The following is a 71,802-nucleotide window of genomic DNA, read 5'->3' as shown; positions in this document are numbered from 1 at the left end:
AATAGATAGAGACAGGGAATAGATAATAGACAGGGAATAGATAGAGACAGGGAATAGATAGAGACAGGGGATAGATAGAGACAGGGAATAGATATAGACAGGGAATAGATAGAGACAGGGAATAGATAGAGACAGGGAATAGATAATAGACAGGGAATTGATAATAGACAGGGAATTGATAGAGACAGGGAATAGATAATAGACAGGGAATAGATAGAGACAGGGAATAGATAGAGACAGGGATTAGATAGAGACAGGGAATAGATAATAGACAGGGAATAGATAGAGACAGGGAATAGATAGAGACAGGGATTAGATAGAGACAGGGAATAGATAATAGACAGGGAATAGATAGAGACAGGGAATAGATAGAGACAGGGAATAGATAGAGACAGGGAATAGATAGAGACAGGGAATATATAGAGACAGGGAATGGATAATAGACAGGGAATAGATAGAGACAGGGAATAGATAATATACAGGAATAGATAGACAGGGAATAGATAATAGACAGGAATAGATAGAAACAGGAATAGATAGAGACAGGGAATAGATAATAGACAGGGAATAGATAGAGACATGAATAGATAATAGACAGGGAATAGATAATAGACAGGAATAGATAATAGACAGGAATAGATAGAGACAGGGAATAGATAGAGACAGGGAATAGATAGAGACAGGGAATAGATAGAGACAGGGAATATATAGAGACAGGGAATAGATAATAGACAGGGAATTGATAGAGACAGGGAATAGATAATATACAGGAATATATAGACAGGGAATAGATAATAGACAGGAATAGATAGAAACAGGAATAGATAGAAACAGGGAATAGATAGAAACAGGGAATAGATAGAAACAGGAATAGATCATAGACAGGAATATATAATATAAAGGAATAGATAGAGACAATAATAGATAGAGACAGGACTAGATAGAGACAGGGAATAGATCATAGACAGGAATAGATAGAAACAGGAATAGATAGAAACAGGAATAGATAGAAAGGAATAGATCATAGACAGGAATAGATAATAGACAGGTATAGATAGGCCACTTCATTGCTGTGAATGTTTGTGTTATAAGCTTCTCTCTCTAACACACTACATAGAGCCCAATGCACAGTATTATATATGAACCTTTTTTCAAATTCAGTTCATTTATTGTCAGACATCTGTAAATGTGTTATTGGAAGCCAAGTGGGATGAACACTTAATGAAATAGACATTTCAATGTAAGTGTTAAATTAGTTAAATATAAGTCTTCACCATATGGGTTTGCACAAGTTGGCAGAGAGGGCATAATGTGAAGATGGATTAAGCAACCGATTTGGGGACTGTTACAAACTTCCAACCCAGACAGAATCCCGTTCCCCATTTAACTCCTGCTATAGCTACTATGGTCCAGAGACCCAGCAAATGGTGGTTAACAATGCTTTCCACTTACCTCACCCACAGGGTCACCAACCAGTGATCTCTCTGCCAACAATGTTAATCAGGACGTTGGTAGTAAACACTTTCCACTCTTTAATAACTCCATGGTCCGTCGGTCACGTGGAAGAAGAGGAGAAGACTCCAGGAGGAATGTGTTGCTGGATCCACACAGGGACTGGGGTCTGAGAGCTGGGGTGGGGGGGTGGGGGGGGGGGGGTGTTTGTGCCCGCGGGTGTGTTGCTGTCTAACACAGCAGAGCAGAGAGGGGGTCTGGCTGGCTGGGGGGCTATTTTTAGGCACACAGATGGACCTACCTAAACTTCCATTCTTGGAGAACTGCGGGGGTTATAATTAGATTGGTGATAAGACTAGTGACACTGACACTCAGGCTGAGAGTTTGGTTGGTGCGCAGGGGCCTTGGTACTCTCTGGTGTTCTATAACTGATGGTCAGTAGTAGAAATACACCACTAGACTACTGTACCAGCAAATATGTCATCAGATGTGTGATCTGAAATCAGGCTTAGTTCAGTCTATTTTCATTTCAGCTTGCCATGCTCACAGAAAGTAACTTTTTTAAAGAGTGTAAGTGTGTATTGAAATCCTATAAGTGAAATGCTTTGTGCTGACGTGTAACAGGCCTGTCATCACCACCATGCCTTTAGTTTACACTGTGACTGGCAACCATCTTATAGCCTGTCTGCAGCTGTCTGACTGTCAGAGAGGCTGTTTTAGACTATCAGCTGTTCACACAGCCCTGCCCTACCCCCAGAACCATGATCAAGAAGACCTCTGCATTTGTAGAAGTATGGCATGCATCTTACATTTACATTTTAGTCATTTAACAGACACTCCAGAGCGACTTACAGGAGCAATTAGGGTTAAGTGCCTTGCTCAAGGGACAGATTTTTCACCGGGGATTCAAGTCGGGGATTAGAACCAGCGACCTTTCGGTTACTGGCACAACGCTCTTAACCACTAAGCTACCTGCCCCCACTAGATCTACACATTCCAGGCATTTTGGGAGGTGAAGTCTGTTTCCGACTCTCAAAAACACAGGGAAGGGAAATTATTTGATGTAACCATTGTTTGCTTATAGCTTAGATTACTTTGTCCTTATAACTGAACTGAAAATGTAGCCAATTTCTCAAAGTAGGCCTGCTTTCGTAGTTTAGTTATGCCTGCCTATATTATACGTTTCTACAATAAAATATATGCAGGCAATAAAGTATACTATAATATAATATCATATCATAAAGAATCATGATTAACATTACATTTTGTCATATGAAATAATGTAAGCAGGCAGATAAACTGAGGTTAGCTAAAAGTATTTCAAAATTTGAACTTTTTCATTTTTGGACCCTCTTCATCTATCCCACCCCACTACGCTAGGTGGCGGTGAATAATTATTGTTAGCAGCACTGCCCTCGCAAGTAGAAAATGGTTGCTCTGTTGTAGTTTTGGGTGTGTAGCTAGCTAGCTAAAGTACATTTACATTGACATTTTAGTCATTTAGCAGACGCTCTTATCCAGAGCGACTTACAGTTAGTGATTGCATACATTTTTCATACTGGCCCCCCGTATTTTTATTCTAATAGCTAGCTAATTCATCACAAAGTTTGGGGATACACAATTGCGTCAACATTTTCTTTCTTTCACGTACAAGGTTGGATTTGTACTTGTACGTTGTAGTTTTGTGCACTTTACTATATTCGTTGAGGCTAAACGTTAGATGGTCTGCAGCAGTACAGCTAACGTTAGCTAGCATCAATCCGACTTTCGTCAACTCCTTTCGTTACGTAATTCAGTTGGCCGTCAATTGATCCAAAAATCCTGAAAATAATATCGCATAGTGGCCACTGTTTTTGATATTAGGACGGTTTGTTCAACCTTTGAAAGCCGAAGTTACGTTAAAGACCTCGTACTGTTAAACAAATGCGTCGCCATGTTGCCGGAAGTTGTGTTCCTAGACTGGAAGTGGCATTTCCGGCGGTTGAAAAGGGTATTTTTTATTGGCCCTAGGTACGGAGGAGAACGAGGCACTGGAGATCTAATGAAGGAGAATGATAACACAGGTCAACAAACAACAAACTGTGGTCCTCTGTAGCTCAGCTGGTAGAGCACGGCGCTTGAAACGCCAAGGTAGTTGGTTCGATCCCCGGGACCACCCATACACAAAAAAATGTATGCACGCATGACTGTAAGTCGCTTTGGATAAAAGCGTCTGCTAAATGGCATATTATTATTATTAACTTAACCCAGAATCAGGAGGAGAGAGAGCAGCCCCCAGAGGGAGGGGGAGGCTGGAATTGCAGAGTGAGACCTGTAGGAGGATGATCAGACACGTACACAGAAAACAGAACACAGAAACTACAGCAGCGAGCGAGTGAGAGGAGAGAGAGGCAGAAGGTAAAGAGGGGTGGAGACAGAGGGAGTGTGAGGACCTTGCAGGAGAGCCCCAGCTTCAACCCGAGCATGTCCCTTTACAGCTCATTTCTGCCCTGAAGATGAAGACTTTCACAGAGGAGATGAGACGGGTGAGACATACACTTTGTCTGGGCATAGGAATTGTATCTGTTCTGGTGGGTCTACTGTGGCTTAGTCTCATTGTATCGCTCAGCCGTATTGCTCTATGGGGGTGAGGCTAACTCTGGCTGCAGCAATTACTGACACACACATAACAGTGTGTGTGTCTCTGTGTGTGTGTGTTAAGACTGTGGACACAGAGCTGTATGACCCATCAGTGTGTGGAGTGTGTGTGCAGCAGCAGGAAGCCCAACAGGGTACAACACAACACACCTCTGCAACAGGGTACAACATAACACACCTCTGCAACAGGGTACAACACACCTCTGCAACAGGGTACAACACAGGAAGACAGACTGCACATGGAATACAGGCTCTTCACATGCAGTGTTCCTTCCTACTTCTGTCTTGTCAATACATTCCCTGCTTAGCTATGTTATTATTTTCAGTTTCTGTCCTGAAATGACCATCTAAACTACCAACAGTCCCTGAAAAAAAATATGGTGTGTAGTGGATGAAGTAACCTGTGTTCTCATGTGTTGTAGGACGCTGTGTGTCTATTCTGAGAGATCCTAAGGGGCCTCCCCAAGCCCTCTGACGCCCCCAGCAGGATCTGGGAACAACTGCATGCCAGGGGGAGACGCACACTGCAACCTGGGGTTACCTTGGCGACAGAACAGGAATCTGGGGTTACCCTGACGACAGTACAAGAACTGAGCTAACGGTACCCTCATGCTGGCCGTGTGACTGTGAGCATAGCAGAAATGGCATCATTTTCCCTATGCCAAGCGTCACGTCTGGAGGAAACCTGGCACCATCCCTACGGTGAAGCAAGGTGGTGGCAGCATCATGCTGTGGTGATGTTTTTCAGCGGCAGGGACTGGGAGACTAGTCGGGATCGAGGGAAAGATGAACGGAGCAAAGTACAGAGAGATCCTTGATGAAAACCTGCTCCAGAGCGCTCAGGACCTCAGACAGGGGCGAAGGTTCCCCTTCCAACAGGACAATGACCCTAAGCACATAGCCAAGACAACACAGGAGTGACTTCGGGACAAGTCTCTGAATGTTCTTGAGTGGCCCAGCCAGAGCCTGGACTTGAACCCAATCGAACATCTCTGGAGAGACCTGAAAATTGCTGTGCAGCGACGCTCCCCATCCAACCTGACAGAGCTTGAGAAGATCTGCAGAGAAGAATGGGAGAAACTCCCCAAATACAGGTGTGCCAAGCTTGTAGCGTCATACCCAAGAAGACTCGAGGCTGTAATCACTGCCAAAGGTGCTTCAACAAAGTACTGAGTAAATGTGATATTTCAGTTTTTGATTTGTAATACATTTGCAAAAGTTTCTAATAACCTGTTTTGCATTGTCATTATGGGGTATTGTGTGTAGTATGATGGGAAAAAATATATATATATCCATTTTAGAATAACGAAATGTGGAAAAAGTGAAGGGGTCTGAATCAGGGGCGGTGTGTTCAATAGGGCGATATGGGCGACGCACTGCCAAACGGGAAAAGGAAGGGATTTTTTTTCTAATCAATTATATCACGGCAACAGTAGTTATCAGTGTTGTAATCTAGACGTCTGATCTGCCACAGTGCCACTAAATGTCCAATCAGGCTAAAGTCGTGCTTCAAATGGCCCCCCCCCCTTTTGGGGCGATTTCAGTCAGGTTGAAAATCGCCCAGAAGTCTGTCATAGACTCCCATGTAAAATCTATTTTTTTCAAATATCAGAGCTTTCAATACAATCTCTATGGGTTTCTGAGGGCTTGCACTTACGCGCTTTCGTCATACGTAACATAACCATGAACGTAACTAAGAAAAGAGCGGGTAGCAGCGACAATCAATTCATTACTACTATCAAAATGGCTAGGCTTCAGTGCAACTCGATTGTGTCTTTGAAAGAAGTTCCTTTTTGTCGGCGAACAAATGAAGATAAATTGGCAACGAAACAATTAGGACCTCCCAGACCAAATTTAATAATTCAACAGGTTTCTACTAAAGGGGGGAAGTCCTACACCCGAGGATTTTCCAAAAATTGGTACGAACGAAAAACCTGGCTAGCAGGCTGCGATGTAGCTAATGCAGTCTTCTGCTACCCCCTGCTTACTCTTTCACCCTGAAGGCGGCACGGCAGACAGCACCGCTTGGACAGCGACTGGTGTGTAACGGACATGCACCATCTTTCAGGAAAGATTAAGAAACATGAGCTGTCAAAGACCCACATGGATAGCTGTTTGAGATTGTCTGCTTTGGGGAGAGTGAACATTCCCACTCAACTGGATGAGGGATACAGGCTAGCTGTCCGCCGCCACAACGATGAGGTTAGTGTTGATAATCACAAGTTTACTGGAGAACTGAAACTGACAAGGCTGACAAGATAGGACCCTTTTGTCCATTGTTATTGGATAGGAACAGAACTTATAACCAGCTCCTGACCTAAATAGATCTTAGCACAACATTTTACTCAACATATCATATTCCATATTCACTATAACAAATATATTTACTACGACATTAGCAAGAACCGCCACATCCTCAGCCGGCTAATCCAGTGTGTGAAGTTTTGCGGAGTGTTTGAGTTAGCTTTGCGAGGCAAAGATGAAACTGAGGGCTCCACCAACCCTGGTAAGCCAACACTTTTGAGATCAGTCAATAAATGCTTCTGGTATTGACTTATATGCTGCCCCTGTCTTCATGTTGTTGCTGGACATATCTTTTTTTAAATGTGTGTAGGTCACCTAAATCATCAGAAAAATTGCCCCCCCTGAGAATTTTTTCAGGAGCCGCCACTGGTCTGAATACTTTCCGAATTACAGGACAAACATAGGTACATGTAAGCATTCTCAGAATGTGCATTTTTACAAGTATCAGCTGATGGTGACTTAATGTTGTTGCTAGCAAATCGCGCGACCAGTTATCTCGATGTAAGCGGAGTTGAGCATTCATCAGCTATAGCAACATGAGTACAGTTACAGTATTTAAATGTTAATGTTTTTTTGTTTTTTTTATTGCATTAAACATGGTTAGGTTCTATCAAACCTAATATAAGGTTAACAATTACATTTCAACACTCAAGCACTGATTAAAAAAGTAAACACTGGGGATAAATGAAGATATTACTAAACGTAGGTTCCGTGGCATGGAGAAGGTTATGAAGACATGTATTACTGCATTCCAGATGTGAAATGTAGCAAGATGAGGTGGTGCGTGTGTGTCGTCAGTCTTCCTCTTGGTGTTGCGGGAGCGACTCTTGGCCTTACACAGTGGACAGATAGGAGCGTTACGATGGATCTGCTGGTGTAATTACAATCATTTAGCAGGCGATTTTATCCAGAGCGATTTACAATAACTGCATTAATTTTAAGGTAGCTAGGTGATACAACCACATCACAGTCGTAGTAAGTACATTTTCCCTCAAAGTAGTTATCAGCAAAGTCAGTGCCAGTAAGAAAAGACACGTGCAGGTTAAATTTTTCCATAACATTTAGTAATATGAGATAACATAAGCGAAATCGGAATTGTTTCTTTTTTGGAGCAGCTTCATGATCTAATCCCACTCCAGTACGCTAGGTGGCGGTAAAGAATCATTGTTAACAGCGCTAAACTCGTTATTTTATGTTGTTTTGTTGTGGTTTTGCGTGTGCAGAACGTTTGAGTTGCTAGCAGTCTTTATAATCTCATAGCTAGCTAATTAATCACACAGTTTGGGGACACACAATTGGGCCAACATTTCCTTTCTTCCACGTATAAGGTTAGATTTGTACGTTTTAGTTTTTGTTGCACTTTACTATAACGTTGTTCGTTTGGGCTAGCTAGCTTGATGTTCTGCAGCAGTACAGCTAGTTAGCCAGTTTAGCTACATAGTTAGCGTCAATCCGACCTTTGTCATCTCTTCTGATTGCGTGATTCAGTTGTTCGTCAATCGATCAGAGAATCCTGAAAATAATAGCTACATCATAGTGGCCACTGTCTTTGATATTAGTTCGGTTTGGTCAACCTTTGAAAGCCGAAGTTACGTTAGCCATTCTTGCCTGCTTCGCAGCGGTCGCCGGTACTGTACCATTCAGTTTATGTATGAAATTCTAGCTAGCCATCATCTATTCGTAATGCATTCGTGATACAGTTCGATTAAAGGGGGCATAATTCGCAGTCCCTTTTATTTCCGTCGTCACATTTGAATAAATCTGAATGTTGTATTGTTTTTGTTAACAGGGTTTGAGCCCATTATGGACCATCACAAGATAATCCACGATACCCTGCAGGAGTTCATTCAGACATACATTCCCGATGCAGATCTGAGTTCCCTGGATGATGTGTTGCTCTCCTACATCACTGGAGTCCTGGAGGATCTGGGCTCTCAGGAGAGTGTGGAGGAGAACTTTGACGTGGAGGTCTTTGTAGAAATGCTGGAGGCCTACATTCCTGGCTTTGCTGAAATCGACAGTGTTAAAGTTTGTGATATGATGTTCAGCCTGGCTTCAAAACTAGCTGCAGCCCGGAGTTCAGAAAATAGTGTGCCTAAGGCTAGAATGGAGGTCCCACTGACAGTCAGTGCTACCTCCACTGGGTCTCCAGTGAGAGAGAAGCACTGCCTTACTGCACAGACTGAGGGGGCCACTGCCAAGGTTCCATTCTCTGAGTGGGAGGCTCAGGAGTCTCTCCTGCTGGAGATGTTCCCCAAGTGCAGCCTATCAGAGGCCAGGAGTGCCTTGTCCATTGCTAAAGGTGACATGGAGGAGGCTGTCCGCCTCATCATCGAAGGAGACATCCAGCTCAGCCCCACACCTCTCACCGTTAACTATGGGAAGATGGTTTCCCCTCAGGCAGAGCAGAAGATGAAAGAGAGCATCCTGGAGAAGTACATGCTAGTGGACAGGGAGGAGGATGAGAAAACACACAGGCCTGTTGCACCTAAAGATGCCCCCAAGAAACTGGTGCGTTACCACAGCAACCAGGTGGTGACCACAAAAGGGGAGCGGTACCAACTGGTGAAGAAAGAGGAGCCGGAGGAGGTGAAGAAGACTTACGTCAGCATCAAACCCGCACGCAAATACAGGTTCCATTAATGACTGACTGGCACTCTTCTGGAAGACCAGCTGTTTACTTTGTTATTTAGATATCCTTTCTTATTGCCTTTTCTTTTTTTTTGCCTGGTTATGGAAAATGTTTGTTTTTGGTATGGTTATATAAGATTCTGATTTGAAAAATGCGTGGCCATCGTCTTGCTTTAAATATAATTTATCTTCTGCAGTGATTCTCTGGCATCATTGTTTTGTTCTCTAGATGGGTCATAATGTGCTCTTTTAGTGGGCTGTCCATGTCTATAAGACTTGAAGAACCGTTACATTTGATTCTCTTGTGTTCATACTTTGTACTTTTTTTGCCATTTCAGCAGGTCTGACATGGTACTGATGATTTTTTGTCAGTTATTATTTGTATTGGTATTATTCCTGGCAGGGGGACTTAGCGATTTGGTGCCCGTTTCAAAACACTATTTTCAGTACTGTATCGCAATACCTTATTCCTCATATGAGGGTACATTTAGTCTATTGAGCCTGTGGACCCTTAACCTGTTGCCGTTTAAAAAATAAATAAAAAATAAAAAAATAAGTTATGTTTGCAACCTCGTAAACAAATGCAGTGCCATTTTGGCGGAAGTTGGGTTCCCAAGACTGGAAGTGGCATTTCCGGCGGCGTGAAAAAGGCCTTTTCTATGACCTAGGTACGGAGGAGGGCGAGGCACTGGAGATCTACAGCAGGAGAATGATAACACAGATCAACAATCAACTGAACCCAGAAACTGCAGGCTAGAGGGGGAGGAGAGAGAGCCAGGAGGAGAGGGGGGGAGAGAGCAGCCCTCGGAGGGAGGGAGGGAGGGGGAGGCAGCGGTTGCAGAGTGAGACCTGTAGGAGGATGATCATACAAGTACACAGAAAACAGAACCAAGAGAGGAGAGGGAAGCCCCCGAACCCTAAAGGACAGAGGGAGAGACAGGAAAAAGAGCTGCAGAGGAGTAGACAGCAGAGAGCGAGAGAGTCTGGACCCTGCAAGAGTAAGGAGCAGGACCAACCCTGCTGTCCAGACTGGGACCCAGCCAGTCCCCCTACAGCTCATCTCTGTCCTGCTGTCCAGACTGGTACCCAGCCAGTCCCCCTACAGCTCATCTCTGTCCTTCTGTCCAGACTGGGCCCCAGCCGGTCCCCCTACAGCTCATCTCTGTCCTTCTGTCCAGACTGGGCCCCAGCCGGTCCCCCTACAGCTCATCTCTGTCCTGAAGCTTCAGACTGGTACCCAGCCAGTCCCCCTACAGCTCATCTTTGTCCTGAAGCTCCAGACTGGGACCCAGCCAGTCCCCCTACAGCTCATCTCTGTCCTGAAGCTTCAGACTGGTACCCAGCCGGTCCCCCTACAGCTCATCTCTGTCCTGAAGCTTCAGACTGGTACCCAGCCAGTCCCCCTACAGCTCATCTCTGTCCTGAAGCTTCAGACTGGTACCCAGCCAGTCCCCCTACAGCTCATCTCTGTCCTGAAGCTCCAGAATGGGACCCAGCCAGTCCCCCTACACCTCATCTCTATCCTGAAGCTCCAGAATGGGACCCAGCCAGTCCCCCTACCGCTCATCTCTGTCCTGAAGCTCCAGAATGGGACCCAGCCAGTCCCCCTACGGCTCATCTCTATCCAGAAGCTCCAGAATGGGTGCCAGCCAGTCCCCCTACACCTCATCTCTATCCTGAAGCTCCAGAATGGGACCCAGCCAGTCCCCCTACGGCTCATCTCTATCCAGAAGCTCCAGAATGGGACCCAGCCAGTCCCCCTACAGCTCATCTCTGTCCTTCTGACCAGACTGGGACCCAGCCAGTCCCCCTACAGCTCATCTCTGTCCTTCTGTCCAGACTGGTACCCAGCCGGTCCCCCAACAGCTCATCTCTGTCCTGAAGCTCCAGAAATTCACAGATGAGATGAGATAGGTAAAATAATATTACTCTTCACATAACTATCTTTTGGCTGTATGTCTCTACTGGCTGTCATTTACTGACACAGTGTGTGTGTGTGTGTGTGTGTGTGTGTGTGTGTGTGTGTGTGTGTGAAGACTGTGGACACAGCTGCATGACCCATCAGTGTGTGGCGTTTTGTGTGCAGTAGCAGGCAGCCTTGTCCCTGAACACCTTCATAAGGAGTAAGATTACTCAACTAGACTAACACACTGGAGGATAGATAGACCACAGGCGGCAGGTAGCCTGGCGGGTAGGAGCGTTGGGCCAGTAACCGAAAGGTTGCTGGTTCAAATCCCTGAGATGACAAGGTGAAAATCTGTCGTTCTGCCTCTGATCATGGCAGTTAACCCACTGTTCCCCGGGCGCTGATGATGTGGATGTCGATTAAGGCAGTCCCCCGCAGCTCTCTAATTCAGAGGAAGATGCATTTCAGTTGAATGCATTCAGTTGACAACTGACTAGGTATCCCCGTTTGCTACACAACACTCCTCTGCAACAGGGTACTACACACACACACCTCTGCAACAGGGTACTACACAACACACCTCTGCAACAGGGTACTACACAACACTCCTCTGCAACAGGGTACTACACACACACCTCTGCAACAGGGTACTACACACACACCTCTGCAACAGGGTACTATACACACACCTCTGCAACAGGGTACTACACACACACCTCTGCAACAGGGTACTACACACACACCTCTGCAACAGGGTACTATACACACTCCTCTGCAACAGGGTACTACACACACACCTCTGCAACAGGGTACTATACACACTCCTCTGCAACAGGGTACTACACACACTCCTCTGCAACAGGGTACTATACACACTCCTCTGCAACAGGGTACTACACACACACCTCTGCAACAGGGTACTACACACACACCTCTGCAACAGGGTACAACACACCTCTGCAACAGGGTACAACACACCTCTGCAACAGGGTACAACACACCTCTGCAACAGGGTACAACACAACTCTGCAACAGGGTACAACACACACACCTTTGCAACAGGGTACAACACTCCTCTGCAACAGGGTACAACACAACGCACACACCTCTGCAGCAGGGTACAACACACACGGTACAGTACAGACTGCTCACAGTATCTGTGTTCTTTTCTGTTTAGGTCCTGTACCTGCTGATTACAATGTTATTATAATCCGTTTCTGTCCTTATGTTCCTGTACTCTGAACTGCAAACAGTCCCAAGAAAAATAAGTCCTATGAGAACAGAATATTGCATATTTAGGTCAATTAATCTGTGTTTTCATGTGTTGTAGGACGCAGTGGGATAATCTCATTTGCATACTCCTCAGTCCTCTCTCCTAGCCTCCTTCTCTAAACCGATTGGAGGAGAGGGGCAGTGACCTCTGGCTTTCTCATCCAATGGGTTTTGAGGAGGCAAGGAGAGAGGATGCCAGAAGTATGCAAATGAGATTCTCCCAGTGTGTGTTTTGGGTGAGCTGCTGAGGAGCATCCCCAAGCCCTCTGAAGCCCCCAGCAGGATCTGGGAACAACTGCAGGCCAGAGGGAGACGCACACTGCAACCTGGGGTTACCTTGGAGACGGAACAGGAATCTGGATGTAACCTGTCAACAGAATGTCAATGAAGGGTTATCTTGAAGGCCCAGAATGTTAACCTGACAACTCCTTGACGACAGTACAAGAACTAAGCTAAAGGTACCTTCGTACTGGCACTATCACCGTGTGGACATATCTGAAATATTCCCTGTGGGACCCAGGGTGTGATCTACAGTCAGTGTCATTCATCATCTGTATTATGAGATTAATTTTAAAGTCTAGAAGAAAATACAATTCCAACTGCAGTACAAAACAGACATTTTTATATTTTATTATTGTATTAAAGTTTCACATACAACACTGTTAAAAGCAAGTAAGCATCATGGTTTTCTCAGTCCTTGACCGTCCCTTATGCCTTCAGTAAACATTAGAACAACTTCCCGGTTTATACGCTCCAACAATGAACCCACTTTCATATCACAAACCATTCCAACACAGTCATTATAGTTCAGCCATGGAAAGTGTTCATGCAATGCAAACGTGTTAAATACAGAGTAACGTGAATGCAGTACGTTTTACATTTCTACTGCCAGAACCAATCACAACATGGGTACAGTTACAGTATAATCATTTTTATTTAACATGGTTACGGTCTATCAAACGTTAAGGTTAACAATTATATTTCAATACTTGAGCACTGATTTTTTTAAAACACTTAGGATAATGACGATTACACTAAACATAGGTTCCATGGCATGGGGAAGGTTATGAAGACGTGTTACTGCATTCCAGATGTGAAATGTAGCAATATGAGGTGGTAGTAGGAGAGTGTGTCTGTATCTGTGTATCTACTCATCAGGCTTCCTCTTGGGTTTCTTGGGGTTGCGGGAGCGACTCTTGGCCTTACACAGTGGACAGATAGGAGCGTTGCGATGGATCTGCTGGTGGCATGACAGACAGGCCTGGGGAGAGAACAGAGATGTTATAGTGTGTCATAACTATGTAAATACATAGACTTCAGTAGTGTCATTATTGTGTAGGTACAAAGACAGGGGAGAGGAGTGTGTGTGTATGTGTGTGTATGTGTGTGTACCTTCATAGGAGGGTGTGTACTGTGTACCTTCATGGGAGGGGGCTGTTGTCTGAAGGTGGCCGTCTGGCGGGCATCTTGTTTCCGGGAGACCTGGAGCTGTTGGGCCGCGGCAGCCGCTGCTGCAAGGGATTCTGGGATGGTGGGCTCATGAGGCTCCTTCTGCCACTCAGCCTTCTGCTTCTCAAAGTAACTATGGCAACAGAGATAGAAGATAGCACAGAGAACAAGTTGATGTGTGTGTGTGTGTGTGTATATGTGCAACCGTGTGTGTGTGTGTGTATAATATGTGTGTACTGACTCCAGAGAGAGTTTCTCCTCCTCTTCGTTGAGGTTGGGCAGTCTGTGCAGGCCCAGGGTCATCCTCAGGGCGTCTACATGTTCCTTCAGGGGTTTGTACTCATCGTGGAGCCTCCGCGTCGTCTCCAGCAGCTTATTCAGGTCGTTCTCCGACTGCTTTATAGTGCTCTCCATCTGGGGAGGAGAAGAGGAGAGAGATACAGAAAAATAAGAAACTATTAAAGGTTAACTCAACCCCAATTTCAGCCTTTGCCCAACCCCTTCCCATTTTCCAAAAATGCATTCAGGTGACAAGTTGTGGGTGAGGGAATTGCTCATAAATATTCATTTTGGGGATGGGTAAACATAGTTGATCACCTGATCCCAACACTTTCTCACTAAAGCATATTTACCAGAAGTCCACTGGCACGCTCTGATAATAAAATGATGTGCATCGCAAGCAAATAATGCTCTGGACAGTTAGCTGACAGTGGTGAGGTGCCGAGTTCCTGACATCTATTACTACTTGCGGTGTAAGTTCGAATTCCCCATGGGGCGCAAAATAAATCGTTCAAATGTGGACGCACATTTATTGAGGTATTGTGTTGGGAAGTGAAAATGAAGATTAAGGGCTCAATTCAATCCAACCCGCATTGCAGTCTTTACGCACTAGATCTTTTTCCAATGGTCAAATGAACTCACAGATTGGTCTTGGGTACTGTATAAAAACCTACAACTACTACCAGGGCGACTCCTCTCACAGGTACGCTTTCACTTTTCAGAATTAGAAGAGTGTGAGCACAGGATGAATGTTGTAAATAAAATCTGCCCCATGTGGGATTAGAGCTCACAACCATTGAACTATGAGCCAACTGTTTTAGCGGACTGCAACACCGATCAGCCAAGGCAGTTGGGGAAAAATACGAGTTGATATGACCACCATTGTCATCTATTTCTTGTTACGATGGATGTAGCTACGAATACAAACATGTAATCCTCATAGCCTACATGTTTATAAATGTGTATGAAACGGTAAACAAAAACGTTGTATTTGGTCATATGCGTAAATGTGCCTTACTGCATTTTACATTTTGTGTAACGTCAGTAGTCTAGTCAAGGAAGCATCAATTAAAATATATTGGCACACTCCACTTACCAAGACCATTGCCAAATAAGGCACACTGTCACCTGCTTTTATAGTAAGCCTTGAGGTGATAGTCCCTACACCCAAACGAGGGCATTGCGTTCATCCACCTCTGGCCTGCTGGCTCCCCTACCTCTGCGGAAGCATAGTTCCCGCTCAGCCCAGTCAAAACTGTTCGCTGCTCTGGCACCCCAATGGTGGAACAAGCTCCCTCACGACGCCAGGACAGCGGAGTCACTCACCACCTTCCGCAGACATTTGAAACCCCACCTCTTTAAGGAATACCTGGGATAGGATAAAGTAATCCTTCTACCCCCCCCCCCCAAAAAAAAACATTGTAAAGTGGTTATCCCACTGGCTATAAGGTGAATGCACCTATTTGTAAGTCGCTCTGGATAAGAGCGTCTGCTAAATGACGTAAATGTAAATGTGATACCACCCAGCACATCTAGAAGGGAGTGTATTTCATACCGAACCGCTCCCTCGGTAGCGTTGAACCGCTACGAGCGAAAATAGCTAGATTTACTACTATAACTAAGCCTAAAACATCTGGTTTACCATTAAAAAATATTTTTTTTCATGAAAGTTACTCTTTAAAATCTGTTTGTGCATTTAGAAGTCAAATAATGGTTTCTGTCTCTCTCTCTCACACACACACTCCTTTTCTCTCTCTCTCTCTCTCTCTCTCTACCCACCACGTTGATATCAGCGTGTATGAGTCGTAGCTCCTCTACATGGGCCATCTTCTCCTGCAGTAGGAGGTCCATCTCCTGTTTGTATTCCTTCAGATGTTTCTCCTCAGACTCCAGGGACTCAAACTCTGACTTCAGACGAGTCTTGATCTTCTGCATCTGTACCGTCTTATTCCTGAAAACACAGTTTAACCAATGCATTACTAGTTAAGTTATCACTGTAAAACAGTAGTTACCAATGTTACACAGTAGGTACTTTACAAATGCACTAGTAGTTAGTTACCAATTATACAACATTAGGTAGTTACCTACCACTGGTCTATTTACTAATGCACTAGTTACTTTGATTACAGGGCAGAAGGCACAAAGACAACAATCTGTCAGTTCAACTTCGCGTCACTCATTCATGCTTCAGAAACCAATTGCCCTAAGGCATCTTCTATTGTTTCTACTTTATTTATCCTGGTTAGTCTCTTCAGATAAACATCTATTTTTTTTTAAGACCAGAACCAAGACATGATGGTATATTATTGTGTTGCTGTTGCAATAGATTCGTTTATTGTGAAATAAGAAGAGATAATATTTGTCATGCAAATAAGTAATATAATGCATGCATATCCGAAATAGAGATGGACGTGCGTCACATGCCATTGTTATAACTGGTGTAATTATTGTCCAGACGTCTTTTGTTCTACTGATGTTACTGATGATACTGACTGCTTCCACCTGAATGAACTCAGACATTAGGGGACCACCAACCATGGTTAGCCAATTATTAGCTACCTGGCTAATGACAGAAAGATAGCTAGCGAAGTAGCCAGAGCCGCTAATCTGGCAAAGCACTTCGCATCTGGATTTTTGTTGATGCAAACAGCTGGATTGATTATGCATCATGCATAGTTAGCAAGCTATTCTGTAACGTGCAAAACAAAAACTAGTTTCTTGCAGTTCCTTCAAGACAACAGTAGAACGGTCACCACCGCTTGCTAACCTTGCTCGAGGCTATGTCGGCACATATAACTAGCTTCCTAGCGCAATAACAAAGCCGCGACGCTAATATTAGCTGGCTAGCCAATCTTTTCCTGAGCCATCCAGCTATATTTACCAGATGTGGTTTCTTTTAAGTTTTTATTTTTTTAATTTTTTACCGTATTTCCATAATGTTTTCTAGTTTGCACATTATCTCTTGTTCGTCCCCCATGGTTTTGTCTTTAGACCCTGATAAATGAGATCTTAACGGAAGGCCAGGGCGGTCTGTCTACTAGCTAATAAAAACACCAGCCGTGACATGGCTGTGAAGCACCACGCACGCGCGGAGAAACAGAGGTTATGTGTTTTGTACTCCAGTGACCCCCGCTGGAAACTGTTACGGTGTTTCAGAGCCGGACAGACGCTGTCTGATAAAAACCCTTACATTGTTGGGGTGGGTCTAATCCTGAATGCTGATTGGTTGAAACCGCATTCCAGCCGGTGCCTATTCCACAAATAGCCACCCGTTAAATCTATGAAGTTCAAATGCCTATTTACTCTGTTACATCTGACTGCGCAATCCACTGTCTCATCAGCCCAGCAAGGCAATTTATAAACTTGATCTCCACTATAAAAAGCATCTAGACGTTATCTCACATTTCTTTTAGACTAACATTAAGTTTTCAACAGCGGAGATTTGTATAAACCTTGCTCCGACATTTGCAACATCGTTTCAATGATGAAATTCGTTCTCCTGCTGTCCGATGGTTATGAACTTGTCAGGAGTCGGGACTAGACAGACAGGCGGGAAGCGTTTCTCAGCCAGTCGAAATCATGAATCAGCTGGCATCATTTTTATGGATATATATAAACGAAACGCTGCTAATTTGCAGTCTTTCCAGCTTCAGTTTGAAGTGATTGTATTACTGTAGCTGTATTGTTGGCTAGCTCCTCAGCGCAACTGTCCTGACGAGAGAGCACATTTTCTATGCCAGGCGAAATCGCGCCTCATTAGCTCATTGTTATGGATGTATCCAAATAAATATCACTAGAAAACAGCTTAAACAAATGCAAATGAAGCTACTTTGCTGTTATTCGGGCTGCACTTTTTGACGTGACTATAAATTAGCCGTAGTTGGCTAACTAGCAAGCCTGAACTGGCAATGGAACATTCAGAACGAACGACTGGGTCGCGTCCATAGATACAGAACAAAAAGACTGAACGACTGGGTCGCGTCTCTAGCAAATCAATTAATAAAAATAATGTTTAATGAAAATATGTCTATCATTATTTGAATATGTTGGTAACCCGTTGTATAAAAGTATCGGTCCTAACAACACCCGTGCCAATATACATTTACATTTTAGTCATTTAGCAGACGCTCTTATCCAGAGCGACTTACAGTTAGTGATTACATATATTATTTTTTTTATACTGGCCCCCCGTGGGAATCGAACCCACAGCCCTGGCGTTGCAAACGCCATGCTCTATCAACTGAGCTACATCCCTGCCGGCCATTCCCTCCCCTACCCTGGACGACTTGTGCGCGGCCCATGAGTCTCCCGGTCGCGGCCGGCTGCGACAGAGCCTCGATTCGAACTAGGATCTCTAGTGGCACAGTTAGCACTGCGATGCAGTGCCTTAGACCACTGCGCCACTCAGGAGTACACTGCGCCACTCAGGAGTACATATATCCTCCAAACACCAGCTTCTCGGGCATTATCACTTTGTAAATTCACTTTGGCTATCTACTCCGATTACACCAAATTTGCATAATTGGCCATGTGCATGTAATTGTGATGGATGCTGTAGGAGAGAGGAATAATGTGGTGGGAGAGACAAAAAGTAAGTAAAAACGAAATATGAAAATTAGAACTACAAATGAACTTTCTTCTGTCGATTCTTGTTTTGTTTTTTATGTCACAATTCCAACCCTCCTCCTTTATCCGGGCTTGGGACTGGCAAAAGTGACCCAAAAGAGACACTCTGGTGGAGTTACTTATTATAATTTTTTTTTTAATTTTTTTAACTGTTTTTAAAACATTTTTTTAGTTTAGTTTTCTTAAGTTTGGTTTTTAACCTTATGGTCCACTTAGGAGCCTACAACAAGTCACAGTAAAACATGAACATTAAAAAAAAAAAATTGTATACAATCGACATTAACAATCTAAATGGACCAAAAAGAGACAATAAAAAAAACTGTCAATGGCAATGTGAGAAAATGATGTTAACTAGTCTGGCCCTAATTCAGGTTAATTTTAGTTTTTTTTCCAGAGCCCCCTCCACACACACACAGGCTGTGCTGGCTCACAGAAAGAGTGGGTCATCATCATTTTGGTCAAGGCTCTCTATGGCAGGTTCAGCAACTGAGGGAGCTGACTTAAATGAGTAAGCAGCTGATATGCCAAAAAGCTGCAAAACATTATCAGGCAGCTGGTGCTCATAGCAAGCCTCACCAGACAGATTCAGTCCATATCGAATGTACAGGATGGAGTTAACGGTCTGCAAGGCCATCCGATTTCTACGTTTGCTTTTTACCACACTCATCTGGCTGAATACTCTCTCGACTTCAGCATTCGAGTGTGGCAAGGACAACACAGACACAGCAGCCATGACAAGTTCTTGAAACGGGTTGATATCAGCTGCATCCCTGAACTTCCAAATCTCACTCCAGAAGCCCAGTGTGTTTTTTTGTCTCATTCCATTTACTAAGATGGATGGCACGCCATTGCTGGACAATCTTGTCTATCTCTGCAGGGGAGTAGCCAAGGAGCTTGGCTATTTTTTCTATTTCTCCAGGGCTCTTATTGTGCTTTAGAGTTTCCTCCACATTGAAAACTGACATGTACTGCAATGCTTCGATGTTGTCCGGCAGTCTCACCCTCAACTCATTAGTGAGGGAGATGGTGAAGGTTACACACCGCTTTCTGATATTTTTTTCATCCTCAGGCGCAAGGTGGAGCTCAGCTGCCTTTGACTCAAAAAGGTAACCAAGGTACGGTTTGGGACTGATGTATTAATCTATTGGCCCTTTGAGTACATCAACATTTGCCAGTGGATTCAGCACCCTGCTGCTCACAGACTTGATCAGGTTAACCGATTAGTTACCGGAGTGTAACTCCAGTTCTATGAGTGGAGCGGAGCCCCATAGGGGAGCTCTGCTCCTAGTGGTTTACCCTCTGCCCTAGGGCAGAACAGCCTGAAGCAAATTTATGCACACACCTGCAGCCAATGGGAGCACAGGTGCCCCTATAAGAAGGGACCCGTTCCCTCAATCAGCCTCCCGAGATATTTATCTTCAGCGAGACTAGAGAGGGTCGGCAGGGCCTTAACTCATAGAACTGGAGTTACACTCCGGTAACTAATCGTTCTATATCGTGGAGCTCCGCCCCATAGGGGAGCTCTGCTCCTAGTGGTTTAAGGCGGAGCGAAACGCTCCAAAATGTACTCCCTGCCGAGCCTGACACTTCCCATTAAAAAATGAAAAAAGGTCAAGCCTAGCAATGGCTGCAACCAATTCCCGCAGTACTGCAACTAAAAACCCATCCGGGCGTCACAATATACCGCGTCATCGGTTATAGACCCGCCCCATCTAGCTCAATGGCAATGCCAATGACTAGTGGGCAGATCATCAGAATAGAAGCCATGCTAATCTGTACTAGCAGATAGCCGTGCCTCAATATTCTGTGACAACACTATCGTCCACTAATGGAATGACATAAAATGTCACTCTACATTATGTGTCCAATAGACCGCCTTACTCACTCAATGGAACCCAGAGATTAGTAGGCAGGAACAAAATATACCAGTCATACTAAACTGAACCATCAGATAGATGACCTCACATTCTGTCAATTCAATACATATCTCTACTATCCTGACCCTGTCAGTCAAGAGACATGTCACAAGATATGCTTTTCATCCAAAAGCGGACCTGATAGACACCTGTCCATCGTCCTGCTTCTCTCTCCTCCAGCTCAAGATTCTCCTTCAGCTATGCTGAATGCAATCGAGCTTTGAGAGTTAAAAAGCCTATCCTCAACAAACATGTTTTCCTAACCAAAGCGGACCTGATTGGAACCAGTCCATGGTCCTGCTTTGTTCTCTCTTCCTAACTCAAAATCGCCTTTCAGCTCTGCTGAAAGCCGACCGAGCCAAAGAGTTAAAAAACATGTCTGTCCATAATATGTCCTTCTAACAAAAGCGGCCCCTATGAACATGGTCACAATCCTGCTTTTTCCTCTCTATCTTGCTCAAGATCTTCCCTCAGCCACGCTGAGTACAGATCGAGCCAAAGAGTTAGAAGACATATCTAACAGATAGAAACGGATAAAAGGAGACGGCGTCGACCATGACGCTGCTCTACAAATATCCTCTACCTCTGTTCCTCTGAAGAGGGCAGTAGAAGCTGCTACTCCACGAGTAGAGTGCGCTCTGATACCCTGAGGTGGTTGTCGCCCCGCCACCTCGTACGCTGTCTCAATACCTTCACAAAGCCAATGAGACAATCGCTGTTTTGAAAGTGGTCTACCTAATGCAGCCGCACCGTGACACACAAACAGCTGAGGCGATGACCTAACCGCTGCTGTGCGCTCAACGTAACACGCCAAAGCGCGTACTGGGCACAGACAATGAAGCTTTTCCTCACTCCTCTCCCCATGGGGAGGGGGATAAAAAGCCCACAATTCCACGATCTGTGATCTATATGCACTGTTAATAACCTTCGGCACAAATGCCGGGTTAGGACGTAACACCGCTCTGCTCAGATCGCCATTGATGGCAAGGCAGTCGGGTCTCGTCGACAGTGCACACAAATCACTGACCCGCTTAGCGGTAGTCAAGGCGAGCAACAGCGCCGTCTTGATAGACAGCATCTTGAGGGGTATTCGATTCAATGGCTCGAACGGCGACTTACATAGCGCTTCGAGAACCAAAGCCAAATCCCACTGGGGCAGCGTAGCTCTGGGCATTGGCCTAAGCCGCCTTGTCCCCAATAAGAAACGTTTCACTAATGGGTGACTGAACACGTTTTTTCCGTTAAACCCTTCATGACCAGCTGAAATTGCCGCTGCAAACACCCGAATGGTGGAGGGCGATTTCTGCTTATCAAACATAAACTGCAGGAATGAGAGCACACTCTCCACCTGACAGTTCATGGGGTCTACATCCTGTGTGTCACACCATCGTGAGAAAACGTTCCATCTGCTGGTATACACCCTAGAAGTGGAACTGGCTCGTGCGCCTTGTATGGTTCTGATCACTGCATCAGATAACCCACGGCGCCTCAACCTGTCCCATTCAGGAACCAAGCCTTCAGTGGTTGGCCGATTATGGGCCACTGCCCTATCGAGCCTCCCGCCTGGGTCAACGCGTCTCGTCGATGTGGAATTGGCCAAGGTGGCGCAATCAACATCTGACTCATCTCCGCAAACCACGGAGCCCCCGGGCGATCGGGCGCTATCAGTATCACTGACAGCTCCTCTGACCTCACCCTGGCTAGCAGTGGGAGAATGCAAGACAGCGGAGGGAATGCATACAGGAGAACTTTCGGCCACGGGTAGTGCGCGAATGCGTCTCTTCCCAGTGGTGGCTCGTCCTGTTCCCTCAGAGAGAACCATAGGGGACACTGCGCGTTCACGCGTGACGCGAACAGATCCACCTCGGCTCTCCCGAATTGTTCCCAAATTCGGAGAACAATGTCCGGGTGCAGACACCACTCGTCGTCTCGAGGACCCCCTCTTGACATGAGGTCTGCCCCTACGTTCAAGTAGCCCGGAATGTGTGCTGCTCTCAACGAGCGAAGGTGCTTGTGAGCCCACAGCCACAATTCCTCTGCCGCCCGATGGAGGGCAGGAGACCTGACCCCTCCCTGGCGGTTTATGTGAGCCACTGTGGTCCGGTTGTCTGACCAGACCAACACATCGCGACCCCGAAGGGTAGACGCGAAGTGGGTCAAAACCAGTCGAACCGTTTCCAACTCCAGGAGGTTTATGTGACGACCTGACTGAGGCCATACACCTCCTATCGCCTGAGACTGATATGTCCCTCCCCATCCAGTCAGAGAGGCATCTGTAAACACTGGAATGTAGGATGACACCTTGCCCATCGGAACTCCGTGCGTGAGAACGCTCGAGTTTCTCCAATAGTCCAGGTCTGCTCTTAGCGAGAGAGGAACCACCACCAACCGATGACGTTGACGCACTGGGTCTAGTCTTAGTTGGGCGAACCACCGCTGTATTCTGCGCATGTGCAGAAGTCCCAGCGGGACCACAGAGTGGGCTGACGACATGAGACCCAAAAGTGACATGATCGATAGCGCCGTTACTGTGTGATTCGGACGACACTTCCTCAGGGCTAGCAACAATGCTGCCCTTCGAGGGTCCGATATTCGAGCCCTCATCAATACAGTGTCTAGCTGTAGTCCCAGGTAGACAATCTGATGACTGGGCCAGGGTGCGCTCTTTTTCCAATTCACAGCGAACCCCAGACGCGTGAGATGAATCACTGTCTGTGTCGTGTGAGTGAACGCCAGCTCTGCTGACGGGGCGAGAACCAGCAGGTCGTCTAGGTAGGCTAATAGCCTTATCCCTTGACGACGCAGCGGCTCCAATGCCGCCTCCACACATTTGGAAAACGTTCGAGGTGCCAGGGCGTACCCGAATGGCATCCTCGTGAACTCGTACGCCACCCCTTGAAAGGCGAACCGCAGAAACTTCCTGTGACGCGATTGTATCGGCACATGGAAGTACGCGTCCTTTAGGTCTATGCTTGTACAAAAGTCCCCTTTCTGGACACATTCCAGTAGACGTTTTGTCGTCAGCATTCGGAAGGGCCGTTTGGTTATGCTCTCGTTGAGAGTGCGTAAATCCAAAATCGGCCTCACTCCCCCCGTCTTTTTGGGCACTAGGAAATAAGGCGAATACAGCCCTTTGTTCCTTTGCTCTCGGGGAACTACTGTGACCGCCTCCTTCGCCAAAAGTTCCGTAATCTCTGACATCAGAGCGGCTACTTTGTCCGGCGTTTTCATCACCGTCTCCACCACTCCCCTGAACGGGGGTGGGGTCCGATGGAATTGGAGGGCATAACCCTTCTGCAACGTCTGTTCTAGCCAGCGTGAGAGGGTACAGCTTCGTTGCCACTGCCAGCAATGCAGAGAAAGCGGGCGCGCACGAAGCTGTGGTGCGTCCAGTAGGAAGGACCTGTATTCCTCTATGGCCCTCGCCGCCGCTATTCCCCAACACTGGGTTGGTGGAATAGCCCAAGGCGGGCCCCCCTCGAAAGGGAGAGGAAACATCAGCTCGTTCTGAGTGAATCGGAGGCCTTGATACGTTAGTTACGACCGTAACTCCAGTAATCCGGCCCTCCGTGAACGCAGCACGGTTCTGAACTGCACTGGCTGAGGCATTAACCTGAGACAGAGCGCCCTCCCCGGATAGCAATTGCGTCATCATGTCATTGTCTGACTGAGACTGCTGCTTGCCATGAGACCCATCCACTGCAGTACTCAACAGAGTCTGAAAGGTGTGATCTCTGACTGGTACCACAAGGTGGTGCCACAATACCTCTTCACTGGTCTCATGCGGCTGCTCAGCAGCACACTCTATGTGTGGTGAGCTGCACTCAGAGCCATGGGCATTGTTACGTTCTGAATAAACTGGGGGCGTCCATACATTGGTTACACTTGTAACTCTAGTATTCCCGCCCTCCTTGAACGTCGCATGGGTCTGATCTGCGCTGGCTGAGGCGTTAGCCTGCAGCAAGGCGTCATTCCCAGCTAGCGGCTGCGTCTTCATGTCACATTGGGACAGAGACTGCTGCCTGCTGTGTGAGACCTTTACTACAGAGCTCCTAGGAGTCTGTAGTAAAAGGTCCTTATCAGGTGAGCTAAGGCTGCGCCTTGCTACCTTTTTCCCTTTCCTCTCCTGAGTGTGCTCAACTACGCACTCTTGGTGGGTTGAGCTACACTCAGGATGGTGAGAGAAAATTATAGAACGTGAAGTGTTCTGTAATGAACCAGCTCTTTATTCACATAATCACAAACATTAACTCCCTCCACGCCCTGAACAGTGGGGTGGGGGGGAACAGTGGGCTCTGTTGCGTCTTGCGCCGAGCCGTCATCCGTCCTCTCCCCCTCGCCTCGTCATTGGTGCCGCCTCTTCTGGGAGACCTTCTGGTGCTGCCAGGTCGGCTTGACGGTGACCTCCCTCGCCGGCGGAGCTGTCGCTACCACTGTCGCCGCCGGAGGGGCCGAGCCCGCTCGCTTGCTGCCTGTGGTGGACGCCTGTCGCCTGGCCCGTCGCCTCCCTGTAGATCTACTGGGGGCGTTGGAGGTGGACGGAATAGCTGGGGCCCTGCTAACCTTCATCGCCAGCGGCAGATGCTTAGCTAGGTGCTTCCTCTCCTCGTCCATTTTGGCGAAACGCTCTGTTGCCTCCTTTACAGCGACCCCAAATAGGCCCTCGCTGGAGACTGGAGCGTTGAGTAGCGAGGCTCTGTCAGTTTCCTTCATGGCTGTCATCGATAGCCAAAGGTGACGCTCTATGACCACCGAGGTGGCCATGGCTCTGCCTGCGCATATCGCCGAGGCTTGTGTCAGGTGAAGGATGGCTCCGGAAATTCTGGACGCCTCCTCTATTTCCTCGCCGGTCAACTCTGACCTACCCGTTGTAAGACGGGATAGGGAGGCCGCGAGGAGGGCGATGTTGTTCGCCGCTGACACGCCCTGAGATCCCAGCGTGAAGGATTTCTCGGCCAGCTGTGCTGTGAGCCTGTCCTTTTGCGCCGGTAAGGTGGCCTTCTTGGAGGCTGCCCAGGGACTCGAACCCGGCACTAGATACGCCGCCATGGCGCTCTCGAGCCTAGGGATTCCCTTAGCTGCCCACTCATGACCAGCCACTCTGGTAAATGGGATATACGCTCTGGCCGGCGAACGCGCCGCCAGAGGTGAATCCCATGAGCCCTCGACATATTTGCCAAGGGAAGGCATGGCTGGAGCCATCGGCTCAGCCGCCTTCCTTGGCTTGGAGTAGGGGCCGCCCTCCATCAGGTCCACCTCCACAGGGAGGGGAGCTGGAGGCAGCGCTATCTCCAGTCGATTGGCGGCCTTCTCAATGAGTTCGGGAAAATCCGAACGCAGAGAGGCCGCTGCGAAGGACAGGGCTTCTGACCTAACAGAGCCCGTGTCGTCATCGCCCAAGGAGTCCTCAGACCTCGCGCTCCCCATAGGGAAGGGGGTCTTGAACGTCGGCGCCAGAGCTCCGGATTGTCCCACTGGGAGCCAGCACTGTCTGATGACGCCTCTGAAGCAGAGGCGAGAATGGACAGTACATCCTCTAGGGGGATGTCCTCCCTAAAGAACGCCCAGCGCTGCTTCCTCCCCTTCATAGGAAGGAGGGCGCAGGAGGCGCAGTTAGGGGGGTCGTCGAGACCTTCCTTGGCGTGCTGCGGTCCCAAACACACGAAACAAAGGTCGTGGGGGTCCGTAGGCGCCATGTCAGTACATCGACATAGAGCCCTGAAAAGGGCTTTTGGGGGTGGAAAATTTCCCGGTGTGCTCATGCTGGAAGACGTCGATGGCTGGATATCGGCGGCGAGTTCTTCCTGAGTCTTCAATACTTCTTGGCTTCTTCAGTTCTAGTCCAGTCGCTGAAGATAAATGGGAGGCTGATTGAGGGAACGGGTCCCTTCTTATAGGGGCACCTGTGCTCCCATTGGCTGCAGGTGTGTGCATAAATTTGCTTCAGGCTGTTCTGCCCTAGGGCAGAGGGTAAACCACTAGGAGCAGAGCTCCCCTATGGGGCGGAGCTCCACGATATAGAACAAGCTGTCAAGTAGCTTAAGAGGATCTACTTGCTCTCCCTCAATGTCAACAGTGAAGAGGCGACTCCAGGATGCTGACCTAGGCAGAGTTGCAAAGAAAAAGCCATATCTCAGACTGGCCAATAAAAATAAAAGATTAAGATGGGCAAAAGAACACAGACACTGGACTTTTTCTTTGCAACTCTGCCTAGGTCAGCATCCCGGAGTCGCCTCTTCACTGTTGACATTGAGACTGGTGTTTTGCGGGTACTATTTAATGAAGCTGCCTGAGGACCTGTGAGGCGTCTGTTTCACAAACTAGACACTAATGTATTTGTCCTCTTGCTCAGTTGTGCACCGGGGCCTCCCACTCCTCTTTCTATTCTAGTTAGAACCCGTTTGCGCTGTTCTGTGAAGGAAGTAGTACACAGCGTTGTACGAGATCTTCAGTTTCTTGGCAATTTCTCACATGGAATAGCCTTAATTTCTTCTTTGTTTCTGGCCATTTTGAGCCTGTAATCGAACCCACAATTGCTGATGCTCCAGATACTCAACTAGTCTCAAGAAGGCCAGTTTTATTGCTTCTTTAATCAGCACAACAGTTTTCAGCTGTGCTAACATAATTGCAAAAGGGTTTTCTAATGATCAATTAGCCTTTTAAAATTATACACTTGGATTGGCAAACACAACGTGCCATTGGAACACAGGACTGATGGTTACTGATAATGGGCCTCTGTACGCCTATGTAGATATTTCATAAAAAATCAGCCGTTTCCAGCTACAATAGCCATTTACAACATTAACAATGTCTACACTGATTTCTGATCAATTTGAAGTTATTTTAATGGACAAAAAAATTGCTTTTCTTTCGAAAAAAACAAGGACATTTCTAAGTGACCCCAAATGTTTGAACGGTAGGGTACATAGAACCAGGAATGAATGCCTTGAGTGTTGGGTTTAGTAAGCCCTTTGTCCTTGGCTAGTGGCAGTGTGGCCTAGGGTTAAGGCTAGGTCTACAGTATATTATCAACATTGCCTTATCATATATGAAATTATCGTATTCTAGAGGTGGATGTAAATTCAGCGTCTTGTGTGCCATTTTGCGGTGGGCCTGTGAGGGTCAAGTGTTAGTACACCGCTGTAATCCACCTTGAGTTAGATTCCTGGGCTGCCATTGGATTAGTCCTGAGAACACAACAATGGCTCATTTGAATTCACCATAATCCCAGTGAATATTGAAAGCACTTTCATATGACTCTGTGGAGAGGAGGCTAATGCCGAAAGAAGAACCTCTCAGGAACTTATTAATATAGGAGATAAAAAATCTACAAATGTCTTCTGTGAGTATCCATTTATTATCTTTATCATATAAAATCTGGATTGAAGTTAAGATGTGGCTGTCTGTGTAAGACTAGTGTGAGATTGTGTACATTTAGCATTTGACAGTAAGACAAGGCCAACATTTTCCCATAGTCATGTCTCTGTTTCTCTGTGAGACAGAATAATGGGCTAGAAAAGTTGCTTCTAGGACAGATCTGTTCTGGACACAGTGCCTAGTTTCTTGGCTGTTTTTGTTATTTGATGGATTGAGTTGTGATTTTCAGCCATTTTAAAGCTTTACCATGTTACTACCCTGAGTTATACCGTGTTTGTTAAAAGTGAAGTGTTAGTTTGTTAAGAGTTTGAGCTTCAACACAACAGTACATCGTTCTGTGTGATACTTGTAGTACAGTGATTTCACTCAACTTTGAAACTCAATCTTTTATATCTTAGCACTTTTGAGTAATATAAAAAATGTACTTGTAGAAACGTTCATATATTTTGTGGTTGAAGTATTCTGGCCAGAATAGACCGATATGATCAACATTAAACATATGAGAATCGACCTACATATTGGCCTCCCTAGTTGGCCTGGCCTGGCCCGCTCTGATCTCTGCTGTTTCGTAACTTTATTCCAGTTTGCTCCATAATCAGTGTTAAAAACCTCCTCAGAAACCCTAGCGGTGGCTACCTGGGGTAGATTAGAATTTATTAGAAAAAACATTATTGTCCACACAATGTGGAAACTTTCACTAACATGATTGACATTAAAACAACGACAGCAACAATAGAACCCTACACTTCAGTTCTGTGTGGATCATGGAATCCTAGAATAAACCTTCCCCTGTTCTGAGAATACTCTCAACTCTATTTTGTTCTGAGAATTCTCCCTAAACAATATTTAACGTTTAAAAATACCTTGTGGGCTTCATGTTTTGATTGTAGTCCCCTACAACCACTTGCGATTGGATGATCCTGCAGGTTGAACAGAAAAATGTAAGAAACATAATTCTATTATATTTTTTGGGCCTTTTACCTCACAAAGAACCTACTACACCATTTTACAATCATAGTAAGAGACATACAATTCGCTTAGCCCCTTAGTATATTGCATGCCTATCCTCTATTGTAAACCATACTACCTATTATACTAACCATTACTCTATCTATGTGTTTTAATAGGCTATTAAGTTATCTCTCCTCCCAGTCATACTCCAGTTTGTGTCTATGTGAATGCCCTCTGGTAGATCAATGTTCGCGTCACCACCATGGACGCTGAGCTGGAGTTTGCCATTCTGCCCAGCACCACTGGCAAACAACTCTTCGACCAGGTACATGGACAGAAAGACGAACAGACAGACTGGCGGACATACGGACAGACGAACAGACAGACTGACGGACGGACAGACAGACAGACAAATCTCTGTTTCCTGGACTATGGACAATCAGCATCTTCTTCTTCTTCGTTGTGTAGATAGTGAAGACTATCGGGCTGAGAGAGACCTGGTTCTTTGGCCTTCAGTACCAGGACAGCAAAGGCTTCTCTACCTGGCTCAAACTCAACAAGAGGGTGAGTACATCAAATCACATTTTATTGGTCACATACACGTGTTTAGCAGGTGTTATTGCGGGTGTAGCGAAATGATTGTGCTTCTAGCTCCGACAGTGCAGTAATATCTAACAAGTAATATCTAACAATTTCACAACATATACCCAATACACACACATCTAAGTAAGGAATGAATTAAGAATATATACATATATGGACGAGCGATGTCAGAGCGGCATGGACTAAGATACAGTATATACATATGAGATGAGTAATGCAAGATATGTAAACATTATTAAAGTGGCTAGTGTTCCATTTCTTAAATCATCCTCAGTACTCTCCTCAGACAGTAACAACATACAGGACTGTCTGACACACACACACACACACACACACACACACACACACACACACACACACACACACACACACACACACACACACACACACACACACACACACACACACACACACACACAAACACACACACACACTCTTCCATGTTCATTTATTCACTTATTTACTCACGGTGTTGTTGCATTGCTGTAATGTTCCCAGGTGACAGCTCAGGATGTACGCAGTGAGAACCCTCTGTTGATAAAGTTCAGGGCCAAGTTCTACCCTGAAGACGTAGCTGAGGAACTGATCCAAGAGGCCACGCAACGACTCTTCTTCCTGCAGGTCACACACATACACACACACACACATGAGCTGGCCAGACACACACACATTCGCACACACACATACATCAAATCAAAGTTTATTTGTCATGCTCACAGGATACAACAGGTGTAAACAGTACAGAGAAATGCTCACTTCCTCAACAATGTAATGTTCAATATCAAAGGTAAAGAAATAGAAAATCCAGAATAGGATCTTATAAAGAGCACTGAGTCAATACTAGGTCAGACCAAAGACCAATAGATACATGCTAGCATAGGGGAGAGTGGGGTATGTTGAGCCATTTCTTACATTCATTATCACTACGTCAAGAGAAATATAGTATTCTTTCTAACAAAGATCTCTACATATATTTCAGAATGTCGTAAGTTTTAGGAACTTAGACGGGTTCTCATTGCAAAGATACTATGCATATTATGCATAAAACTGACCAAATGTAATCATAATTTGAATGGGGTATGGTAGCTATTGGCTGAACTTATTACCCCATGGCAAATATTTGGACTATATTAGCCAATACAGCTAGAAGGATGCACTTTCATGTAGGTTTAAGACCTCATATAGTAGCTTATAGAGACCCCAACTGATGTACAAAACATTCTTAAAACAATCTACTTTGGTTTAGATACAAGCATCATGAAACCTATAACACATTACTTACATTTGACTTGGTGAAAATCCGTTTTTTGGACCTAACTTGCTTACCACTTTTTCCATGTGGTTTCTTCCTTTACAGACTCCAAGAAATGATGACCTCTTCCTAAATAGTTGGTCACATGATTAATTTTGTATATGGTTTCCTAGAAACAGGGGTGGCTGAACTTACCCCACTCTCCCCTACACATACTTGTATAAGGATGTACACAGGTCAGACACACACAGGAGCTGGTCATACACTGTTTGTCACTGCAGGTGAAGGAGGGCATCCTGAATGATGATATCTACTGTCCTTCTGAGACGGCTGTGCTGTTGGCCTCCTACTCTGTTCAGACCAAACATGGAGACTACAAGAAGGACTACCACTTCCCTGGTTACCTCAGCAGGGACAAGCTGCTTCCCCAGAGGTGTGTTATCTCTCCCCATCCCCCTGTGTGACACACCTCAGCCCACAAACAGAAGGTAAACTGGTGAAACGGTCCCCTGAGAGATTTATTCCAAGTCTCCCTGAATGTTCCTCTGATTGTTGTCTCCCGTACTTAGATCAGTGTTGGGGTCAATTCCATTTAATTTAGCAGACACTCTTATCCAGAGAGACTTACAGGAGAGACTTACAGGGGTTAAGTGCCTTTCTCAAGGGCACAGACAGATTTTTTTCACCTAGTTGGCTCAGGGATTTGAACTAGCAACCTTTTGGTTACTGACCCAACGCTCTTAACCACTAGGCTACCTTCCTTTCTCTACCCCCCTAATTGAACCCTTTCTCATGTCCTCTACCCCCAGGGTTCTGGAGCAGCACAAACTGAACAAGGAGCAGTGGGAGAATAGGATAAAGGTGTGGCATGAGGAGCACAAGGGAGTGCTGAGGTAAGACCACACGTCCTCTCTACTCACAGTCCCATCCAAGTTGACACCGGCTTACTTGTATTGCACTGATTGTATGTAGAATGTGCTAAGAATTATGTTAGCTGCATTCTGACTGATTGTCTGTTTCTGTGTCTGTATCTGGTCCTGTATCTGTGTCTGTCCCTGGTCCTGTGCATGTGTTTGTGTCTGTGTCTGTCTCTGTCTGTCCCCAGGGAGGATGCCATGGTGGAGTATCTGAAGATAGCTCAGGATCTAGAGATGTATGGAGTCAACTACTTCAGCATCAAGAACAAGAAGGGTTCAGAGCTGTGGCTGGGGGTCGACGCTCTGGGCCTCCATATATACCAGAACACTGACAGGTAGGAACGCTTGGGGTAGACGCTCTGGGCCTCCATATATACCAGAACACTGACAGGTAGGAACCTTTAACTAGATCTGAATTACGCATAGGTTCATCATGATATTAGACTACTTTTGAAGTCTGAAAACATTGGATAAACTTTGACTTTGGAGTGAACTGTTCTACTGGGTTCTATTTCCTTTATAGGATGACCCCTAAGATCGGCTTCCCATGGAGTGAGATCAGAAACATTTCCTTCAACGACAAGAAGTTTGTTATAAAGCCCATTGACAAGAAAGCCCCGGTACATCACCTCTGTATAATTCAGGACAGAAAAAAGTACAGAATAAAAGTCACTTCATTTTTTGCAAGATGCACTGATAACTACATTTGTGGTAACTGGTGTCTGTTCCAGGATTTTGTATTCTACGCCCCTCGTCTGCGGATCAACAAGCGTATCCTGACGCTGTGCATGGGGAACCACGACCTGTACATGAGGAGGAGGAAGCCGGACACCATCGAGGTCCAGCAGATGAAGGCTCAGGCCCGCGAGGAGAAGACTAAGAGACAGATGGAGAAGTGAGGACAGAGAGAGAGCATTAGATGGGGAGAGGGAATAGAGAGAGGATGTTGTTAGCAGGTTGTTTACTCATCCCTCAAATCCTTTGTTCCAGAGCTCTGCTGGAGAGCGAGAAGAAGAAGAGAGAGAATGCGGAGAAGGAGACGGAGAAGATCGCCAGAGAAACCATGGAGCTGATGGGCAGACTGAAACAGATCGAGGAAGAGACCAAGAAAGCTCAGGAAGGTCAGACTCTTTCTGTCGTCTGACAGTGTGTGTGTGGTATGGGCATGCATGTTTGTGTGTGTTCATATTATGTGTGTGTGTGATTTACTCTCTGTGTGTATATGTGTGTGTAGAGCTGGAGGAGCAGACTCGCAGGGCCCTGGAGCTGGAGAAGGAGAGGAAGTTTGCCCAGGAGGAGGCGGAGCGTCTGGAGAAGGAGCGCAGGGCAGTGGAAGAGGCCAAGGCAGCCCTCCTACAGCAGTCAGAGAGCCAGATGAAGAACCAGGAGAACCTGGTACACACACACACACACACACACACACACACACACACACACACACACACACACAGAGAGACAGACAGACACACAGAGAGAGACAGACAGACACCACACACAGACACATGCACAGACAGACAGACAGTCAGACAGACAGCCACACGCACACACAGAGAGACAGACAGACAGCCACACACACACACACACACACACACACACTAGGAGGCTCCTGTATTATTCTACGGTTTTCTTTCCAGGCCACTGAGCTGGCTGAGCTTACCTCTAAGATCTCCCTTCTGGAGGACGAGAAGAAGAAGGAGGAGGATACAAAGAGATGGCAGAAAAGGGTGAGAGAGAATGAATGAATGAATGAATGAATGTGTGTGTGTGTGTGATAGCGTAACCCTCTATCTAACCACAGTGCTTCAATGTGAGCGAGCGTGTGTGTGTACGTGTGTGTGTACGTGTGTGTGTACGTGTGTGTGTACGTGTGTGTGTACGTGTGTGTGTGATAGCGTTATCCTCACTAACCACACTGTGAGCGGTCATGTGTTTGTCGTCAGGCGGTCATGGTGGAGGTTGATTTGGAGCGGAACAGAGAAGTGCTGAAGACTAAAGACATCCAGGACTCTGTGCAGGGGGACCACGACGAGACCGACGAGAGCAGCGCTGAGGCCAGTGCCGAGCTGACATCACCAGGCATGGTCAGAGACCGCAGCGAGGAGGAACGCATGACGGAGGCTCAGAAGAACGAACGGCTACAGAAACACCTCAAGGTCAGAAACACCTAACTTAAAGGGGAACTTTAAGTTGATACGGTTCCAAAATGTTTTGCATGTCAGCAGTCATGTTTTAAAGAAGCAAAGTGTCACCGGCCACATCATCATGATGACGTAAAATGCATCAAAAGTAACACTGCTTCCTGAATGTCCAATATCTAAAAAAATTGGCTGCTGACATCCTAATCAATTTGGTACTGTATCAACAGTGGACTAATGAAACAAATACCGCAAGATAGTTTTTGAGTGGAGTTCCCCTTTAACCCATAACCTATGACCTTTAATTAACCCTAACTCATGCCCATGACGAGGCCCAGAAGAATGAACGGCTATACAAAGGTCAGACCTTACCTTAACATATAACCTATGACCCTAACCTATTGTAACCGGTGTGAAATGGCTAGCTAGTTAGCGGTGCAAATAGTAGCATTTCAATCGGTGACGTCACTCGCTCTGAGACCTTGAAGTAGTTGTTTCCCTTGCTCTGCAAGGGCCGCGGCTTTTGTGGAGCGACGGGTAACGGTGCTTCGAGGGTGACTGTTGTCGATGTGTGCAGAGGGTCCCTGGTTCAAGCCCAGGTAGGGGCGAGGAGAGGGACGGAAGCAACACTGTTACACTAACAATAACCCTTCATGCCTGGTTGGGTTCCGTCCTGACTAAATGTAAAAATGTCCTTCCGCTCTGACCTCTGAAATGAGAGATATGGTTACACATGTACTACACATGTACTACGCATGTACTACACATTTACTACACATTTATTCCATGTATAGTACATATGTTGATGCTCTAAGAGTTTATTTGTGTCCTTGTTGTCCATTTGTCCTCAGGCCCTGAGTACTGAGTTGGCCGGCGCTCGAGACGACAGTAAGAATACTCCCAACGACCTGATCCACGCGGAGAACGTTAAGGCCGGCCGGGACAAGTACAGGACCCTCCGTCAGATTCGACAGGGCAACACCAAGCAACGCATCGACGAGTTTGAGTCCATGTGAGTGCGAGAGAGAGAGAGAGAGAATGAGAGAGAGAGAACAAGAGTCTGTACTGAATCTATGTATTTAAATGGAAGTCATATAGGCAGGTACAGTGTAATTACAACGTCAACATTGCTTTATTGACTTTGTAAGCACCCCACTGCCTCTTCCCAATAGTGTGTTTTTTCCCGTGACTAAAAAGTGCTATCTACTGGCTGTAACGTATTACATTCATGGGATTTGTAGTTTGGTAAAGTAACATTCTGTGGACTACAGACTGTAGGCTACTAGTACAACAATCAAAGTTAGTGATTATATTATTAATATATCATAATTAATGCTGCATTTTCTCATGGTTTTAGCAATCTTGAAATGCATCTATGCAAAATAATCATTAGCTGATATACTATATATTTTAAACTTTTTCTGTATGGATAGTTTAGTGAGAGGAAGGGTTTGAGGTTATTTACAATATTTTCAAAGATTGTCATTTTGCAGGTATGAATGAGCACAAAAACCTTTGCAATGAGTCAAATAAATACTATTAACCAACATTGAATCTGTGTTGAGCTACTGTATCACTCTAGTCATGTATTATAGGCTGTTATGATTGACGTGTGTTTGTCATGTCTTTATGTCTGCGGTGTGTGTGTGTGTGTGTCTGACATTTGTTTGTAAGGAGTGTGTTATGACTGAAAGCATCCAGTAAGCACTGTAAAAATATATTTTGATTCAACGTACAATTGTAAGGCAACCAGCTACAATAGGATTGTGAGTTTGTTTAACAAAAATGTTATTGAGCAAACTCACAATCCTATTGCAGCTGGTTGCCATATGTTGAATCAACATATTTTTGTTTTTTAAAGTGTTATGAAATCTGAGGTCTACTATGCTGGAAGGCAAAATCCCTCTCTAGGGAAAATACAGTTATTTGCTGTTGGTAGAAGGCCACTGAAAAGCTCATTTACAAAAGCAGACACTCTTATCCAGATTGACTCAGTTAGTGCATTCATCTTAAGATAGTTTGTTGGGACAACCACATATCTCAGCCATGGTAAATACATTTTTCCTTAATAAGTGTTACGCACTCCTCTCGGAAGAGGGAACGCAACACCCTGCTACAACTCAACTCTCCGTGGTGTGAAAGAGGTATGGGACTGTAGGTGTGAGTAAGGATGACAAAAGGCAGAGAATACCGTTAACAGGGAATTTATTCCTTCGCACGGTAAGTTTGGGGAAAAGGGGCTGGACGGAACCAAAGCAAAGAAAGTAAATATCAAAGCCCCCTCTCCTACCTTACCTGCCTACCCACTACTTACTTAACTAGCACCACCTGGTGCACTAACCAAAATACAGGGGATGGTCCGCCCAGGTCTTTCCTAGTGTGCATAGACAGTTAACTTCTATGGGTAATGTATGCCCGCGGGCCTCTTGCCTAAGCACTCCCTAGGTGCCTTCCCCTTCCCCCCTTGGGAACAAATGAAACAAAATAACACAAACTGGTTCACAACAAAACCTGAGAAAAAAAACTAACTCAGGACATTAAAGAAACTCTCTGAACAACAAACTAACACAAAACATTACAATCAGCTCTCACAGCAACAACTACACAGTACATACCAAATGTCTTAGCAACAACCAACATGCTATAACTCTCAGTCATTAGCCCCCTCTCTCATCTCTGGTTCCCCCCCTTCTGAGCAACAGAACTGGGGCTTATATATAGCTTCAGAAGGAGTTGGTAATTGGAGACAGCTGCGTCCTGACGAGGGCGCAGGGTCAGCTCTCCAATCATCAATGTTCATTGACCAATCAGCTGCTTGTTGGGGAATTTCAGGAACCCATTTCCTGAAATACATACATGAAAATACACAACCCACAACACAGAAACTGGGGAAAGTAACAATAAGGAAAATAAGTTATGTTGCAAGATAACAATCTCGTTTGCAACAGGAACTAAGCCTGCAGGTGCCTGCAGTAGGTACCTGCAAAGCGCCTATTTAAAAAATTAAATGATTGACCCATTTACACTCAATCAAATGTTTGGTAACACTTTACTACAAACCTCTATCATAAGGCATGATATAGGCTACATACGTTCATAATGCTGTCATAACAGGTGCCATATAATTGTTGATGTCATCTTATGATAACTGACATTATGCTGTCATAACACAAACTGAACAACGGATGTGCCATAGATCTCAATCACTTTTTGTAAACAGGAGTGTCTGTGTGTCAGAAAAAACTGACAACTCACCTGTTGTTGTGTTTTTTCATTGGAGGAGGAGGAGGATTGGAGGAGGAGGAAGAGGAGGAGGAGGAGCACACAATGTCTGTTTTGACTGTGAGATAAGACGAACCAGGAACAGCACTCCTCAGTCTCTACAACTTCACTTAAAATATATTTTAAATACTTTACAGTCAGAATAGCAACAGTCAAATAAGTAACTTATAGATTTAGAGCGATATGTTATAAACAGACAATAATAACACGGTAAAGAATACACCTTACCCTACTCGAGTCACAACTTGGACACGTGCCAGCCATTCCTTTCGTGAGGTCACACAGAATGAGCTAAACGCGGAGGCGTCGATGTGATGTGTTGTTCATGTAGGCTCCCGTGGTTCATCTTGAAGTGGTTATAGGTGGTGGCCCGACATAACGACATAGAAGGAGTCTCCGGTTACACGGAAAACATTTAGTAGCTCCTTGTGTTTTAGGCCTACTGTGAAAAACGGAGACCTGGAGATCACGTATTTTTTGGAACATTGCACGACTGGGAAGGGATCAAAACAACAATGCAGAGTGGCACCAATATATCAGAGACAGCCAATGAGTTATGTAACGCGGTGTCTGTGTCTTTAGGTTTGAGTTCGCAGTTAAACGAGATAGCGGATAATGGACGGAGCGATACTGCCTTCTCTGCAGACAGCCGCCCAAATTACGGAAAACGTTTCTCTGTCTCGGAGGAGTCATCTCCAGAGTTTGGAGCAGGCGCAAATATGACCTCAGAGTTAACCAACCAGATGCCGAGGAAAACGATAATTAAATCAAATGATCTCGGGCCATCGTTCGAAGTAAATGAAGACATTAGTGGACTAAATGATGTGGGTTTTTTACAGACACTGGAGCGCGAAAGGGACAGCGAATGGAAGGTGACAAGGCCTATGCACGAGTTGGAGATGGCCCGAGGTCTCCGTAAAAACTCGGACATATTCGTGAATCTGGATAACGCTAACGCACTCTCCATGCCCTTTCAGTTTGACGAACTGTTACCGTTAAGTTTTCCATTCCGTAAAGACTCCCCAACCCCGTTATTCGGTAGGGACTTTCCGGACCCATTGACCGTCAATAACCTCATCCAAAGCAGACGTAACAAAACCGAACCAGGGCACGAGGGACCCTGTCCGGTGGCGGGTGGATCTTGGTTCTGTAAATATTGTGACAACGGAAATTGCATGTCTTGTGGAGCACGTAAACCCTGTCCCCCTGGGGTTAACTATCAGGACTATGACTCTGGGATGCCACAGAACGGTCATGTCCAGGAGCAAAGTTACCAAAGTGTAATGATGATGCATGAAATGGGTCTTCAGCAAGTGTATCACTCCGCTATCAAGAAGGAGAGTTCTGGATGGATGGGTGCTGACTCAAGCTTGAGGTAGATATACTCTTTATAAGACATTTCATTTCAATTGTTTCTTTGTTTGTTTCACATAAGACCAAGCAGACCAGAGGCAAATCAATGTAGCTTCTCTAACTATGTCATCATAACAAAACAACAGTAATATCAGATGTTATAATCTGTCAAATTCAATAACAGTTAGGCCACCGAATGGCACCGTATGCCTTATGGGCCCTGCCATTTGAGATGCAGCCATTTTAAATCCATTTTAACAGGTGACCCAATTCCCTGCACCAGCTGCTACAGGGTCTCACTACAATATACCCATGCTGGAGAGGACAGACTGCAAGTGATAGGTTATTGCCACTTTTATTTTTTATTTTTTTATTTCACCTTTATTTAACCAGGTAAGCCAGTTGAGAACAGGTTCTCATTTACAACTGCGACCTGGCCAAGATAAAGCAAAGCAGTGCGATAAAAACAACACAGAGTTACATATGGGGTAAAAAACATAAAGTCAAAAATACAACAGAAAATATATATATACAGTGTGTGCAAATGTAGCAAGTTATGGAGGTAAGGCAATAAATAGGCTATAGTGCAAAATAATTACAATAGTATTAACACTGGAATGCTAGATGTGCAAGAGATTATGTGCAAATAGAGATACTGGGGTGCAAAAGAGCAAAATAAATAACAATATAGGGATGAGGTAGTTGGGTGGGCTAATTTCAGATGGGCTGTGTACAGGTGCAGTGATCAGTAAGGTGCTCTGACAACTGATGCTTAAAGTTATTGAGGGAGATAAGAGTCTCCAGCTTCAGAGATTTTTGCAATTCGTTCCAGTCATTGGCAGCAGAGAACTGGAAGGAATGGCGGCCAAAGGAGGTGTTGGCTTTGGGAATGACCAGTGAGATATACCTGCTGGAGCGCAGACTACGGGTGGGTGCTGCTATGGTGACCAATGAGCTAAGATAAGGCGGGGATTTGCCTAGCAGTGATTTATAGATGGCCTGGAGCCAGTGGGTTTGACGACGAACATGTAGTGAGGACCAGCCAACAAGAGCGTACAGGTCACAGTGGTGGGTAGTGTATGGGGCTTTGGAGACAAAACGGATGGCACTGTGATAGACTACATCCAATTTGCTGAGTAGAGTGTTGGAGGCTATTTTGTAAATGACATCGCCGAAGTCAAGGATCGGTAGGATAGTCAGTTTTACGAGGGCATGTTTGGCAGCATGAGTGAAGGAGGCTTTGTTGCGAAATAGGAAGCCGATTCTAGATTTAACTTTGGATTGGAGATTCTTTATGTGAGTCTGGAAGTTGAGTTTACAGTCTAACCAGACACCTAGGTATTTGTAGTTGTCCACATACTCTAGGTCAGACCCGTCGAGAGTGGTGATTCTAGTCGGGTGGGCGGGTGCCAGCAGCGTTCGATTGAAAAGCATGCATTTAGTTTTACTAGTGTTTAAGAGTAGTTGGAGGCTACTGAAGGATTGTTGTATGGCATTGAAGCTCGTTTGGAGGTTTGTTAACACAGTGTCCAATGAAGGGCCAGATGTATACAAAATGGTGTCGTCTGCGTAGAGGTGGATCTGAGAGTCACCAGCAGCAAGAGCGACATCATTGATATACACGGAGAAAAGTGTCGGCCCAAGAATTGAACCCTGTGGCACCCCCATAGAGACTGCCATAGGTCCAGACAACAGGCCCTCCGATTTGACACACTGAACTCTATCTGAGAAGTAGTTGGTGAACCAGGCGAGGCAGTCATTTGAGAAACCAAGGCTATTTAGTCTGCCAATAAGAATGCGGTGGTTGACAGAGTCGACAGCCTTGGCCAGGTCGATGAAGACGGCTGCACAGTACTGTCTATTATCAATCGTGGTTATAATATCGTTTAGGACCTTGAGCGTGGCTGAAGTGCACCCATGACCAGCTCGGAAACCGGATTGCATAGCGGAGAAGGTACGGTGGTATTCGAAATGGTCGGTGATCTGTTTGTTAACTTGGCTTTCAAATACTTTCGAAAGGCAGGGCAGGATGGATATAGGTCTGTAGCAGTTTGGATCTAGAGTGTCACCCCCTTTGAAGAGGGGGATGACCGCGGCAGCTTTCCAATCTCTGGGGATCTCAGACGTTATGAAAGAGAGGTTGAACAGACTAGTAATAGGGGTTGCGACAATTTCGGCGGCTAGTTTTAGAAAGAAAGGGTCCAGATTGTCTAGCCCAGCTGATTTGTAGGGGTCCAGATTTTGCAGCGCTTTCAAAACATCAGCTGTCTGAATTTGTGTGAAGGAGAAGCGGGGGGGGCATGGGCAAGTTGCAGCAGAGGGTGCAGAGTTGGTGGCCGGGGTAGTGGTAGCCAGATGGAAGGCATGGCCAGCTGTAGCAAAATGCTTGTTGAAATTCTCGATTATTGTAGATTTATCGGTGGTGATAGTGTTTCCTAGCCTCAGTGCAGTGGGCAGCTGGGAGGAAGTGCTCTTATTCTCCATGGACTTTACAGTGTCCCAAAACTTTTTGGAGTTAGTGCTACAGGATGCAAATTTCTGTTTGAAAAAGTTAGCCTTTGCTTTCCTGACTGCTTGTGTATATTGGTTCCTAACTTCCCTGAAAAGTTGCATATCGCGGGGGCTATTTGATGCTAATGCTGTACGCCACAGGATGTTTTTGTGCTGGTCAAGGGCAGTCAAGTCTGAGGAGAACCAGGGGCTATATCGGTTCTTAGTTCTGTATTTTTTGAATGGGGCATGTTTATTTAAGATTGAGAGGAAATTACTTTTAAGGAACAACCAGGCATCCTCTACTGACGGAATGAGATCTATATCCATCCAGGATACCTGGGCCAGGTCAATTAGGAAGGCCTGCTCGCTAAAGTGTTTTAGGGAGCGTTTGACAGTGATGAGGGGTGGTCGTTTGACCGCGGACCCGTTACGGACGCAGGCAATAAGGCAGTGATCGCTGAGATCCTGGTTGAAGACAGCTGAGGTGTATTTAGAGGGTATGTTAGTCAGGATGATATATATGAGGGTACCCATGTTTACGGATTTAGGGTTGTACCTGGTAGGTTCGTTGATAATTTGCGTGAGGTTGAGGGCATCTAGCTTGGATTGTAGGATGGCTGGGGTATTAAGCATATCCCAATTTAGGTCACCAAGCAGTACAAACTCTGAGGATAAATGGGGGTCCTTTCCAGCATGGCCGTCTAGTGACTACTACACACCAGTGTGTCTGGTCCTGACACAACTGTTTACATCCCTAACCAGTGTTTATTGAAGGAGTATCGGAGTAATAGGCTTACAGTCCGCTACCTGCTGACCTTCAACTAACCAGCTGTAATGTATTTAGTCTCAATCCGCCCGGCCCAGTAGGACATTAGGCAACGCTCACCAGTTGAAGATGCACTATGCAGAAGTCGCTCCGCCATTTCCTGGTTGCTAAAATTCTAATAGTTCGCTTAATTTCAGTTAATGTGACAAAACAAGCAAGTATACTGTAGAAAATCATTGTACCGCTGTGAAATAAATTTTCCATAACCAAAAATATTGTATTTTCAGCTGTTTGAAGCTGGTGTACAAAACTGAAAGTAAAACTAAATTTAAGCACAGGAAGCATAGAAATAGCGCACATAGAACATATATACAGATTCTTAGACTTGCTTTCAATGAGAATGACAAATCTATAACTCACATTTCAATGTGAATTTGGTCGGGCCCCCCAAAAGTTACACATTGCAGCATTAATAATAATATCACACGTAATGCCAAGGCTATGGGGTAGGGGGTCAGTCAAAGGTCTAGTAGTGGATATTAATCAAGTTGAATTAATTAACATTCAAGGACCATTTAATTTATAGATAGGTTATTAAAAGTCAAACCAACTTTGCCACGGTCACACACCAGCTGGCTGAAGCTAATTGGCTAAATAATTTGGCTACCTCTTTCCACCTGCAAACACACACGAGATACCCACATCAAACCACTCCCCGAAACCAACTCATGTTTGAATTCAGTCATGGCCACTAGCATTTCTTAATGATCCAAATCTAAAACGAGGCCAAATCAGGAAGTGCAGTCGCCCTTTAAACGGATAGCTGGCTAATTTATAATGTAAAGTTTGTCAGACTTGTCATACCTCAAAAGTAGTGTAAAGTCGATCTGAGCCTGTATTCCACACCATCTGGTAAATAGATTCTGCTGCTAAATTAATTAGAAGGAATCTGCATGACTCAATCCCACATTATTGGGCATGTATGTGCAGATAGACAGGTATAGGCAGGTAGGTGCGTTTCAGATCTGTGTGTGAATGTGGAAGATCTAAAAGAGTGTTAGGTGTGTGTGTATGTATGTACGTTTGTGTGTGTGTGTGTGTGTGTGTGTGTGGTTATATGGTGTATCTGTAAGATCTAAAAGAGTGTTAGGTGTCTGTTTACAGATATGTGTGTATGTGTGTGTTTCAGATGTGAGGATATGTTGCCAGTGAGGGTGTATTTCTCAGACCGGAGGGTGTGTAAGGTATGTGGAGATGAGGCATCAGGCTGTCACTATGGAGCTGTTACCTGTGGGAGCTGCAAGGTGTTCTTCAAGAGGGCCGCAGAGGGTGAGCCACACACACATTCACACACGTTTGTTTTACATTTACATTTTAGTCATTTAGTAGACGCTCTTATCCAGAGCGACTTACAGTTAGTGAATACATTTTTTTTTTTTATACTGGCCCCTGTGGGAATCGAACCGACAACCCTGGCATTGCAAACGCCATGCTCTATCAACTGAGCTACATCCCTGCCGGCCATTCCCTCCCCTACCCTGGACGACGCTGGGCCAATTGTGCGCCGTCCATGAGTCTCCCGGTCACGGCCGGCTGCAACAGAGCCTGGATTCGAACAAGGATCTCTAGTGGCACAGTTAGCACTGCGATGCAGTGCCTTAGACCACTGCGCCACTCAGGAGTATAAATTTAAGCACGGGAAGCATAGAATTCGTATTTTACTATCCTTGTGGGGACCAAACAATTGATTCCCATTCAAAATCCTATTTTCCCTAACCGTAACTCATAAACCTAACCCCTAACCCTAATTGTAACTCTAACCCTAATTGTAACCCTAACCCCTAAGCCTAAAATAGCCTTTTCCCTTGTGGGGAAAATGTCCCCACATCTGAATTGTTCCTTGTTTTACTATCCTTGTGAGGTCCTCACAAGGATAGTAAAACCAAAAACACCCTCGCAGGCGCGCGCACACACACACACATACAGGAAATGGGATACCAAATTCCCCTGTAGCGGCCTTGTTTGTTATTGTGTCCCCAGGTAAGCAGAATCACCTGTGCGCCAGCCGTAACGACTGCACCATCGACAAACTGAGGAGGAAGAACTGTCCTTCCTGTCGTCTCAGCAGATGCTTCCGGTCTGGAATGAGCCTCAAAGGTCACAACTTTTACCATGGCATACATGACTGTTAAATGGAGAGAGGGATAGAAAGAGATAATGAAATAGAGGGGGAGAAGAGGGGAGCAGAGAGGGGAGGGAGGCTACATTTTGGTTTATGAAAAAGCAGGAATCATGACTAGGTCTTTAGGTAGGTTTTAATTGACCATGTTTTTTACCCCTACCTCTTTCAGATATACCAACAGTTGCTATAAAGAAGCAGGCATGGTAAAATAGTGGGACTTTGGTCTATGTATGAGGGACATTTTCTAGAACTTCTTGAGAGGTTCTATAGAGACAATACTGTTGTGTAAATTTGTGAAATGATCACGTCTCGAACTCTACCTCTGGAGGTCATACACAACACTCGTTGCCCCCCCCCCCTCAAAGCAGGGCAGTGTAAACAGATTTGTCTCATTGAGATCAACACTTCTACAGTATAAATAGTAATAGCAGAGCAATGTTTTTGAAACAGCTAAAATGTAATGTATTGATATTTTCCTTATATTTGAGACTTGTTTTATTTAAATTGCAGTACAGCCTGTTACATTCTGAAATTGTCGCAGTTGCTGCCGGCTGCACTAAACCACGTAAAACTATGGAAGTCAATTTTTTTGATAGGCCTACTATATCAATTATTTTAAATATGTAAATCAACATTTTGAGAAACGCAATTCACAAGCATGTGCAGACAATTACATTTTAACTTCAAGACAAAAGCACCAGAGTTACTGCTAGCTAACGCTAACATCTTCATCAAGTAACATTACCGTAACCTATTAAAAATGAATGATTCGCTCGCTAATACGAATATAAAGTACCATTTGTGAATGCTTGTGAATTGTTGCATTATTCAAAAGTGTAATATGGTTTTGTTGTAATAATGAAAGGGTGTAGGTCTGTCAATAAGTACAAATGAAAAGCAGTACACCGCTTTTGTTATGCGTAGCACCCCCTTTCACCCTCAGGACAGCCTCAATTCGTTGGGGCATGGACTCTACAAGGTGACGAAAGCGTTCCACAGGGATGCTGGCCCATGTTGACTCCAATACTTCCCACAGTTGTGTCAAGTTGGCTGGATGTCCTTTGGGTCATGGACGATTCTTGAAACACACAGGAAACTGTTGAGCATGAAAACCCCAGCAGCGTTGCAGTTCTTGACACACTCAAACCGGTGCGCCTGGCACCTAGTACCACAACCTGTTCAAAGGTCCTCTGTAGCTCAACTGGTAGAGCACGGCGCTTGTAACGCCAAGGTAGTGGGTTCGATCCCCGGGACCACCCATACACAAAATGTATGCACGCATGACTATAAGTCGCTTTGGATAAAAGCGTCTGCTAAATGGCTTATTATATTATAAAGGCACTTAAATCTTTTGTCTTGCCCATTCACCCTCTGAATGGCACACATCCATGTCTCAATTGTCTCAAGGCTAAAACATCCTTTAACCTGCCTCCTTCCTGATTGAAGTGGATTTAACAGGTGACATCAATAAGTGATCATAGCTTTGACCTGGATTCACCTGGTCATTCTATGTCATGGAAAGAGGAGATGTACATTCTGTACAAAACATACATACTTTGCAATGCTTAGCCTCGTGGCTAGTGGCTACTGTGACATTCATGGTACTTTTTCGGCTGGTGACATTCCCTTCGCTAATGTGAATTGAAAAGTGTATATATTATGTAAATTGAAATGTCGTACCAATAACTCTATTCAATGAGAATAAAATACTCTTCAGACTTAATACACTATTGATTAAAAAACCGTCGGCTATACACTCGCCCGGACAGTTGCCCTCCTTGAGGAAGGGCAGTGTAAACAGAATTGTCTTGTTGAGTCAACACTCCTGCAGTATAAATGGTAATAGCAGAACAATGATTTTGAAATAGCTGAAATGTATAGACAATTTCCTAATATTTGAGACTTGTTTTATTGAGTTTTTACCTTAAATCGCAGTAACATCCTGTTACATTCAGAAATTGTCGCAGTATCTGCCGGCTGCACTGAGCCACTTAAAACTATGGAAGCTCATCCCCACCACCAAAAACATGTCAAATGTAGATCATACAAATAGGATAATTATGTTTTTTTCATTTGTAGCCTGTGTTGCCAACTTTGTCGCTATATATAGCGAATTTTCAGACCCCTCCAGCGACTTCCATTGGTAGAAGATTCGAGCGACATAATTCAGCTGCTTTTCAGGCTGCCTTTGGGGAGTTTCTATGGTTTTGATAGCATGTAGCGACTTTTCCCCACTCAATTCTGCCACATACGAGAGTGGGATAAACTGTCTGCAACAGAAGTCACAGCAACGGTGCACACACAGGCAGAGAAGCACCAGGGGAGGGGGTGTGCTGCGGGAGGGGCGAAAACGTTATGTCGGGGACCGCAGCTGTGACGCAGCAAGGCAAAATGGTGCTGTGACGTCGTCGCGGCAACAGCAACACGTAATCTAGCGACAAATCAAGGGGCCAATAGCAGATCTCACTGAAAAATAGTTGACAACACTGTTTAACATTGTGAAGTGATTTCAGATGTGGCACCACAGGTCCCAGAGTGGTGGGGGAGAAATTGTTTTCCTGGGGCTTAGAGTTTTTCCTGATCTGGTAGTAGGCTAACCTAAAGGGTACTACACAGAATACGCAAACGGCGCCGACGTAGCGCAGTGTCGCAACGTCGTTACAAAAGGGGCGGCTTGTTGTGCGCTCAGAAATTCGACGTACCCCATGCCACATGAAAATTGTAACGTGCCGTATCATCCCTTCTGTAGCCGTGGGGGCAGTGTTGTGTAAGCAATGAAGCTTGCTTGGTTCCTTGATCTGATCTACAGTATAGGCTATAGGCTATGCATCAAAGAAGCCTATTTTGCATTGATAAGCAAATATAATCACTAGTTATTACTTCTAAACAAAATACCTTTTTGGGTGGATTCTAATAAGGCTACAATGTTGTTTGGTTTATTGTTTGAACAGTAGCTTAGAATACAGGCTATTGTGAAATGGTAGAAATGCTGTAGCCAACTGTAGTCATCTAGCGTTCTTCTCCTTGACCAAAACATGACATTCTGTGTTTTTTTTTTTACATGCAAATAAAATCCCACTCCACCCACATGCACACACGTAGATCAACGGAGTGGAGCTTGTAGTAACCTTAACCAACTCCGACCCTAGTTGTAGTGAATGACATAAATCAGCTGTAAAAAAACAGTTTTATATGAACGATGATGGGGCCAGATTATTATTCTAATCAGGTCATAAGGTTTAAACAAAAACAAAACTCCTGGGAAAACACCTGGGCCTAGGAAGGATGAAAACATGAAAACCCTTTACACAGAGACAACAACTGCAAATGTTTTTTTTTGTTTTTAGCAGGGCTGAGCTCGCTGTATGCAGGGTTGCAAGGTATAGGCCTTTGCATCTGTAATTAGAAAGATACTCATACAGTATGTCATCACTATTGTGTTGATTGATCAATTAAAGTCAAGATTTTTGGATTAAAAAGGCCTAGCCTAGCCACCCGAAGTTTAATCACATTCACATTTTCTCAGAACACAAATAAATTGGCCTATTTTAGGCTATAAAAACATGATGTTATGTTTCCCCTGGCCCAGATGGGATCAGAGCGCATAGGCTGCTCTAGGCTACCTGGATCTGTACTTATCTATTTCATAATTATTTTTTTAATTAATTTTTTTATCAGATATGATGCTTTTTACCACAATTTCCACAAAATGCTCATTACTGCAACTATCCAAAAGAGTAGTAAACTAATCAATTGCTAATATTTTTTGAAAATGCCTGAGTTAAAAATAACACTGAAAATAAAAATATACAAAATTAAATTATAATAAAATTAAATCTGACTTTTTCCCAATTTGAGCTTTTTAGCCATTTGGGTAATGAGAAGGCCAAGTGGGGTAAAGGGGGTGTTGGAGAATAAGAACCTCATTCTGAAGGCATATCAGCGAAAACATTAACTTCTACTACTCCTCTACATGATGCATCATGGGTGAATAAAACTTTATTCAAGGAGATTTTACAGGAACTTGAAAAAGTGTTACAGTAATAAGACACATGTCCACAGACACTGTGTTTGTACGTAATAAATATTATAGTTTAATGTAAACTTCAACTAGTATACAATATTTATGATTTATGAACAAATTGCAGCAACATATTCTGTGTTTTATTCAAATCACAATTTTATAAAATGACCCAATAATTTAATCCGGACACATTTCGGTAATGAGAATTTTTAAAAATTTACCAAATTCAGGTGAAAATGTAAAATGTATTTAAAATAAGACACTTGGCCAAAAACTAGACATCTTAGTCCTCAGAATGATAGTTGATTTTTGCAGATGCATCATGGTTTTGTAACTCAATTTGCTACAGACATGTTTAAAACTGGTTTCATGACAATCATCCACCTGCAGCTGTGGTTGTTATCAGTAGGCTACAGTTGTTCAGATTGAAGCACAGACTAATTGTGCACGTTGACAAATCATGAGGCATTTATTTTTTATTTTTTGTTGGCAGGGATGAGCTTCCAAATAAAAATAGCTCATTGCAGTGAATTCACTTACTGTATACCCACATTTTCAGTCACAATTTGCTTTTATCACATGTAATGATGTGCATGATATAGATAAAAATGAAGCCTTTTGTATTTTTATATTTGTAATCGTTCGTTTTTGATAGGCTTACAGTACTTGATGAAGACATGCTGTTATAGCAACTCTGGGCTTTTGTCTTGAAGCTAAAATGTAATGAGTGTAGCCTACAGACGAGAAGATCAACCTTTTAATTGTCTGCACATACAGTGCATTCGGAAGGTATTCAGACCCCTTGACGTTTTCCACATTTTGTTACATTACAGCCTTATACTAAAATTGAATGTGAATGGAAAAGTAGAATTCTCTTTCGCCACCCCTCTCCTCAGACGCCTTCATATCTCGTAGTGGTAATAGGGCCTTTCTCTCTGTCCTACTTCTGTGTGTGGTGCATTTCAGGCCGGAAGCTGAGGGGAGCTGGCCTGCTGAAAGGAGGAGTGGAGGGGGGAACACAAGCACCCGGCAGAGAGAGGGAAGGAGAGAGGACTGGGGGGAGAGAGTTAGCCACCATTTCCCCACAGGCTCAATGTGAGGGTACTGTATGCAATTTTTTCAAGTGAGCCCTGACAAAGAAAGCAGTTACAACTCAATTCAGAATTTACCCCAACCCTGGGGTAGAACATATTCAGTCTCAACTCATCTCGCCTTGTCTCATCTCATATCCCTTTCTGCAGGCTATGCTGCCTCGCAGGCTCACGCTCTTGGCCCCTCCCCCAGCCTGCACCCCTCCCTCCTCAATGTCCTGAGTTCCATCGAGCCAGGAATGGTCAACGCAGGCCATGACACCTCCCAGCCAGACTGTTTCGCCTCGCTACTGTCCAGTCTCAACGAGCTGGGAGAGAGACAACTGGTGTCTGTGGTGAACTGGGCTAAAGCCATGCCAGGTAAACCACTCTTCCTGTATCCTACTGTTATCTCACCACTACATGGTACCAACCCTCTAACTCTGTATCCTACTGTTATCTATCCTGAGTGGATCCTGCTCTATCCTGAGTGGCGCAGTGGTCTAAGGCACTGCATCGCAGTGCTAACTGTGCCACTAGAGATCCTGGTTCAAATCCAGGCTCTGTCGCAGCCGGCCGCGACCGGGAGACTCATGGGCGGCGCACAATTGGCCCAGCGTCGTCCAGGGTAGGGGAGGGAATGGCCGGCAGGGATGTAGCTCAGTTGATAGAGTATGGCGTTTGCAACGCCAGGGTTGTGGGTTTGATTCCCACGGGGGGGGGGGGGGGCAGTATAAAAAATAAATAAAATAATATGTATTCACTAACTGTAAGTCGCTCTGGATAAGAGCGTCTGCTAAATGACAAAAAAATGTAAAATGTAAATGTAAATCTAACCACTACATGGTACCAACCCTCTAACCCTGTATCCTACTGTTATCTAACCACTACATGGTACCAACCCTCTAACCCTGTATCCTACTGTTATCTAACCACTACATGGTTCTAACTCTGTATCCTACTGTTATCTAACCACTACATGGTACCAACCCTCTAACTCTGTATCCTACTGTTATCTAACCACTACATGGTACCAACCCTCTAACTCTGTATCCTACTGTTATCTAACCACTACATGGTACCAACCCTCTAACTCTGTATCCTACTGTTATCTAACCACTACATGGTACCAACCCTCTAACTCTGTATCCTACTGTTATCTAACCACTACATGGTACCAACCCTCTAACCCTGTATCCTACTGTTATCTAACCACTACATGGTACCAACCCTCTAACCCTGTATCCTACTGTTATCTAACCACTACATGGTACCAACCCTCTAACTCTGTATCCTACTGTTATCTAACCACTACATGGTACCAACCCTCTAACCTACTGTTATCTAACCACTACATGGTACCAACCCTCTAACCCTGTATCCTACTGTTATCTAACCACTACATGGTACCAACCCTCTAACCCTGTATCCTACTGTTATCTAACCACTACATGGTACCAACCCTCTAACTCTGTATCCTACTGTTATCTAACCACTACATGGTACCAACCCTCTAACCCTGTATCCTACTGTTATCTAACCACTACATGGTACCAACCCTCTAACTCTGTATCCTACTGTTATCTAACCACTACATGGTACCAACCCTCTAACCCTGTATCCTACTGTTATCTAACCACTACATGGTACCAACCCTCTAACTCTGTATCCTACTGTTATCTAACCACTACATGGTACCAACCCTCTAACCCTGTATCCTACTGTTATCTAACCACTACATGGTACCAACCCTCTAACTCTGTATCCTACTGTTATCTAACCACTACATGGTACCAACCCTCTAACCCTGTATCCTACTGTTATCTAACCACTACATGGTACCAACCCTCTAACTCTGTATCCTACTGTTATCTAACCACTACATGGTACCAACCCTCTAACCCTGTATCCTACTGTTATCTAACCACTACATGGTACCAACCCTCTAACTCTGTATCCTACTGTTATCTAACCACTACATGGTACCAACCCTCTAACCCTGTATCCTACTGTTATCTAACCACTACATGGTACCAACCCTCTAACTCTGTATCCTACTGTTATCTAACCACTACATGGAACCAACCCTCTAACCCTGTATTTTTTTACATTTTACGTCATTTAGCAGACGATCTTATCCAGAGCGACTTACATTTTTTAAATTTATTTTTCATACCCCCGTGGGAATCGAACCCACAAACCTGGCGTTGCAAACGCCATGCTCTACCAACTGAGCTACATCCCTGCCGGCCATTCCCTCCCCTACCCTAGACGACGCTGGGCCAATTGTGCGCCGCCCCATTGGTCTCCCGGTCACGGCCGGCTACGACAGAGCCTGGATCCTACTGTTATCTAACCACTACATGGAACCAACCCTCTAACTCTGTATCCTACTGTTATCTAACCACTACATGGTACCAACCCTCTAACTCTGTATCCTACTGTTATCTAACCACTACATGGTACCAACCCTCTAACCCTGTATCCTACTGTTATCTAACCACTACATGGTACCAACCCTCTAACTCTGTATCCTACTGTTATCTAACCACTACATGGTACCAACCCTCTAACTCTGTATCCTACTGTTATCTAACCACTACATGGTACCAACCCTCTAACTCTGTATCCTACTGTTATCTAACCACTACATGGTACCAACCCTCTAACTCTGTATCCTACTGTTATCTAATCACTACATGGTACCAACCCTCTAACCCTGTATCCTACTGTTATCTAACCACTACATGGTACCAACCCTCTAACTCTGTATCCTACTGTTATCTAACCACTACATGGTACCAACCCTCTAACTCTGTATCCTACTGTTATCTAACCACTACATGGAACCAACCCTCTAACTCTGTATCCTACTGTTATCTAACCACTACATGGTACCAACCCTCTAACTCTGTATCCTACTGTTATCTAACCACTACATGGTACCAACCCTCTAACTCTGTATCCTACTGTTATCTAACCACTACATGGTACCAACCCTCTAACCCTGTATCCTACTGTTATCTAACCACTACATGGTACCAACCCTCTAACTCTGTATCCTACTGTTATCTAACCACTACATGGTACCAACCCTCTAACTCTGTATCCTACTGTTATCTAACCACTACATGGTACCAACCCTCTAACTCTGTATCCTACTGTTATCTAACCGCTACATGGTACCAACCCTCTAACTCTGTATCCTACTGTTATCTAACCACTACATGGTACCAACCCTCTAACTCTGTATCCTACTGTTATCTAACCACTACATGGTACCAACCCTCTAACTCTGTATCCTACTGTTATCTAACCACTACATGGTACCAACCCTCTAACTCTGTATCCTACTGTTATCTAACCACTACATGGTACCAACGCTCTAACCCAGGTGTGATAGAGACAGCTGGTCTGTGTATGACTGATACCAGTGCTGTAGCCTCAGTTCTACCTTTTTATTTCCTTCCCACTAGAGGGGGCTATACTCATAACTTGTTTTATTCCCCCTGTACTGTAGGATTCAGGGAGCTGCATGTAGAAGACCAGATGTCAGTGATCCAGTCTTCGTGGCTGGGGTTGATGGTGTTCGCTCTGGGCTGGAGGTCCTACACCAACTCCGATGCCAGAGAGCTCTACTTCGCTCCTGACCTCATCTTCAACGAGTGAGTACAACTATTGTCTTGCTGAATACAATATTGATGACAATCTCTCGCTCTCTCTCTTTCTCTAGACAACAAACAAAAGGGAAATAAACAATCTGAAATGAACAGTAAACATTTCACTCACAAAAGTTTTAAAAATAATATAGACATTTGAAATGTTATATTTAACCAATAAGGCCCGAGGGGGTGTGATATATGGCCAATATACCACGGCTGAGGGCTCTTCTTATCACGACACAACGCGGCGTGCCTGGATACAGCCCTTAGCCATGGTAAATTGGCCATATATAACAAATCCCTGAGGTGCCTTATTGCTATTATAAACTGGTTACCAACGTAATTAGAGCAGTAAAAATAAATGTTTTGTCATACCCGTGGTATACGGTCTGATATACCACGTCTGTCAGCCAATCAGCATTCAGGGCTCGAACCACCCAGTTGATAATATTAGCTATATAACAACACTCTCTCTCTCTCAACTTCTCTCCCTCTTATCCTCCCTCCCTCTCAATTCAATTCATTGGCATGGGAAACATGTTTACATTGGCAATGCAAATGAAATAGACAATACAAAAAAGGAAATGAACAAGGGAAACATTTGTAAACATTACTCACTCACTCACTCTCTCTCTCTCTCTCTCTCTCTCTCTCTCTCTCTCTCTCTCTCTCTCTCTCTCTCTCTCTATATATATATATATATATATATCTTACTCTCACCTTCTCACCCTCTCTCTCTCTCCCTCGCTTTCTCTCCATCTGTCTGTCTGTCTGTCTGTCTGTCTGTCTGTCTGTCTGTCTGTCTGTCTCTCTACCTCTTTACCTCTCTCTCCCCACCCCCACCCCAGTCAGAGGATGCGTGTGTCCAGTATGTATGAACACTGTGTCCAGTTCCGTCTGCTATCCCAGAGGTTCTGTGTGCTCAGAGTCACCCAGGAAGAGTTCCTCTGTATGAAGGCTCTGCTCCTCTTCAGCATCAGTGAGTCACATCACTGACACACTGACACTAAGTGACTGTATCATTATCTGTTTCAATATTTGCTTATTTCTTTGTGTGTGTTGTCTGTTAGTCCCTGTGAAGGGTCTGAGGAATCAGAAGTGTTTTGACGAGCTGAGGTTCTCTTACATCAAGGAGCTGGATCGTCTGGCCAGCCACCATGGAGAAAAACACCACACACAACGTCTGTTCCAGCTCACACAGCTACTGGACTACCTACACCCGGTAATATACACTAACCCTGACCTCTAACCTCTAACCCCTAACCCGTACACAATGCCTGTTCCAGCTAAAACAGCTACTGGACTACCTACGTCCGGTAATATACACTAACCCTGACCTCTAACCTCTAACCCCTAACCCGTACACAATGCCTGTTCCAGCTAAAACAGCTACTGGACTACCTACGTCCGGTAATATACACTAACCCTGACCTCTAACCTCTAACCCCTAACCCGTACACAATGCCTGTTCCAGCTAACACAGCTACTGGACTACCTACACCCGGTAATATACACTAACCCTGACCTCTAACCTCTAACCCCTAACCCGTACACAATGCCTGTTCCAGCTAACACAGCTACTGGACTACCTACACCCGGTAATATACACTAACCCTGACCTCTAACCTCTAACCCCTAACCTGTACACAATGCCTGTTCCAGCTAACACAGCTACTGGACTACCTACACCCGGTAATATACACTAACCCTGACCTCTAACCTCTAACCCCTAACCCGTACACAATGCCTGTTCCAGCTAACACAGCTACTGGACTACCTACACCCGGTAATATACACTAACCCTGACCTCTAACCTCTAACCCCTAACCTGTACACAATGCCTGTTCCAGCTAACACAGCTACTGGACTACGTACGTCCGGTAATATACACTAACCCTGACCTCTAACCTCTAACCCCTAACCCGTACACAATGCCTGTTCCAGCTAACACAGCTACTGGACTACCTACGTCCGGTAATATACACTAACCCTGACCTCTAACCTCTAACCCCTAACCCGTACACAATGCCTGTTCCAGCAGTAATATAATGATAATAATAGATTTAATTAGTATAGCGCTTTTCATTACAGCAAGAATCTCAAAGACGTTCTTAAAACAACAAAACAAAACATTTCAGTTAGCCTATTGACAGTTCTAGCTGGAAGGTCTTCCACGGTCATTCACAGAGGCAGGTGCCAGTCCAACAGGTCACATCCTGTGTCCGACCCACTCTCCTTGTGCGCTTACCTCACCCGTGCCGTCCACGTCTCTTCCGACCGAGGTCCAGATGAAGGGTTGAGGTCCAGATGAAGGGTTGAGGTCCAGAAGAAGGTTTGAGGCCCAGAAGAAGGGTTGAGGTCCAGATGAAGGGTTGAGGCCCAGATGAGTCCTTGCGCTAGCCTACGACTCAACGTCTTTAAGGGACGCGCTCACCGGCCAAGCACATGCACATTCAATGATGTAAGGTCCGATCACTTCTGACGCCAATGTAATGAAACAGGCAGGGAGGGCTGCTCGAACCCTCAACCTTCTGGCCCGAAGCCCAGAGTGTAAAAGCATGCTCTTGTGGATGTCGATATCCGCACTTATAAACCCAGGGTTGCTACAATATATACAATCAAAACTTACTTAGCTAACAAACTAAAAAGTTGATTAAAAAAGATTGTCAAGAACACTTAAAAATTCAAATATGTACAGTATTTACAGAGCTCTCTGCCTAGGCGACCTCACTGCGCCATGGCAACCACAGAACTGACATATCCCTGACCTCTAACCTTAACCCGTACACAACACCTGTTCCAGTTAACCCAGCTACTGTACTACCGTCACCTGGTAATATAGACCTACTACCCCTAACCACTGACCTCTAACCTTAACCCGTACACAACACCTGTTCCAGTTAACCCAGCTACTGTACTACCGTCACCTGGTAATATAGACCTACTACCCCTAACCCCTGACCTCTAACCTTAACCCGTACACAACACCTGTTCCAGTTAACCCAGCTACTGTACTACCGTCACCTGGTAATATAGACCTACTACCCAGGGCCAGCCTAGCTTTTTGGGGGCCCTAAGCGTGATTTGGTTTGGGGGCCGCCCACTTCGTGGGTAAAACATTTGAGTGGCCCCCCTCTTGAGGGTGGAGAGAAAAATATGTATGTTTAAAAGTTAACTTCCTGCAATTCTACGCATTTTGCCAGGTGGCGTAATTTTCTGGGGGGGTTTTAAATAAAAATTTCTGCAATTCTACACATTTTGCCATGGGGTGGAGAGAAAATTGTGTAGTTTTTAAAACAAATTTCATGCAATTCTACAAATTTTGCCATTGGGCCAAGAGAAGAAATAACAGTTTTAAAGCGAATTTCCTGCAATTGGACACATTTTGCCCTGACTTATGCCATGCACATATGATGTCTGAGTGAGAGTGACTAACAAAATAAAATGGGGCCCCCTGGAGGTCAGGACCCCTGGGCACATGCCCTGCGTGCCTGGTCAGTAGTCGGCCATGATTACTACAAGGTGTAGATAGCTGGCTAGGCTAACTTAACAATTATTTATTTTTTAGCTGACACGGGCTAATTGAGTGACTGTCAGTGACTGACATAACAAGAGAAACTACCAAATGTTGAAATTGCATCTTGTGTATTCTACTATTCTAACACTATCCCCAACTGAGTTCCTAAAATATTTTTTGGGGTTGGGGGCCCCCGTAGTGGCCGGGGGCCCTGTTGTCCTGCTACTACCCCTAACCCCTGACCTGTTCAACCCCCCCCCTGCTTTGGTGGTACTGACAGTTGACACTCTCTCTCTCTCTCTCTCAGATTGTGAGGAAGCTGCACCAGTTCACCTATGATCTGTTTATCCAGGCCCAGTCTCTGCCCACCAGAGTCAGCTATCCAGAGATGATCTCTGAGATCGTCAGCGTTCACGTGCCCAAGATGCTCACAGGCATAGTTCAGCCAATCCTCTTTCACAATACACCTTGCTAGAGGGTCATCATATCACAATGCACCTTGATAGAGGGTCATCCTATCACAATGCACCTTGCTAGAGGGTCATCATATCACAATGCACCTTGCTAGAGGATCATCCTATCACAATGCACCTTGCTAGAGGGTCATCATATCACAATGCACCTTGCTAGAGGGTCATCCTATCACAATGCACCTTGCTAGAGGTTCAACCTATCACAATGCACCTTGCTAGAGGGTCATCATATCACAATGGACCTTGCTAGAGGTTCAACCTATCACAATGCACCTTGCTAGAGGTTCAACCTATCACAATGCACCTTGCTAGAGGATCATCATATCACAATGCACCTTGCTAGAGGTTCAACCTATCACAATGCACCTTGCTAGAGGATCATCATATCACAATGCACCTTGCTAGAGGTTCAACCTATCACAATGCACCTTGCTAGAGGATCATCATATCACAATGCACCTTGCTAGAGGTTCAACCTATCACAACGCACCTTGCTAGAGGGTCATCATATCACAATGCACCTTGCTAGAGGGTCATCCTATCACAATGCACCTTGCTAGAGGTTCAACCTATCACAATGCACCTTGCTAGAGGGTCATCATATCACAATGCACCTTGCTAGAGGTTCAACCTATCACAAAACACTATTAGAGGTTCAACCCAGGGCCGGCCCTAGGCATAAGTTATTTTATATTTGATTTTATATTTTTGGAACTCAGTCGGGGTCTCAACTTACTGTTGAGAGTTAAAATAGTAAAATACATAGGTTGAGACCTTTTTGAAAGAGCACAGTTAGAAAGATATGGCATATAGAAGCAAACCAGATGGACATCATGAAAATGATCGGAGAGGTTGAGGGTAGAGGAAGTTCAGGAGTAAAAACAAACAAAATATAATTATTGTAAAATTGACTGTGTCCATAAAATGTATATAGTATGTATAAGCTGGAAGTAGAGGCTTAAGCATTGTTGTTCACTAGTTTACTCCAATTAGGGAAGGGGTGGTGGGGTTGGAAAGTAATAAAAGGAAATATATTTTTTTAAAGGATATGTATGTGTATATGTATGTGTGTGTATATACACTGCTCAAAAAAATAAAGGGAACACTTAAACAACACAATGTAACTCCAAGTCAATCACACTTCTGTGAAATCAAACTGTCCACTTAGGAAGCAACACTGATTGACAATACATTTCACATGCTGTTTGCAAATGGAATAGACAACAGGTGGAAATTATAGGCAATTAGCAAGACACCCCCAATAAAGAAGTGGTTCTGCAGGTGGTGACCACAGACCACTTCTCAGTTCCTATGCTTCCTGGCTGATGTTTTGGTCACTTTTGAATGCTGGCGGTGCTTTCACTCTAGTGGTAGCATGAGACGGAGTCTACAACCCACACAAGTGGCTCAGGTAGTGCAGCTCATCCAGGATGGCACATCAATGCGAGCTGTGGTAAGAAGGTTTGCTGTGTCTGTCAGCGTAGTGTCCAGAGCATGGAGGCGCTACCAGGAGACAGGCCAGTATATCAGGAGACGTGGAAGAGGCCGTAGGAGGGCAACAACCCAGCAGCAGGACTGCTACCTCCGCCTTTGTGCAAGGAGGAGCAGGAGGAGCACTGCCAGAGCCCTGCAAAATGACCTCCAGCAGGCCACAAATGTGCATGTGTCTGCTCAAACGGTCAGAAACAGACTCCATGAGGGTGGTATGAGGGCCCGACGTCCACAGGTGGGGGTTGTGCTTACAGCCCAACACTGCAGGACGTTTGGCATTTGCCAGAGAACACCAAGATTGGCAAATTCGCCACTGGCGCCCTGTGCTCTTCACAGATGAAAGCAGGTTCACACTGAGCACATGTGACAGACGTGACAGAGTCTGGAGACGCCGTGGAGAACGTTCTGCTGCCTGCAACATCCTCCAGCATGACCGGTTTGGCGGTGGGTCAGTCATGGTGTGGGGTGGCATTTCTTAGGGGGGCCGCACAGCCCTCCATGTGCTCGCCAGAGGTAGCCTGACTGCCATTAGATACCGAGATGAGATCCTCAGACCCCTTGGGAGACCATATGCTGGTGCGGTTGGCCCTTGGTTCCTCCTAATGCAAGACAAAGCTAGACCTCATGTGGCTGGAGTGTGTCAGCAGTTCCTGCAAGAGGAAGGCATTGATGCTATGGACTGGCCCGCCCGTTCCCCAGACCTGAATCCAATTGAGCACATCTGGGACATCATGTCTCGCTCCATCCACCAACGCCACGTTGCACCACAGACTGTCCAGGAGTTGGCGGATGCTTTAGTCCAGGTCTGGGAGGAGATCCCTCAGGAGACCATCCACCACCTCATCAGGAACATGCCCAGGCGTTGTAGGGAGGTCATACAGGCACGTGGAGGCCACACACACTACTGAGCCTAATTTTGACTTGTTTTAAGGACATTACATCAAAGTTGGATCAGCCTGTAGTGTGGTTTTCCACTTTAATTTTGAGGGTGACTCCAAATCCAGACCTCCATGGGTTGATACATTTGATTTCCATTGATCATTTTTGTGTGATTTTGTTGTCAGCACATTCAACTATGTAAAGGAGAGATTTATGTAAAGATTATTTCATTCATTCAGATCTAGGATGTGTTGTTTAAGTGTTCCCTTTATTTTTTTGAGCAGACTATGTGGTCAACTATGACAGACAAATTGAGAGAAAAAACCCCCAGAAAATCACATTGTAGGATTTTTAATGAATTTATTTGCAAATTATGGTGGAAAATAAGTATTTGGTCACCTACAAACAAGCAAGATTTCTGGCTCTCACAGACCTGTAACTTCTTCTTTAAGAGGCTCCTCTGTCCTCCACTCGTTACCTGTATTAATGGCACCTGTTTGAACTTGTTATCAGTATAAAAGACACCTGTCCACAACCTCAAACAGTCACACTCCAAACTCCACTATGGCCAAGACCAAAGAGCTGTCAAAGGACACCAGAAACAAAATTGTAGACCTGCACCAGGCTGGGAAGACTGAATCTGCAATAGGTAAGCAGCTTGGTTTGAAGAAATCAACTGTGGGAGCAATTATTAGGAAATGGAAGACATACAAGACCACTGATAATCTCCCTCGATCTGGGGCTCCACGCAAGATCTCACCCCGTGGGGTCAAAATGATCACAAGAACGGTGAGCAAAAATCCCAGAACCACACGGGGGGACCTAGTGAATGACCTGCAGAGAGCTGGGACCAAAGTAACAAAGCCTACCATCAGTAACACACTACGCCGCCAGGGACTCAAATCCTGCAGTGCCAGACGTGTCCCCCTGCTTAAGCCAGTACATGTCCAGGCCCGTCTGAAGTTTGCTAGAGTGCATTTGGATGATCCAGAAGAGGATTGGGAGAATGTCATATGGTCAGATGAAACCAAAATATTACTTTTTGGTAAAAACTCAACTCGTCGTGTTTGGAGGACAAAGAATGCTGAGTTGCATCCAAAGAACACCATACCTACTGTGAAGCATGGGGGTGGAAACATCATGCTTTGGGGCTGTTTTTCTGCAAAGGGACCAGGACGACTGATCCGTGTAAAGGAAAGAATGAATTGGGCCATGTATCGTGAGATTTTTAGTGAAAACCTCCTTCCATCAGCAAGGGCATTGAAGATGAAACGTGGCTGGGTCTTTCAGCATGACAATGATCCCAAACACACCGCCCGGGCAACGAAGGAGTGGCTTCGTAAGAAGCATTTCAAGGTCCTGGAGTGGCCTAGCCAGTCTCCAGATCTCAACCCCATAGAAAATCTTTGGAGGGAGTTGAAAGTCCGTGTTGCCCAGCGACAGCCCCAAAACATCACTGCTCTAGAGGAGATCTGCATGGAGGAATGGGCCAAAATACCAGCAACAGTGTGTGAAAACCTTGTGAAGACTTACAGAAAACGTTTGACCTGTGTCATTGCCAACAAAGGGTATATAACAAAGTATTGAGAAACTTTTGTTATTGACCAAATACTTATTTTCCACCATAATTTGCAAATAAATTCATTAAAAATCCTACAAAGTGATTTTCTGGATTTTTTTTTCTCATTTTGTCTGTCATAGTTGACGTGTACCTATGATGAAAATTACAGGCCTCTCTCATCTTTTTAAGTGGGAGAACTTGCACAATTGGTGGCTGACTAAATACTTTTTACCCCCACAGTGGGGAGAACAAGTATTTGATACACTGCCGATTTTGCAGGTTTTCCTACTTACAAAGCATGTAGAGGTCTGTAATTTTTTTTATCATAGGTACACTTCAACTGTGAGAGACGGAATCTAAAACAAAAATCCAGAAAATCACATTGTATGATTTTTAAGTAATTCATTTGCATTTTATTGCATGACATACGTATTTGATACATCAGAAAAGCAGAACTTAATATTTGGTACAGGAACCTTTTTTTGCAATTACAGAGATCATACGTTTCCGGTAGGTCTTGACCAGGTTTGCACACACTGCAGCAGGGATTTTGGCCCACTCCTCCATACAGACCTTCTCCAGATCCTTCAGGTTTCGGGGCTGTCGCTGGGCAATACGGACTTTCAGCTCCCTCCAAAGATTTTCTATTGGGTTCAGGTCTGGAGACTGGCTAGGCCACTCCAGGACCTTGAGATGCTTCTTACGGAGCCACTCCTTAGTTGCCCTGGCTGTGTGTTTTGGGTCGTTGTCATGCTGGAAGACCCAGCCACGACCCATCTTCAATGCTCTTACTGAGGGAAGGAGGTTGTTGGCCAAGATCTCACGATACATGGCCCCATCCATCCTCCCCTCAATACGGTGCAGTCGTCCTGTCCCCTTTGCAGAAAAGCATCCCCAAAGAATGATGTTTCCACCTCCATGCTTCACGGTTGGGATGGTGTTCTTGGGGTTGTACTCATCCTTCTTCTTCCTCCAAACACGGCGAGTGGAGTTTAGACCAAAAAGCTCTATTTTTGTCTCATCAGACCACATGACCTTCTCCCATTCCTCCTCTGGATCATCCAGATGGTCATTGGCAAACTTCAGACGGACCTGGACATGCGCTGGCTTGAGCAGGGGGACCTTGCGTGCGCTGCGTAGTGTGTTACTAATGGTTTTCTTTGAGACTGTGGTCCCAGCTCTCTTCAGGTCATTGACCAGGTCCTGCCGTGTAGTTCTGGGCTGATCCCTCACCTTCCTCATGATCATTGATGCCCCACGAGGTGAGATCTTGCATGGAGCCCCAGACCGAGGTTGATTGACCGTCATCTTGAACTTCTTCAATTTTCTAAACAGTTGTTGCCTTCTCACGAAGCTGCTTGCCTATTGTCCTGTAGCCCATCCCAGCCTTGTGCAGGTCTACAATTTTATCCCTGATGTCCTTACACAGCTCTCTGGTCTTGGCCATTGTGGAGAGGTTGGAGTCTGTTTGATTGAGTGTGTGGACAGGTGTCTTTTATACAGGTAACGAGTTCAAACAGGTGCAGTTAATACAGGTAATGAGTGGAGAACAGGAGGGCTTCTTAAAGAAAAACTAACAGGTCTGTGAGAGCCGGAATTCTTACTGGTTGGTAGGTGATCAAATACTTATGTCATGCAATAAAATGCAAATTAATTACTTAAAAATCATACAATGTGATTTTCTGGATTTTTGAAAACCTTTCTGAAAACCTGCAAAATCGGCAGTGTATCAAATACTTGTTCTTCCCACTGTATATATATGTGTGAGAGAAAAAAAAACATATGGGGGATTGGAAGTGATGTAGACATTTACATTGATGGAAGTTACAATCCATCTGCAATATTAAAGCTGATCTACCCCCCCAAAAAATGCGTTGAATTTCAGGAAATGTAGTTTAAAACGTACATTTGTTTTATCTTTGCCGTCAAGAGGGGGACCACTAAACTGTTTTACCTGCATGGTGGTGGGCCCCAAAACCAAATCTTGCTTAGGGACCCCAAAAAGCTAGGGCCGGCCCTTGTTCAATATATCACAAAACACCTTTCTAGAGGTTAAACCTATCACAAAACACCTTGCTAGAGGCCCAACCATTGACTGTACATGAATGGACAAAGCCATCGATGATGTCACACCATTCATTCCTATGTGAAGACTCAATGTTGCATTTGAAGGTTAGAAAGTTTAGCTTGCTAAGATGGCATCTAATGGGGGAGATGTATGTAGACATAACATGCACAGTTTGAGCTACTCCAGGAAGTGATGTTAGCTCAGTGCTGCCCCCTCTCATTGAGTATCTCAAGTTGAAGGCTGACTGGGGTACTGCAGGCTGCCATAGCAACTAAATTATCCTTATAACTTCTTTGTGCGATTAAAAAACAACAAAAAAAAACATCGGTTCAAGGACATACATCTGTTGTAATAGAATCAATTATTGGTAACATGACTGTCTTTTAAGGTTTTGTGTTGTTATTTTTTGTTGTTGAAGATTGACCACGAAGATTGCCATTTTCCCATTCACTATAATGGGGGATCCTGCTTTCTGGAAACAACAGACTGCAGTGACACAGTCGGCCTTGAACTTCATGGCTTCAATGAGAGGGGGCAGTGCTAGTCACTGACCTAGAATCCAAACTGAATATCATTCTGTATTGTTCACTATCCTTCACTTCACTGACAGTCACCAGGATGGATGATCAGGGGGTCCAACATTGATTACGTTGGACCCCCTGATCTCAAGCTAGGGTTTGATCCTGAATGTACATTTCAGACTGTTGTTTTTCTCTTTTACTTTTCAGTTTACTGTTAGTTACTCATTCATAGTTTCAGTAAATGTAGTAGTATGTTAAACACTGTCAAAATAAGACATCATTCTTCTGAATAACAACACATCATTCATACTCTACAGACACAGGCAGAGGTGCCTATGGCTATTCATTTGACCTTTATATATAACAATATCTGTAAATATGGAATGCATTATATGTTGCATATTCTATAAAAACAAAATCAGACTTCTTTAAAATTATTTGAATTCTATCTGAAACGAACAAATAAAACAATCTATATTCCACATCACTGGGGTCCCTTGCTTTATTTAGCGTCATTTGATTTTTATCTAAGTGTTTTCCATAGTGTGCTTGAGAGGAAAACAGACATACAGGGTGTGTCCAAAATTGCACCCTATACCTTATAGTGCACTACTTTTGAGTAGGACCAATAGGGCTCTGGTCAAAGCTAGTGCACTACATAGGGAATAGAGTGCCAATGTCTGACTCAATCACGGTCATTTTCCATGAAAAGCTTACATTTCTCACTCAGGTAAGGTATTACCATCTATTGAAGTATTGAGCTTCATCAATACTTTATCCTATCTGAGTTCACATTTATACTTACCAAATCAATACCTTACCTCACTAATAGGTTGGTGACTTGATTCCAAAAGGTGTGTTCTATTCAGTGAGGTGATATGTTCACAACATTGCAGAAAGGAAACTAAGCCAACACAATTCCCTATTCTACTTGAGAAACACAATACATTTCTATCTCTTTCTGTAAAAACACTGTTGCATGCTGAACAGGCCCCAGTGCAGTGATCATCCGCTCATGGGTCTTGTAGTCTTTATTTCTCAGCCCAAAAGAGCCCACAGCAAAATGATTAACAACAACTGGTCTGAGTAGAGCAGTTCAGTGATCAACTACAGCCATCTAGTGGACTGTCCTGTTACTTCAACAAGCAGCAAATTAAGACCAGCTGGCAGTGATGTAGGACTGGGTTACAACTGACAGTCTGCCACATTGATACCAACCGCATTAGTTCTACATGCTGGAACAGTCTTATATCATCATGAAAAGACAGAAATCATCATGTGCTGGGCAGAGGAATGAGAGATGATGAACTCCTTATAACGAAACTGTATTTTCTGATCTCATAACTTTCTTAATGTATTATGCATGAACATGCCTCAACAATCTCTCTTTCCCTCAATGTTTTATGTTGAAATCCTCACATGGTGATGAAACCGGATAAGAATACGGTTTAGGTCAGGCTCAACCCCTAGGCTCTATTCCAATGTCCACACTGGTATGACACTTAGTATGACGCATGTACTCTAATCTAAGTGGTATGGTATGGTATGGAGATTGGAACAGGGCCTAAATAGTCTTGTCCAACAGGCTTGGTCCCAAATGGCACCCTTTATAGTGCACTACTTACCCTATCCCCTATATAGTGTGCTACTTTTGACCAGGGCTCTGGTTAAAGTAGTGCACTATATAGTGAATAGGGTGTCATTTGGGACGCAGCCTCTGACCAGTCTAAACCAGAACCAATGTCACATTGAATCGCTCTGATTCCTGTGGGTTTTTAAAACAGTCCATCTAGTCTCTCTGGTTGTATGAAAAATGAAAAACATTCTTTCTGTTAGTGAAATGTTTTAGTACATCTCTCCACAGCGAGGAGTGACATTACTCTTATTTTAGTTCATTGGATTGGACGTCCGAAAGACCCGACTGTAAAAAGTCCAGATCTGTCTGAGTAACATCCTGCACTGCGGCCATGTTAAGTACACACACACACACACACACACACACACACACACACACACACACACACACACACGCACACACACACACACACACACACACACACACACACACACTCAGTTCCTGCTCTAACCAACTCTCTTAACAGCTATTTGTCTCCTCTTAAAGGAAGTAGAACTGAGAGCGATCGAACGCTGAAATATCACTTATCTCTAAATATATTCTTTGCAACATTGCCTTTGTGGCTTGACTTTAAAAGGACTTGCGTCTCATACAGTTGAAATGATCAAAAATAGATGTGTTGACGTCGACGTTTGAACTTTTAGTTGTGATTCCATTTGATTTGTGTGTGTTTGTGGTCTCCCAGCCATTTGTACATCAATATTACATTTCCACTGTAGTGGAAGTACTGGGGAGTAGAGACGAGGCGTGGGAGGTCGGATAAAACAAACATCATAGTCACAAATAACCGTAGTCTTTTACATTCCTACCGGATGTATATTTCTACCCAATGCACACCAGAGTAGAACATACAGTAGAAACAGAATCAATGTCCAAGCAATATCCAAGGAGTAGTTCTGACTGGTTATATATGCGTTAGGTTGCAACATGGTCTCATAAGCTATATGTCCCATTTCAATGTTCTATATATTTCTTTTTGTTCTTGCAGTAAAACGATTTTCATGTAAGATTGTTACAAGTCACATTCCTGTGAGATTTCCGGATGCCTTTGGGCTGTTGTAGGCACTGTGCAATGTGGTCAACCCTTGGGGCACTTGACTTGGGGCAAAAAAATGACAATTATAAACCAAAGCAGCAGCACATAAAACAATAATAGGATTAACATCCACACTCCGAATACCACAACATATTTGGTGCATCCGAAATAGCACCCTATTCACTATATAGTGCACCTATGGGCCCTGGTCAAAAGTAGTGCACTTTATAGTAAATAGGGTGCCATTTCGGATGCTTCTCCTGGTTTACTGTGAGCGGAAAGCGATCAGCCAGTTGTAGCGGGAAAGCCCTACACTATGGCCGGGGCTCACAGGGCTGTGTGGTGGTGTAATGGTGTAGCGGGAAAGCCCTACACTATGGCCGGGGCTCACAGGGCTGTGTGGTGGTGTAATGGTGTAGCGGGATAGCCCTACACTATGGCCGGGGCTCACAGGGCTGTGTGGTGGTGTAATGGTAATGGACAGGGGACTATTGGGACTATTACCACAACCCAGTCCATTAACAACCAATTAACGGACTATTCATATATTACCAGACAGCCCCTCTCATCTCACTGTGGTTTTAGAGAGAGAGAGAGAGAGAGAGAGAGAGAGGTTTAAAGGAAGATTTCCTAGGAGTGTTTGAACATGAGCTGCTTTTAGCTGTAGCATAAAGAGGCCTGTGTAATGGTCTGGACGGGGGGAGGAGGGGGAGGTGTAGAGAGGAGGAGGAGAGCGGAGGAGTATAAGGAGTGGAAGATGGGCATAAGGTGTAGAGAGTTGGGAAGAAAGGGAGGAGGAGGTGAAAAGGGAGAGGGGTCTGAAGAAGTTGGAGCGGAAAGGGAATTAGATGGAGAGCAGGGTTGGGGAGTAACTGGTAATCTGATGACAAAAAATGTAATCTGATGACAAAAAATGTAATCAGTTATGTTACAATAAAAAATATTCTAATCAGATTACAGATACTTTTCAAAAACGACATGATTACTTCTTGGATTACTTCTACATTCAGAAAGGATGTTTGCGAGAAAAATAATAATATTATGACACCTTTCTGTTTTCTCAAAAAGGCGCAAATGTAAGTTTGTTCCACCTTTGCGAGTCTGACTACAAGTCAGAGACACTATTATGACACCAAATGCTTTGATGGATCTTTTAAGTCTTCTAATGCGTTTTAAGGAGAAAGTAATCAGATTACGTTACTGAGTTTGGGTAATCTAGAAGTTACGTTACCGATTACAATTTTGGACAGGTAACTAGTAACTGTAACGGATTACATTTAGAAAGTAACCTACCCAACCGTGGAGAGACAACCTGATTGCAACATGAGGAGAAAGACAGCTTTCTGCAGCTGGTCTCAGTCTGGGGCGTGTTGAGACGGTGTTAGGATGCGGGCAAAGACACGAGGCGCAGCCCTACGAACTTATTCACACTGGAAAGTCCATTTGCTGGTTCCTATTCTATGGTCTGGGATCAGGGTGGACAGTAGGACTCTATAGCTCAGGGAAACTCCCAGTCTCAGTGAGAGAGAGGGGGGGGAGGAGCGGCGAGACGGAAGAGAGAGAGAGAGCGAGAGAGGGATGGAGAAGGAGGGAGAGTGGGAAGAGAGAGAAGGCCCATTATGACCTCAGTAAGTCCCAGTGGAACATGTATTTGTCTTTACTTGAAAGTATGAGGGTTATGTTTGTCACTGAAACGGGTTTGGAAGAATAGCAGAAAAAATAAATGTTTCAAGGCTTGAGGTTTTCAAAAGCACATTTAATGAGGTTGTATCAGATTTCCTCCACTGGGTGTAGATGTGGTCTGTGGGCTGCTGATTAATGTGTGTGTGTGTGTGTGTGCGTGTGTGCATGCGTGTTTGTGCCCGAGCAGAGGCGAGGAACTTTAATTTCCCCCAGCACCAGATATTACACCCCCGTACCCCTCCTCCCTCATTGTGTTTTTATTGGAATGGGCTCTTTATGATGCAATAAAACATGGGGGATGTGTTAGTGTGGAATTGTAAATCTATACATTTGTCTCTCTCCATCTATCTCTCTCTCTCTCTCAGTCTCTCTATCTCTCGCTCCTCTCTGTCCTCTCTGTGTCTCTCTTTCCGCCTGTTTCAGAGCTTGGATTAATCACTTTAGGAGAGTCCTTGTGTTTTTCTGGACATTGATGATGGTGACGTACTGTGAAATCATGTTCCTCATCACGTTGGTGAGAGAATGTCCTCTGGGACATGATGTCTCAGTTACTGGGAAAGATGGGGAGGAAGAGATGGAGATGAGGACGAGAGGGGGAGGAAGGGAAGGAGATGAGGAAGAGAGGGGGAGGAAGGGAAGGAGATGAGGAAGAGAGGGAGAGGAAGGGAAGGAGATGAGGAAGAGAGGGGGAGGAAGAGATGGAGATGAGGAAGAGAGGGGAGGAAGAGATGAGATGAGGAAGAGAGGGGGAGGAAGGGAAGGAGATGAGGAAGAGAGGGGGAGGAAGGGAAGGAGATGAGGTAGAGAGGGGGAGGAAGGGAAGGAGATGAGGAAGAGAGGGGGAGGAAGGGAATGAGATGAGGAAGAGAGGGGGAGGAAGAGATGGAGATGAGGAAGAGAGGGGGAGGAAAAGATGGATGGAGAGAGCCAAAGAAAGTTCAGTGGGAGAGGGAGTAGGTTGTGGGCTCAATAAAACATCACATTGAATATACTGAATTTATTTTTCATATCAGTATATCTTAACTTTACAACAGTAAGTCACTTTAGATAAAAGTGTTAGATTAAGGACCATGTTATTATTGTTATAACATGACATTATCACACCTCCTAAATCCATATAGTCAACAATACATATCTTACTCCTATAGCTTCAGTGTAATCAGAGAGCTATTACAGTAATGATCCACATGGTGAAGAATAACTTTCCTAAAGACAACACATCTTCCATACCTCCATTTACCCCGAGTAAACTACTAGGGAGTAGGTTGTGGGTTCAATTACTACACGGATAAAATATACAGAATACATTTTCTAATACCTCACAAGACTCGTCTGAAGGTCCCCCGGTACCAGTTGGAAAAATGAATGGAAGTACATATGGAGACTGTTTAGTGCCAAAAATAACACCTACAAAAAAATACATGTTTCCTGATCTTTCTTATATCTCTCAAACTTCCTTTTGATTTTTTTGGGGGGACTATCTGTTGTTCCATCTAATGAATCTGTTATTCAATGGATTTGTATGGGCTAATAGCAGTAAGGCCCAATTTATTTTCTCCATCAAATAATATTTGTATATTTTTTTTTTATACTTCAAGGGGTCTTAAAATTCAAAATCAAATAGCTAAATTATCCTTGGTATGACCTTCTTAAAACAATTCCATATAGCTTAGATTCAGTTGAAAAAACTTTTCTTAAACAGAAGCAAACGGAACAAAACGGGGATAAACATACCTGAATTTGTCCAATAGAAACTCTCGGTTGCAACTGTTGGACTAATGATTACACCCTATATCAGCTAGATGCAGGCAAGAGTGTGCAAGGTGGCACTGAATGTCACTGTCTGTCACCTCAAATTTGTCTCTCGACCTGTGTGGCTAGGTTGTAGCAACCCCATGATGGTTATAGTGAAAATTCGAGTATCATGTAGTAGCCTAAACCGATCGCTGTTACATTGAACTGGGTGAATGGAATATGAATGAGAGTCTTCCAATATGCTGTAATAGAAATAAGACCATGCTCATGAAAAAAAAGAAATGTCCTCCCTCATCTTAAACGGCACTGACCGCCACTGGTACATCCATACACATACACACAGGGCCAAACCTAATGTAACAGCTCAACTACACTCTCAACTGCAACCATCACAGGACATATTCCAACTAGTTCTCACAGTCTCTCGTCAGAATTAGACGTTCATCTTTTTTCTCAAACTTCAAAGTTCTTTCCGAAGTTGTTGCAAAAGTCAAATTTTGAAGTGTTTAAGGTTAATTCTATGCATTAACTCCAACTTTTTAAGGTTACGTTTAGGCATTGACACCGAAATCTTAAGGGTTAGGCATTAACTTATGGTTTGGGATATGCTTAAAACAAAAATATCAAAAGCAACTTTCTATCACTGGATTCGAACTTGCAACCTGCAGCCCTTTGGAATCAGAGGCAGATAGGTATGTTTATCCACCATCCCCTGTCCACAACACCCTAGCAAAACCAAAACCTTATTAAACGTAACAGCACTCTCTGTTGCCCCTAGTGACCGGTTTTCACGTCATCTCCCGACGTCCTCAGACATGGATGGACGTTGAATACTGACTTGTATCACGGGTGACCTGGCTGCATTTTCTCCCTCTACAGAGTTACTACTGCAAGCTGATGATGCATGGCTGATCATTTAAAGAGTGTGGGTGTGTGTGTGTTTGGGTGTGTGTGTGTGTGTGTGTGTGTTTGGGTGTGTGTGTGTGTTTGGGTGTGTGTGTGTGTGTGTGTGTGTGTGTTTGGGTGTCAACACACATTTACATCACAGCCTGAGGTCTAGGCTCCCTTTTGAATAGGGAAGGTCAGAACACACATAGGCTGCGTTCACACTAATTGGTATTTCTTTCACTAATTGGTATTTTTACCAATCACATAAGATATTTTCTTTTTCAGGGCTGATCTGATTGGTCAAAATACAAATGATTGAAAAAAAGGTCAGAATTGGGCTGCCTGTCTAAACGCAGCCATACACACACATTTCCAAACACCTAGTTTGATCCAGCGTTACTTTATCTCTATGAGCGTATTGTTTACGGGTCAAATGATTGAATTATTAATGCGACTACAAAAAACAATAATCTCTTGTCAGCTGTGATTCCGACAGGATCCTCACACAGCTGCCCTCGAACACACACACACACACACACACACACACACACACACACAATACAATTTGATACCACCCTCCTAACGTCCTCATATTAATCCAATAATGCAGCGTCTGCAGAAGAATGTGCTTCTTTTATTGTGTGATATTGAGTATACTGAGTTAGCAGCAGGAGGGAGTTATAGTGGAGTATACTGAGTTAGCAGCAGGACAATAGATGGAGTTATAGAGGGGTATATTGAGTTAGTAGCATTGGTACCGCCGATGTGCCAACTTCTGTTTGTAGCGTCCAAACTATTTGGGCTACAAGCTATTATGACCCCTCTATAGAAATGGGAGATTCTCAATTTTGCTCTACAACTCACTCAAGTGTCACAGGACTCGTCCGAAGCTAGCCCGGTACCGGTTAAAAAATATGATGGAAGTATGGAAGTAGTTTTGTTCAACACCGCTGTAGCTTGTTCACCAGTTATGGTCCCAATGACGTCATTATAATTACATTTACATTTACATTTTAGTCATTTAGCAGACGCTCTTATCCAGAGCGACTTACAGGAGCAATTAGGGTTAAGTGCCTTGCTCAAGGGCACATTTACGTCATTTAGCAGACGCTCTTATCCAGAGCGACTACAAATTGGTGCATTCACCCTATAGCCAGTGGGATAACCACTTTACAATTATACTAATTTTTTTTTTTTTGGGGGGGGGTAGAAGGATTACTTTATCCTATCCCAGGTGTTCCTTAAAGAGGTGGGGTTTCAAATGTCTCCGGAAGGTGGTGAGTGACTCCGCTGTCCTGGCGTCGTGAGGGAGCTTGTTCCACCATTGGGGTGCCAGAGCAGCGAACAGCTTTGACTGGGCTGAGCGGGAACTATGCTTCCGCAGAGGAAGGGGAGCCAGCAGGCCAGAGGTGGATGAACGCTTTGCCCTCGCCTGGGTGTAGGGACTGATCAGAGCCTGAAGGTACGGAGGTGCCGTTCCCCTCACTGCTCCATAGGCAAGCACCATGGTCTTGTAACGGATGCGAGCTTCAACTGGAAGCCAGTGGAGTGTGCGGAGGAGGGGGGTGACGTGAGAGAACTTGGGAAGGTTGAACACCAGACGGGCTGCGGCATTCTGGATGAGTTGTAGGGGTTTAATGGCACAGGCAGGGAGCCCAGCCAACAGCGAGTTGCAGTAATCCAGACGGGAGATGACAAGTGCCTGGATTAGGACCTGTGCCGCTTCCTGTGTAAGGCAGGGTCGTACTCTCCGAA

General features: G+C 44.7%; 4 protein-coding genes across 9 annotated transcripts; 3 read left to right on the top strand and 1 right to left on the bottom strand.

Annotated features, from left to right (window-relative positions):
- The first annotated feature begins 7,580 nt into the window (after window positions 1–7,580).
- On the top strand, window positions 7,581–13,204 carry LOC311104840 (CUE domain-containing protein 2-like). 2 transcript variants are annotated; one of them, XM_084146774.1, is made up of 3 exons: window positions 7,581–7,721; window positions 8,183–10,938; window positions 12,261–13,204. In XM_084146774.1, exon 2 carries the CDS (start codon window positions 8,197–8,199, stop codon window positions 9,034–9,036), a length of 840 nt encoding a protein of 279 aa, XP_084002900.1. In that variant the 5' UTR covers window positions 7,581–7,721; window positions 8,183–8,196; the 3' UTR covers window positions 9,037–10,938; window positions 12,261–13,204. The 2 variants fall into 2 exon arrangements, with proteins under 2 accessions (XP_084002900.1, XP_084002901.1); XM_084146775.1 differs by having other exon boundaries at window positions 7,601–8,021.
- LOC311104841 (zinc finger C4H2 domain-containing protein) lies at window positions 12,803–17,018 on the bottom strand. Of its 3 annotated transcripts, none has more exons than XM_084146777.1 (5): window positions 16,855–17,018; window positions 15,710–15,881; window positions 13,893–14,065; window positions 13,595–13,784; window positions 12,803–13,463 (listed from the first exon to the last, which is right to left on the bottom strand). In XM_084146777.1, the coding sequence occupies exons 1-5, from the start codon at window positions 16,905–16,907 to the stop codon at window positions 13,350–13,352; spliced, it is 702 nt and encodes a 233-aa protein (XP_084002903.1). In that variant the 5' UTR covers window positions 16,908–17,018; the 3' UTR covers window positions 12,803–13,349. The 3 variants fall into 3 exon arrangements, with proteins under 3 accessions (XP_084002903.1, XP_084002904.1, XP_084002902.1); XM_084146778.1 differs by having other exon boundaries at window positions 13,622–13,784; window positions 16,855–17,006; XM_084146776.1 differs by having other exon boundaries at window positions 13,595–14,065; window positions 16,855–17,006.
- Window positions 17,019–28,745: 11,727 nt separating this feature from the next.
- LOC311104839 (moesin-like) lies at window positions 28,746–34,723 on the top strand (the record flags this gene model as incomplete). 3 transcript variants are annotated; one of them, XM_084146773.1, is made up of 14 exons in its annotated part: window positions 28,746–28,790; window positions 29,042–29,125; window positions 29,269–29,364; window positions 29,902–30,024; window positions 30,937–31,088; window positions 31,465–31,548; window positions 31,761–31,907; window positions 32,096–32,192; window positions 32,304–32,467; window positions 32,563–32,693; window positions 32,807–32,967; window positions 33,207–33,296; window positions 33,576–33,725; window positions 34,559–34,723. In XM_084146773.1, the coding sequence occupies exons 1-14, from the start codon at window positions 28,764–28,766 to the stop codon at window positions 34,721–34,723; spliced, it is 1,671 nt and encodes a 556-aa protein (XP_084002899.1). In that variant the 5' UTR covers window positions 28,746–28,763. The 3 variants fall into 3 exon arrangements, with proteins under 3 accessions (XP_084002899.1, XP_084002898.1, XP_084002897.1); XM_084146772.1 differs by having other exon boundaries at window positions 33,513–33,725; XM_084146771.1 differs by having other exon boundaries at window positions 33,492–33,725.
- A 2,339-nt stretch (window positions 34,724–37,062) lies between these two features.
- Window positions 37,063–57,823, top strand: LOC311104836 (progesterone receptor-like). The gene is made up of 9 exons (XM_084146766.1): window positions 37,063–38,364; window positions 42,791–42,930; window positions 43,642–43,758; window positions 48,774–48,908; window positions 49,049–49,258; window positions 52,398–52,542; window positions 53,388–53,518; window positions 53,610–53,761; window positions 56,364–57,823. The coding sequence occupies exons 1-9, from the start codon at window positions 37,505–37,507 to the stop codon at window positions 56,529–56,531; spliced, it is 2,058 nt and encodes a 685-aa protein (XP_084002892.1). The 5' UTR covers window positions 37,063–37,504; the 3' UTR covers window positions 56,532–57,823.
- Window positions 57,824–71,802: the final 13,979 nt, after the last annotated feature.

This window comes from Coregonus lavaretus (assembly GCF_964263955.1).
Source record: "Coregonus lavaretus genome assembly, chromosome: 29".
NCBI classification, from domain to species: Eukaryota; Metazoa; Chordata; class Actinopteri; order Salmoniformes; family Salmonidae; genus Coregonus; species Coregonus lavaretus.
The sequence above is the reverse complement of the archived record's forward strand: the minus strand, read 5'-3'. Positions and strand labels throughout refer to the sequence as shown.

Coding starts and splice junctions, on each gene's coding strand:
- LOC311104840 (XM_084146774.1), top strand. CDS start 8,197: ATGGACCATCACAAGATAATCCACGATACCCTGCAGGAGTTCATTCAG.
- LOC311104841 (XM_084146776.1), bottom strand. CDS start 16,907: ATGGGGGACGAACAAGAGATAATGTGCAAACTAGAAAACATTATGGAA. Junction 15,882..16,854: donor GAAAACATTATGGAAATACG/GTAAAAAATTAA, acceptor CTGTGTTTTCAG/GAATAAGACGGTACAGATGC. Junction 13,464..13,594: donor GTACACACCCTCCTATGAAG/GTACACACACAT, acceptor TTCTCTCCCCAG/GCCTGTCTGTCATGCCACCA.
- LOC311104836 (XM_084146766.1), top strand. CDS start 37,505: ATGCAGAGTGGCACCAATATATCAGAGACAGCCAATGAGTTATGTAAC. Junction 38,365..42,790: donor GGTGCTGACTCAAGCTTGAG/GTAGATATACTC, acceptor TGTGTGTTTCAG/ATGTGAGGATATGTTGCCAG. Junction 52,543..53,387: donor CCTGACCTCATCTTCAACGA/GTGAGTACAACT, acceptor CCCCCACCCCAG/TCAGAGGATGCGTGTGTCCA.